At 32.5% G+C, this 52,938-nt stretch overlaps 1 protein-coding gene across 1 annotated transcript; it reads right to left on the bottom strand.

Moving 5' to 3' along the window:
* Positions 1-3,714: 3,714 nt before the first annotated feature.
* On the bottom strand, positions 3,715-52,768 carry LOC148279589 (activating transcription factor of chaperone-like). The gene is given in 4 exon segments (XM_088229702.1): positions 3,715-5,572; positions 5,575-5,768; positions 51,091-51,369; positions 52,605-52,768. Coding segments are annotated over 4 exon segments (1,257 nt in total). The 5' UTR covers positions 52,648-52,768; the 3' UTR covers positions 3,715-4,831.
* Between the last annotated feature and the right edge of the window lie 170 nt (positions 52,769-52,938).

Below are 52,938 nucleotides of genomic sequence, written 5' to 3'. Positions count from 1 at the left end.
TCTTGTATTAAAAAAAAGCTTATACAGTAAATGGTTTCTCACCTGATTCACAGATGACACTAAATAATATGAGCCTCGTTAAAACTTTTATTCAGAATTAAAATCTTACTGCAAATTGCACAATGCACATCCATCTACAATACAACTAAATACAAAATGACGCAAATGTCAATAATAACGCGTATCAACAGTTCTTCAAGCTTTCCAGATACTATAGTGCATCGGAAATGTTTTGATAGGGTAAGATTCCTTCTTTCAATTTTCTCCTGAAGTGCAGTATCCGTAGGGTTCAGGCAAGAGCCGGAAAAGCGAGGAACCTCCTGATTCTTCCAATCCAACCACGGCTAAATTCAATGTTTAATCTCAAGTGGTTGGGCTTGTTAAGACCCCCCTGAAGGATTTATGTAGCATAATGCTTACATTGTAAAAAAATGTATGAAAGAATGTGCCCACCCTTATGTATGGAATAGTCGAAATGTCGAGATCCGTGCATTAAGTAACGTTGATATAAGCAGTATCGACCAAATACGGAAGAACTTCTGCATCGGTTTGAACATGTAGAGCAAATGGACAGCAAAACAATGGCTAAAAAATTAAAGAATTTTGATGGATGAAGGAAACGAAGACGACTAAGGAATGCGGGAATAACGTGAGAGGAGGCATTAAAATTTAATTATGTAAACTCTTGTATTTACACAGTTACACTTTGTAAATAGGTTCTTCAGACAAATAAGATTCTTACGGTGAATGGGTACTGAAAAAGACTCCTGGACTGGCACCTGAAACGTAAGTCTCTTCACATTACCTTCCATGTAAGAAAAATTATCTAGATACGCTGCAATTGTTGTATCAATGCAGTGCTCTATGCACCACTGTGTGTGAGTAGGAAAATTATGATAATGGTTCAACTCTCACAAATGAGAACATCACCAATTACAATCACACCGATATAGTAAGGGCATGGAGGGATTTCAAAATCACTACTAAAAACGCTATTGAGTCATATCCCACTAATATACAAATCAAGTCAAATAAAAAATAAACCTTGGATAAGTAAAGAAAAACTAACTATGGTTCGAGAAAAAAAGAATACTTTGAAAATATATCAACTGAGTAAATCAGATAATGCATATGTGTCCTATAGAACAATTAATAATAAGATTACTTTAGCTGTAAGGCTGGCAAGAAAGAATCTAGAGTGTAATATAGTTGATAGTGGACCGAAGGCGTTCCATAGTTATATCCGCACGCAATTAGCATCAAAGGTGTGTGTACCACCAGCTTTAAGACAAAACAACTTGGGTGACATTGTCACAGCTCATCATGATGTAGCTAACACCTTTGCAAAGCAGTTTGAAAAATCTTATATCCGAGAACCAGACGGACCGATTCCGGGAATATTATCACCGAGAGTGCAAAACTCAATAGAAACTTACTCCAGGAATAGTCCTTCAGGTACTAAAATCCTTTAAGGATACTACTTCTATGGGGCCAGATGAGATTCCAGCTATCCTTCTAAAGAGATGTTCCACAGAAGTGTGCAAGCAGCTTGCGTACATAATGACTCTCATTTCAAAATGGAAAACTGCCGCCAGACTGGAAAGAGGCCATTGTTACTCCCATCTACAAAAAAAGGGACAAGCTTTCTGCTGTTAACTACAGACCCATAAGTCTTACAAGTATAGTCAATAACATTAGAGGATTCCTTTCGCAAGAAAATGTTATCGTAGAAGAGCAACACGACTTTGTGCCGAAACGATCAACAGTGACAAATCTCCTATCCTGTGTGGATACTTGGACTCAAGAGTGGAACGAACGTCATCTTACAGATGTCATATATCTTGATTACGAGAAAGCTTTTGATCGAGTACCAATAAAACGACTTGTGTCTAAATTGGAGCATTTTGGTATCCGTGGAAAACTCTTGGGTCGGATCGAATCACATATTATCGAAATTGTCAAATGCACCAATTCCCTCTTATACTTAATAAGGAAAACATTCGCTCACATCACCCAAGATTTGTCCCTCAAAATTTATAAAACATGTTCGTCCACTCCTGGGGTATGCCTACCAAATCTTGAGTCCTTATTTTAAAAAAGACATAGAGTTGTTGGAGAAAGTCCAGAGAAGAGTAACTAAAATGGTAGTTTCTCTAAGAAATAAATCATACGAGGACCGCTTAAGGGAGCTCGGGACTGGAAGCGCCGAGGCAACGTGGTGACTTGATTGAAACATTCAAAATCTAAACTGAGCAATATAATGTACCCAAGTTGAAATCAATGTTCACTATGAATGAAAATCGCCATCTCAGAGGTCATTCATTGAAACTCAACACTACCTCCTTCTCATCCAACCCCAGGAAGAACTTCCTGACAAACCGAGTTGAGGAGAAATGGAATGACCTTCCTGAGAAAGTGATTGGTGCTAGTTCAGTTAATGTGTTCAAAAACCGCCTAGTCATGCACATCAATTTATAATGTTAAATAACCATGTACACTTGATATACACGCATCAGCTTAATAGCTGCTAGTGTATTATTATTATTAATTATAATAATATATTTGTATTATTAGTTTAGTTTTTAATACATCTCCCATTCAAACTATCTTTTATTTATTGATTATTGATTTTTTAATTTGACAATTGTAGTCTGCATTACTTAACGGGCTGTTTAACCCATTTCGTAATGCTGACTGTGTTTATGTTGTGGATTGTGATAATTTTTTTCTAGGTTGCCGTGCCACATGCAGGTTGACATTTTGCACAGCATAAAAGCGTCCATCATCTCGGCTAAAGTAATTAGTAGAGCATAATATAGTATGGTTCTTTTCCAAAACAATTTTCAAATTGGAACTTTTTAAGGAATCAATATTTTTTATAATAGACTGAGTTAAAGAATCATACGATGTGGATACAGTAAGGAGGGTATGACGAGTATGTTTAGTTCCACCAGTTATTAAAAAAAAAAAATTGTTTTAAATTTTTCTTAAAACTGACTTAATTCTTGAAATGATTTTTAAAATTAAAAATGCGTCATAAATTTGTACATTTTGGTGAAAATTAAATATAAAAACACATTTAGCATCCATAAATTTATATAATGTAACAAAAAACTTGATTTTCCATATCATTGAAATAGTCCACTTCTGAAAAAATCCTACACCTGAGGTTTGTAAAACAGAAATAGAGGGGATCCAAAGGGGCGAGGACGAGATTTTGGCCTATGCTCATATTTCCTCCTCCCCCCTCTTTAATCTGCATTGAGTTTGTAATTTGTAATCCGTAGAATATTTTTTATCATTTCTCTGACATTCCAGCTGACAGAGTCCCTGAGGACTTTTTAACAGCTGCGGGTGGATGGAGGGCTTTTGGATCCCTCATTGTAGGTTTTAAAACCCTGGAATACTCGCATGGTGGAATATGCTTACCACTATGCTGTGAAATAGTGAAATACTGCTTCATAGTAAAGTGTAGATATTTAGTAAATTTATATTTCTTGAAAAGTATACATGTTTATAAATATTTTGTTTTATAATGAAATACCAACAGTATGTTCATATACCACTGATTTTCTTAAATTGAACGGTTTGGATAGGTAGGAAGAAATTGCCTTACGGCAATGTGACCGCCCTTATGCATATGCATGTTAACTATATATGTAGATGAAGTGTTTAAATAAATAAAATAGACAAATAAAAATAACATAATTCCGTTTTTCAAAGCATTTATTAAATGTTTCCTTACATTAGTGAACAATCATAAAAATATTTTTTTTCATTACACAAATTTAAAGATGAAAAATTAATTTCATATGACATTTGATTTTGGGAATACCTTACCTGTTAATGATTTTTTGTATAAAACGGAAAAAACAACTATGATTCTAAATGGAATTAATGAAAATTCACCGAACAATCAATAAGATTTTCTGCAACACCTTGATTATATAATATAAATATGACCCTGGGAAAATCAACATGCGGCAGGCATTTTAAGAACGAGACAATTTAAAAACGTGAACATTGCGACCAAGAATACAAATTGTCAATAATGCAGAATCATTTACGAAAATCGAATAAACAAAACGCACGTTAATTTTCCCATTGTCAAAACAAATTTCTTACGAAAGTTACATGAAGATCTTAATTAATCTAATGACAACTTGGCTCTCTTAATTAAAAAGGTAAATAAAGTACCGGATAAGGTTTCCTAATTACACTATGCTGGCTAAGTAGTACCAGATTTTAAATCTACATTTACACTTCGTCAAAATAAAGACGGTTCAATAAAAAATCTAATGTAAAAAAAAATAAAAACAATGTTGATCTTAAAATTAAGTCGAATTGTTAATGGCATTGAGTAAAACAGAAACGATACGAAAAATCATTGTTTATAAATTAAAATATACATCAGACATGCTAAATAATGTATACGGTACCTACCGTATACTAAGTAAACATCTCAATAATCTGCCCCTAAAAACGATTTTATATGATCTCTAACAACCACTGAAAATGGAATTTCGCTTATACCAACTGACTCAAAGTATTCGCTGTTATATCTCCACTTGTTGACGGTAAAAAGTTTAAAGTTGCAAATAAGATCCTCAAAATGAAGCACAAAAAATATTCTAAAGAAGTTGAAGGGAAATAGTTTGATAATTCAAATTGGCAAGAGAAAATGACAAACATAGCATGATACAAAATAAAATAATACTTCTAAAATGGAATCATAAGAGCAAAGAAAAACACATTATGACTGTCATTTGATATTTGTTGTTGTTATTTTTTTTAAGCGAAGACTTTGGCAAGAAGATATAAAATGACCATTTTATTTGATAAGTCCCTTAGCTCGACACAGCTCACGCATGAGACCCTTAAGATACTTGACTTCTCGTTGCAAGTCCGCACATTTCCCTTCAAGTTCGTCGTGAATATCCTTCAGCTCCTTTTCCTCGCCAGCGAGTACTTCAACTTCTTGTTTCTTTTTCTGTCGATACCTTGTGGCCGCATTTTTGTTCTGCTCCTTTTTACGGGACCTTTTATCATCGGGGTTCCTAGAATAAGGTTTGGAACGAGTGTAGCTCTTTTGCCTGCCAGAAATACTAGCGCTCGAGGAAGATGAAGACGGACCCCAGTCATCGTCACTACCGTACATGCTGCATGACGAAGAAGAATTTGGAGATAACGGTCCAGATTGAATGTTATTTTCAGCAACTGATTTAGCATAAGTGTGTTCAGGAGGAGGAGCCACAATTTCGGTGTTTATATCTCGGGTATCTTTGGAATATTCAAATGCACCTTGGTAGTAATCAGACACCGAGGTATCAGATTCATTGGAAACAGGGGAAGAAAGTAATTTGATATCGGTTTCATAAACATTTACATCTTGAGCTCGGTGAAGTACAAGTTCCTCTACGACAGCTAGTTCCCTGGCTAGTTCTGCCGGGTTTTGTTGTTCCAGATCCAAGATATCCGGTTGCCAGTTGTCGATGGGAGCTGCAGAGGGCACACGAGTTGGGTAGAGGAGTGGCGCGGGCTGGTAGCCGTACGGGGTTTGGTGGAAGGGCGGACTCTGGGGGGCGTCAGGTGCGTGAGGTGGTGCAGCTGGAAGTCTTGTTGGTTCTGGTGGATGCCCACAGCGCCGCACACATTTTCAAACTCTTGGATGAGAGTCTGAGTATCTTGAATGGGCTCGTGGGGAACCGAATATTCGTCGAATATCGGTAGGTCCACTTTTTCTTCCATCCATACTGAGGAGAAGGGTTCTGTAAACAAATAAGAAAAACATGTTGTTAAAACCTGCAAATAGGTAGGCTTATTCAAATAACAACAAGAACACATACAATTTTCACTCGGAGAGATTTCTCTTTTGCGGCCCCAAGACTATTCAATGTCCTTGATGAACATAATAAGTTCTCCAAAACAAAGGGCATTTTCATTAAAAGTTTGGATTTTGTCTAAGAAAAGAAACCATTGGAGGAGACTACTGAGAGACATTGCATAGATTTATATATAGTACTATTAAATGTGTTGTCCAGATATTTATTAAAATTTATGTACTTGTATATGTAATAATTTTCATTTGTAGTATTCTTTAATAAAATACATGCTTACACTTTCTATTACCTTGATCCCAACTTAACAAGGGGCTCTTGGCCTCATAGAGTTAAGCTAGGGTTTCCTAGGACAGTGGTGCCCGTATCTTAACGGCCGTAGTGAATGGTGATGCGGTGGACAGCCGCCGTAACGGTGACTAGAGAGTTGTTTCCTAGGAAAACGGTGTTGATAACACCGTTAAAAAATAAAACCACCTCTACGATGGCTGTCCACCGCATCACCGTTCACTACGGCCGTAAAGATACGGGCACCGCTGTCCTAGGAAACCCTAGCTTTAGGGATACTTTATTATTGTTTTATAACATGTATCTTTATATGAATAAATAAATACACAGTATAATGATTATTAGCTATCTTTCAAAACAATTTTGTGACAAAATAAAATGAGGTCGAAAAATTTGTTATCTTAAAAACTCAATTTTACAATATTTGAAATAAATTATTTTTATTGCATACACTATACAGTAGATTCTATAAAAAAAAACATTTATTTAGTAAATAAATAAGACAGTCAGTATAAATAGAATTACAAATCAAGAAATTACTGATTATAAAAACTCAGGGTGGTAACATGCTTTATATAATAGGTAAGTATGTATGTTATATATTTGATATTATCTTATTTAATACTCCAACAGATACCGATAGTAAGCATGTTATAGGCAGCCAGACACTTTTAATTACTTTGTACATGATAAGGAGATATTTATTATCTATGTATCAAGTCCCATATGATGCAAATTTGATATTACGTCAAACACAGTACCTATTCTACAGAGGTTATTCAAATATTAAGGGTAATGTCTGGAAAAGATAAAAATTATGATAAACCATTTTGTAGACAGTAAAAAAAAAATCGCAATGTGAATGCATAGGTACATAGATACACATTGACATATTAATACATAGACATGTACTTACAGAAAGATTTGTAAAATACATATCTATAGATAAATAATGAAGGTCAAGTATCAAAATGTATCAAAATGCAGTTTGTCTATAGAATGTCAAGCAAAAAGGTCACGTTTACATAATCTTTTAAAATCAATATTTTGATGAAGTTTAATGCGACAAAAAGAGTACTCGAATTTTCATTAAATAAATAAATTCATAGCATTATGAGTGGAAAATTTTCTCAAGAAACAAGATAATAAATTATTTATCACGCTAAATACTAAACAATGATTAATTTTTATATTTAGAATATTACACACTCTCAATACTATTGCTTAATGTTTTTGTACCAATGTTTTTTGGGGTTTTGTGCAATTATTCACTGTAGTTCATTACAGATGATGCATTTAAATACCTATTAACCTATAAATTAATGTTAATAGACGGAAAACTTTGTATAATATAAGAATGTAACATTATTGTGACGAATTTTGAAACAATTTCACAACATCTCCATTTAACATTTTTTAATATTCAACAACATAGCATTTTTTAATTTTTTACGTACGTTAATTTTTTTTTTAAAGTAATATATTAATGATAAACAATTAAATTATATTAATTATTAAATAATAGTCTCATTAATAGGACGAATTTAAACCTTACAAATGGCCCGAAACATTTTGTTGAAAAAATAAAAATTCTACCGCAAAAGCCGTACCGGCAATATGCGATATTTAAAAAGTGAACTCATCATTTCGATGTTTTAAAGTAATTTACGTAACTTTCATTTTCCGGTTATAAACTGGACTTGTAGCCATTCTTGTACGATGCCTAATTGATATTCTAATGTCATTTCTAAAGAAACTAGTGTAGATTATGTAAACTGGATATTAAGTTAATTATTTTTTTATTCAATTAAGTGAAAATTAAATTTTAACTTCCCTTCCGGTTTTATGGATGTTACTAAGAAAAAACTCGCAAAATAATACTTTAAAACGTGGTATATTTTTCGGGTTCGATTCCCGACAGGGTTGATATGAAATATTTATTTGTAAGGGTGTTTTTACACTAGAATATTTCATAGTCCCTGGACTGGTATCTGAAGCGTAAGACTGATAATCTTGCCTTCACGTTACAAAAATGATCAAGATACGCCCCGATTGGTGTACCAATGCAGTGCCCTATGCATCATTAGGTGCGGAAAGGGAATGATGATGAAATAGAAACAAAACCAATAATAATTTATTTCAACAATATTTGAGTTTGTTCAAATTTTTGTAATTAATAATTTATATTGTTTTAGGTCAGGTACACTACCCGCGTGGCCGCGTGGCCGCGTGGTTACGCGCGGGAGTATTTTGAAAGAGCGAGAATTCCAAAAGGAATACATAGAAAAGTTACATTTAGCCTAGGTAGTAAATATTTTTGTAAATTTGTTTGGCAAACGACCAGAACAAGATGTTTGTATCGGAGAAAAAAACTAAAAGCGATATTTGAGAAATGCGAGGAAAATCTGTATCTGCCTTAATGCACCATCCAGTGGTCGTATCATTTATTTATTTATTTTAATGAAACAAACAGTCGACAATGTTATAACAACATTAAAAAAATATGGTTTTAAGACAGCCCAGCAAAGTTTCTAAATAAAAAATAAAAATTAAATTGTGGTAAGACAAAGGGATGTGTTTATGTGTATTTGTATGAGAGTAAGTGTAGAGGTGTGTTTATGTGTTTTTGTGTGGGAGTAAGTGTGAGCATAATTAAATAGCAAGTGGGATCGTATCGCAGCCAGAAAGAATGAGTCTTAATTTATTTTTAAATAAATTAAGGGGCATGTAAAATATATCAATACATGAACAAAAGCATTATAGTTAGAACAAGAACGATAGACGAAAGAGTGTTGTGCATAGTTAGTGCTACAGACTGGCAGATGGAATAAATACTTATTTCTTGTCACGCGAAAGGGGACATTAAGATTAATTTTGGAGGATAGGTTAAAAGAGTCTACTTTATTATTTAATAATGTATGTCATTTATGTATTTCACCGCTGTAATAGAAAATATTTTTTCGGTGTCAAAATTATTTATTATTAAATTAAAAATTATGTTTTTATCACAAAGGTGGTTAGTAGACAGAACGTTTGTATACTGGTTTATTATTTATGTAAAACATTAATGTAAGAAACTCAGTATTTTTATCACTCATTTAACGCATTTGTATTATTATCTTTTTAACCTTTTCTCTTCTTTCTTTCTTATTTTATTAACATATTTAAGATCTTAATTTTAATGGGTACTTTTAATTTTGATTTTGTTCTATTTGTTTTGTCTATCTTCTTCGTCATCTAAAACAAAATAATGTTTATTAATTATTTTATATGTGTGCAAAATTATGACTACTCTTTTACTTTTATTTGAACATAAAAAAAATATGTCTGAGCACCCGATGACAAACTGTTATTTAATAGTTTATCGGGACAAACGGTTTGTCATAAAATGTTTTTTTTTTGTTATAAAATTAAATATGTTAAAATAATAATAGTAATATTATTATTATTATCACTATTATTATTTTTAATGTTTCAACACGACTAATTTGTGATTGTTTTTAATTGCATAGTGGTGTAATAAAATAAAAATTAATTTAGGAAATATTGAAAATAATATTTGATTTAATAAAGGGTAGATTTTTAAAATTTATTTAACTCCTGTGTGACTATGATGTCCCAATACTATGCATAGGACACCAGACTTAATATTTTATCTCTCTTATTAAAAAAATAATGAAGTTGTAATTTTTGTAAAAAAAATATGCGATTATTTTTATAAATTATGAGAAATAAATAATTAAACAATACTTTTTTTAAAAAATACCGTCTACTTGTGGACAATACTATAGATAGCTCGGCCGAGTGAACAGCCTCGACCGCGCAGGAAATAACGCTGGGACAATACGAAAATTCGGACGCAGTTCACACGCGAACGCTGCGAAAATGAATACACGACGGCGTTTGTAAGAATGTATTAATTTTATACTAAATTCGAACTAAATTATTAAGCGGATTTTTTTCTGTCGCCATTTTAGGTAAAAAAAAAAATGGAGCGACTTGTTCACGTCAAGCAAATCGCTATTGTCATAAGGTCCTGTCCGTATGCATTCACACGAGAACAATGCGGCCGCGCGCGGTGGTGAAGGTAATCATTGTTCAGCGGAGATAGCCTGCCCCGTCTATTTCGGTGACGATGTCTCGGGACAATTTTCTGTCCTACAAATTGCTGTTTACACGTGGAAAATGGTCGAGTCCTGGGACAAAATAATGTTATATTGTTCACGTGTAGACGGCTATTAACTGTATTAAATAATATTTCGTCTTTTGCTCAGTGACATTACGGCACCGTTTGTAGATTTTTTTAAATGTTATTTTAAGAGTTTATTAAAACACGACACGGATAAGGGGATACATTAAAATGAAATACCTGCAAACATGAAGAAATATGAAAAATAGTAAAAAAATAAGTAAATTCGTCAATTTCAAAAATAGACGAAGAATATTATACTCATTACTGAGTAGTACAAGAGTAACAATGTTCGTTAGTATGTATTAGAAACGAGAGCGAAATACGATTTTGATTACGTTAGGAGATATTTATTTATTTATTTACTTAATTCACATAAACGCCCGAAGGGCTTTTACGAGTTTAGTATAGATAAAATAAATATTATACAGTAAGAAACAACATTCCAAAACAAGACAAGGACAATCAAGACTAATAAATCAGGGACTGAAATTATACAATAAACTATCAGACAAAACTAAACAAAAGACTAGGACAATCTTTTCAAAAGGCGTAAAAAATATAATTATCAACAACAGAGTATAAATAAAAAATGATATATTATTTTTGTAAAATAAATTTAATAATCCGTAAGGGTTAATAAATAAATTTCAAATAAAAATGATAAAAAATTAGCATTTGGTACATTCAAATACATATTCCTACACACATTTTTTTTAAAAAACCCGCTAACCCTCAAAATAGAGGCTTGTCGGCAGGTGGAATAGAGGTAATATGGAAGGAGGTAATCAAAAATACACCACAACACCCAGACCAATTGAGAAAAATCTTTTTAGGCTTTTTTATCGCAACTGGCGGGAATCGAACCCGCGACGCCAGTTTCACAGTTGGCCGTCTTACCAACTGCACCACGGTGCTTATCTACTAACTAGTAAGAAAATAAAAATGACATGATATACATAAATAATGAAAAAAAAAAAACAAATCAATGTTTTTTCTTTATTTTTTTATTTGGAAAAACAAAAGAATTTTTTTTAACAATTCATATTAAAATGAAATGTTCGAATCTAATTAAAGTTTTACACGACTATATAATATTTTTTGTAGACATACTAATGAACAGATTAAAAATATGTACGAGTTTATAAAATTATTTTAAAAATATATTTTCTCGTATACGAGAGAGTTAAATTAAATAATAATGGTTTCGTTCCCAAAGCGTTAGGAGGGATGAAAAGGATAAGAAAAGATTGGGATAAAATATACAACAATATGCTGCTCGTCAAACTATTATTGACAATTCAATTCCATACATTAAAAAAATACTTGTTTATTTTTATTACCATTTACTTGTTTTTATTTTTTTACTATTATATAAAATTGCATTGTAGTATTGGCAAATACGCATTTCATAAATACATATTTTTATTTCTTATTTTTTCGTGATAATATATGCTTGCTTGTTTATTCATTTAACTTAAAAATGTCTTTCTTGCTTACTGTAATACTTTATTTATTGTTTGCTTTACAGAATTTATTTCATAAGCTTATATCTTTGCATTTTTTGTTTATATGCTTACTGTTTTTTCTTGCATACCTTTGTTATTGATGTTTTTTTTTTTTTTTACTTTGTAAAACTTTTTATTATATCCTTTTTAACTAATTTCACATATTTTTTCTGTATATTCTGTGTTATTATTTAGTATGTTAGCATGTATTTTATTTTTATTTTTTGTAAATGCCCTTTGGGCGTTAATGAACAAACAAAATAAATAAATATGTATGGTATTAGGCGTGACATGCTAAGGGTTCAGTGCTTTGCGCTTGATGCAGCAATAATATCTATTCTATAAATAATAAACAATACAAAATACAAGGTGGCAACGGAAAAAAAAAACATAAATTGATTAACGATGGATATCTTAATTGATTAATATAAATAGACGTATTGCACTTAAGATTATTGAGATACAAAATCACTAAAATTCGATGATAAATCCGTTCGAATCAATCGACCCGTGCCTTGTGTGTTTACAGTGATGATAATCACACATCGTACATATCGTACACATCGTCAATTAATAAATGCGTTTGTAGTGTCTAGAGTCGATTATTGTAATGGTATCTATGCAGGTCTACCAATGAACAAAATGACTCGCCTACAATCGGTATTGAATGCCGCAGCGAGACTTATTTTCGGAATCTCTAAGTTCAGTCATATCACTCCACTACTTCGGGAACTACACTGGCTACGTTTTCCACAGAGGGTCGAATACAAACTCTGTTGGCTTATGTATAAGTCACTGCACAACTCGGCTCCGGAATATCTAAGGGAACTGTGCATTCCAGATGAACTAGCTGACAGGCGTCTCACGCTTAGATCAGCTACGTCTACGGCGAGAGGAAAAGTTATTATACCTCTACGCAAACAGCGCACTAAATTTGGTGAACGCGCATTTGCGGTCGCAGGCCCTATGGCATGGAATGCTCTCCCAGCAGAAGTGCGAGGCTGTGAAAGTAAAGTGATGTTTCGGAAAAAACTTAAAACCCACTTGTTCTCTAAATTATTTGAATAAATCCGTAGCACGTGACAACAAAATAAATTATTTTAATTAAATTACAAATTTAAAAGCTTCAATTAAATTAACTTAACAATAGAATCACCATGTAAAGCGCCCTTGAGGTATTTTATTACGAAAATGGCGCTATATAAGTTATCCATAATTAATTAATTACAGTAGTTATTATCGAGGGCTGTCCTATTGCTAGTTGGTGTAATGATTGTTTTTTTTTAATGGATAACAGTTAATTTGGAACTTTTATAAGAATTGCATCGTAAATAAAGAATATTTTTTAAGGAATAACCCGTCTCTATTTTAAAAGATTGTCAGCAGGTGAAAAAAAAAGAGTATATGGAAGAATGTTATGAAAAATAGACAACACCCAGACAAATTGAGAAAAAAAAATATTGGATTTTTCAGTTTGCCGTCTAACCAACCGCTCTACGGCGAAGCGTCTGTCTCGAGAAGAGTATTCGTATTGAAACATTAAAACGATGACAATTTTTTTTTTATTTTATGCAAAAACAAAAACTTGTACGGGGTAAACAAAAACAGGACGTAGCGCTCGGAACTGAAACCGGTCCATGGTAATACAAAAATAATCTTACGCATCGCAGATTTCTGCTCAAGTGTACTAAAACGAAATCAATTATTGTTACCTGTACTCTTGTATCTAGGTATCGTGTACCTGTGTGTGACACGAAAGCCAAAATAAACTAGTTTAACGGCAAGCGCTGAGATAACTCGCCGCGCCGGACGGTGGCGGTGTAACTTAAATTACGCGACCACGAGGTAACCGAATGATAGACGCGATTTGCGTCCTTGGACACGAGAAATAATCAACAATCGCCTAAACATACCTTCAAACTTCTTACCGAGTGGGAGTTGATATCAATATTACTGTTTGACGGTACGCGACTTTAAGGCGAATATGTTTTGCGATTTTATTGAACGACAAATAAGACCACGAAATTTCTGGCCGTGATTATTAACAGAGTTCACAAGTATTCAACTTTAACTGTAAGGTCAAATAGTATGGAAAATCATGAATAATATAATAAATTTAATCAAAAGTCGTTCAGAGGAAAAAACAACCGTATTATGAAGATCGACACTTTCATTGGATTCAATTTGATTTATACAAATACCGATAACAGATTGGCATAAGAATAATACTGTCCGCGTTAAATGTTCCCAACAATTGACCGAGAGCACCTCTAGTTTGCAAAACTTGTTTTACGACGTGTCGTTATTGGACTAAATTGTTTGGCAATTATAATTGAAGACGTTGGCCGCCCGTTTTACGCGCTACAAGCTACAACGTGATTGCAAAACGTGCTTCTGCAAGAAGATAGAAGGTTCACAAATCGCAATTAGTCTCTCCGTCATACAGGTACAGGTTGGGTTCATCGCATCGGTTGCTGATACAACAAATGCATGCTGGCGTTTTCTAATCCTGAGGCAGTTAGTAAAACATCGATAATTTTGGGAAATAAGTTAAGCTGAACGTGATAATTGATTATCATTTAGATTCGCGAGATGTGATGAGCTAAAGAGAAAAAATGCGTGGAGTGCGAATATGATGGGAAGTCGACAGCGACAAGAGGGCGGAGTAAGACAACAAGAAGACGAAAGCCTTATTTTTACTACGGGAAATGTATCGAAAAACTATGGCAATGAGCGAAATACGTTGAAAATGGGCAAGGGTAAATGTAAATGAACGAAAGCACGAAAAAATATTGTTCAATGATTAAATGTTGAATTGGGTTTAACAAGGTTTAAGAAGAGATAGAATCAATCACGCAAAAAAATCACGAACAGTCAGAGTTGTTGCTAGTTATAGTAAGCATAAGTTATATTACGACACCATACACGCCCTTTAGGAATGGAATCGCGTATTTAGCAGAATGGTATTAATATGCGCGAATTAATGAAGGCGGCGAACGAGATTCGTTAGTACAGGAAAAGCCTTGAATCTGGAAACGAGCAAAAACGCGTTCTGCGGACCGATCATAAAGGGCTCGCGAATGAGGTTGTAGCCGCTATTATTATGCATTTGGAATTCCTAGCGCATTAACAACATTTGCTAAATTCGAAACAGAAAAACAAAAATTAATTTGGTGTATCGTGTATACGTTTGTATTTATTATCATGATTTTATTGCTAGAAAACCCAAAAGTTCATGCGCGTACATTAAATAATTTCATACATCCGAAAAAAAAAACTTAATACGTTTTTTAAATTAACATTTACAAAATATTGTTCCTAAATATGGCAAATTTGAATCACTGAGAAAAATAAAAAAAAAATCAGGAGAGAATCGCAAACATTATATTTCATTTTATAATTGCATAATGTAACATTTGATACGATTTGACGTCAATAATGTATCATAAAGAGGGGAAAATCTTTGCGTTGTTATCACGGAAGAAAACTTCCTTATTTGATATGAGTGTAATGTCTGATTTGATCGCCTCGAGATGGCAAAAAATGTGTAAACACTCCGCGGTCTGGCTATTGAGGGGGCATGTAATATTATTCACAATAATACAATAAACATGTCCATTTCAAGGATACTGTAAAACAAGAACTATGAACAACTTTTAATTAGTGGGGATAGATTAATTATCGCAGTAAAAACTTGCAGGCGACATTGCTAATCATTTGTAAAAAAGACAAGTGACACCGCTTGATGATCAATGCTAACGACTGAACTATTATACTACACCAAATAAAATCGTTAGTCGAGTACATTATACAAATTTTGCCGATTTTTTTGTTGTTTGATGTTAATACGGAAAATATAAATTTGGAGCCAATACAGTCATCTTCCGACAGAGCATCCCGAAGGCAATTTGCGGATGACATATGCACCATTCGGGAACAAACATGGGATTGATCGATTGATCATATTAAATAAAAATAATTAAAAAATAACTACCCATCAGCTACCGCCATAAATTAACGCGTCAATTCAATGTAGCATTTTTGTAAAAGGAGAAATACAAATCTGAATACGACTTAAATTTCGTGTTAAGACTGATACAAACGCCTTACTAGGAAAGAAAACTTGATTGAAAAGTGAATTGTTGTCTATTTTTATATTCATAGTTCAAACTATTAATATTTCTACAATAGTAAAAATAGTATAACTTCATATATTATGTTACGATTCAACTAAACATAATTCAAAGCTGAGAACTTTCAACCGCGTCATACCGTGGCTGGTTCTCAGCTTTGACAGTTTGCAGAAATCAAACAAACGGTTTAGCGATGCAGGGATGAATTATTGGGCATTATATTGTTATGTACATTGTACATACGTCTCGGTTATCGCATTCTACTCAAGAAAAAATGAGAATAATACAACAAATAGCAAATCGATTGACTGCTGAAACCTGCAAGAGATGGAGTGATTAATAGCAGAAGGTAACATCGCTAACTAACAATCCGATGTTCGAACTTCCGGTTATTAGACAACCCCTTTTGACGATGTCAATGCTAATATGAGTCCATTGCGGGTGAAGTGAACTACCTGATATTTAAAAGGTGAAGTAAACTCACTGTTAATATCACATTTTTGTAATCAGTATAATCTAAAAACCTAAATATATCTAAAAATCCAAAGTAAAAAGCTTACAGAGTAAAAACTTTGAATATACAAGTTTGACCATTTTACCATTCGGTTCTCTTCGCCTGCAATAGGCTCGTTATATGTAATTCAATATTTTCAAATAGTTAAATTACGTCACAAAGTCTTTGTTGATTTAACACTAACACAATAGCGAATAAAGTGCAAAATACTAGCGGAATTATATTATTGGCTAATAAATTAAAATTCACAAACCACTTCCTGGACAATTAATAAGATGATCAAGGCTTTTATCGCGAGTTCTGCTTCGGTAGATGAAATTGGCTAATTGAAACCAGTATGGATATGAATGCGAGTTAGTTGGACAGATAATGTATTAGGTATGTTCATATTATTATAATATTCTGTAGACTCGCACAGATAACGAAGCTAACAGCTTTGTTATGGAGATAATAAAGTCTAGTTCTTCCCCGCTAACTTGTTGCTAAGCTCAAAATACGAACTGGCCAGTGTGATTTTTTAGCAATGTTCGATCAGCTTAAGCAGACTATAGTGTTAATGAGAATGGTCACCTCATCACAAAGTGTTCTTAGGTAATATCGATAGGAATATATTAAAAGCTGGGATTTTATATTTTTATACCCTTCGGTTCAAACTGCGAACGATTTCAGCTGAAAGTTGTTGTTGAAATATATTTTAAAACATCATATTGTTTTAAATGTACTATGTATCATGTCCTGTATCACATTTCTAAAAATTTAATTATTAAATGCGGAGCTTGTGCCTTTATATAATATTTTTTTAATTTTTTTATGTAAATTTCATTGATAAACCCTTCCGGGTTAAATACATTTAACCAAATATTTTCACTTTTAAAATTCATATTCTACTGTTAATAATAATATTTTTAACATCTTTTGTAAATGTTGTCTGAGTCGTTTGTTTAGTTTTGTCTGGTAGTTTGTTGTATAATTTCAGTCCATGGTTTATAAGTCTCGATTGTCCTTTTCTCGTTTTAAAAGATTGTATATGATATTTTTCTGATATTCTCGTATTGTGTTCATGTTTAATACAGTTTTTATCAAGTTTTAATTCTTCGTCTACAATTACATCAGTGGCTAATTTATGTATAAATTTTAAAGATTCTAGTTTAAAGAGTTCAGTTACATTTAATTGTTTGGTTTGTTCAAAAAGTTCTTTAGTTGCTGTTAGATAGGGAAGGTAACTAACTTTAATATTTTATTTTGCTGTCTTTGTAGTCTGTTTATGTCATTTTGATTTCCTGTTCCCCATAGAAGTTGCATATAACATATTTTAGTTTTTACATAGGCTTCATACATTTAAAAAATTTCCTGTATTGGAACAAAGTTTTTGATTTAAAAAAATAGACTCGATAAAGTCGCCACTTTGCTAATTAAATTGTTGATATGAATTGTCCATGTCAATTGTCTGTCTATTGTTAGTCCTTAGTATTTAACATGTTCAATTTCAGTTAGCCGTTATATAGTGTTCCTACAGCAAGGGCAGGCATTTAAGAAGCAAGCGGTGTTGTCTCTCCTGACTCGCAGTGTCACACTTGCCATTTCCGCCTAGATTATGATATATACATACCTTTTGTTAATTATACACTTTGTTAATTTAAGTAGATTTTAAGAATGATTAGATTAAGTATTACTCATTATTGCCAAACTATTAGGGCTTACTTAAGCCTGTTGATTGGCTTAAAAAAATAAAATAATATAGTACGCATATTGTGGAAGGAAAAATGTAATTTTAAGTTTGTTTGATAAATCAAATAAAATTTATTCGTCACAGATATAGATACGTTACTGCATTGATTTATCGAAGTAGACGAAAAATATTTTTAAAATTGTATTTAAAGAAAAACGGAGCAATAAGAAATATGAACATTTATTAGATAATTAAAAATGAAATCCTGACGTCTAGAATACTACAAAATATAAACAAAGAACAGTGGCCACGTAAGCATCCTAAGAATTTAACAGACGTGGAAAATTTAAGGATGTTTTTTTTAATAAATATTTTTCCACTCTCTAAAACAGGCTGAGCCATGTTAGATGGGGACTATCCTAACCAGAGGACACCTGTATTAGTTTTAATATATTCCCTGGTATTAAATATGTATACTTATTCATGCAATGAATTTATAATTAAAAAAATAAAAACGGAAATGTTTGGGTCATATACAAACACATACATAAGAACAAGATCATATCAAAAGACTTTTATGAATTAGGAAGTGAAAATAAAAGCACAAATAATTACATATTTTTTGTACAATTTTTTAAGTGTAGTTGTCTAATATCTATCTAACGAAGAAAAACATAAAAACTTTCTGAGGGCATAGAAGAAAATCAACGAGCCGAGTTATATGTGGTAACGAGTTTTATAATTTAGTTTAATGCATATAAAAGGGATTTTACTTGACGAGTAAAACAAAGTGGCAATACGAAATTGGCGTCACAAAACGAATCGCAAATCGATTTTTTAAAACAAAATAGATATTATCGTGATTCAATTTAACGCATGTTCACTTACAATAAAAAAATAACCTCGATAGTAAGTTGGTTATCATTTACTACTTCTATAAATTAAATGTAACATAATTGTAATAACATATTTGACAATGAAAATGCCATTAAATGTAAAATAAATCAAGTAACTAGCGAACAACAATAACATTCATGAATCAATTCAAAACACACTTGTAAATATGTTGTTCATAAATATTTTTATAAGAATTTTTTTTAAGAATTGGTAGTGTAACTTAAAAAAACAAATACATTAAAATATAAGTGAATTAAAGGTTTTATCTTAACGTCTCTATTTAGGACAAAGGCTTCAAATCATAATTAAGATCGATGTCGTATTATTTTTTGTGTTTTTAACCAATTGCATAGGTCTTACCATATACATTCTAGCAAAAAGATTTAAGCCAACGTGGGTTTTCAATTTAGATATTTTTGCTAAAATGTGTATTACGTACGTAATTGTTTTTAAAATGTTTAAAATAATGAAACAGCGTTTCTAGTGTTGTGGTTTACAGCCTTTGTCCTAAACACTATTTAATGAAAATGTCCTAAATACTATTTGATGAAAATGTCCTAAACACTATTTTATAAAAATTTCATAAACACAGTGGAAAAGGGTATGTTGTTTTTAGTTTGGGAATTTCGCTAACTATTTCGATATGATACCTATGCCTTATACAAGTATCAGTGTTATACAGGGTGTTCTTTAAACCCTGTCACATCCGAAACCACGATGATCAGTATGGGCAAGAAGACATATTAGCATATTTAAAAAAATATTTAAAAAAAACAAATGGTTGATTCCTTCTGCAGGGGAGAAGTGTGGGGAGCGCGGCGCAGAACCAGACCCCCCCCCCCTTCCCCCTCCTCGTTTAACCCCTGCAGAAGTAAGCAACCATTTGCTTTTTTTGATATTTTATTTTTTTAAATTTTATTTGTTCTAAATACAAACTATACACGCATGCCGCATGCCTCACAGTGAACAAAATATTTCATTGCAATTTTTATATTTCTGTATTAGGTTAATAATACATACGTAAATCTCTAATCAAACAGTCTTAATAATATCATACATATGCGTACAGTGAATTACTGTTCAAGCTCCTAACGCCCTAACCAATAAAGTTAACGGTCAGTTAATGTTTAATTTTTGTATTTGTTTATTTAACAACTTAATATTGTGTCGCTTTTACTTGCATTCGTTAGATGATAATTTTATTTAGCTTATATTCGATATGCACCTATCTGACGTGTTATTCAATATTTTGTTATTATAAAAATAATAATATGAATACGAATTTTGTCATTCGGCCAAACCAATTTTGAAATACCAATATGTAGATTGTTTTTATTTTTAGTACGTTTTATAATATATATATATATACGTGCGAACCCGACAGACGTTGTCCTGCCCGAACCATGGCTTGCCTGCTATTACCTTGGAATAAGACTTTTCATTGAGAAGTAGGTATCTAGGTAATTGTTTATGGTTGAATTCCAAAACATAAAATAATTAATTTTCAAATATAAAATTCTTTTTGATAATGTCGAACTCGGCTCTTCTTATCAACAGGGGTGCACTTTATTCATGAATACGATTTTCAAAAATGTATCAAATTACAGTTAATATTATTTTAGTATTACCGAAAATCCAGTAAAAATAAATAAATGGGAAGAAATTATAAGGAATGTAAGGAAATAATCTGATTGGGATCCATAAAAAGCGAATGTTGTTTATAAACATTCAAAAACAAACTTATTTTAAACACAAAAAAAAAACATCCTTCCATATTTTGTATATGCATTTTCGTCGAATGCAACCCTGTAGGTTGATGAAGAAAAGATTTATGCTGCTAAGTTATTCTTTACATTCGATTGAAAATTTTAATATCTACGAACACGCGCAGCGCAAAGATCTACATTTCGCTGAAAACTACACGTAAATCGGTTAAAACGTTTAGGAGAAGTTCAGTGACATCACACGTGCAGAGGAATTATATATATATAAAGGAATATATATTAAACAGACAGAAATTAAATATACGTGTAGTGTTTTAAACCTACTGTTTTTAAATTTGGTAAATTTCTCAGTTTATTTTATGTTTTCTATGTGTATTCCACATGCAAAAAAAGTATACTGTTAAAATATATACATAAAAAAGTATAAGGCTAAAAATAAAACTGCAGAGCATTAATTTATATGTGGAATAGTTTCCATCTAATTAGTTCCTTAATCTACCGAGAAAAAATTTTTTTTTTTGAAAACATGCTCAAAGTTTTTATTTTGAGCCTATATTATACCCAAATACTTCATTTCATCCACTTTTCGATAGTTTCGCCATCTATATAATATACATTCATCAATGGCTTGTTTTTTTCTTCCTATTCCCATGTATTTAGTTTTTCCAACAATCAAATAAAAATAAAAATGAATAATGCCTTTAAACCGCATATTTGCGTTCGGTCTTACTGTCTTTATATAGTTTGAATAAAATGACACATTTTTGTAATGCGGGTATTTCAAGAACAACCTGTTCAAACAAAATATAACACACGACTATGAAATTATTCGAAGCCCAATAAACTAGCCATTCAATAACTGTCTATAAAAACGATACTCATTCTTTGGAGGTTAAAAAGCCAGAGGGGCGTTTTAAGAGAATTCCTTTAGGATGCGGGGACTCGTTTGTCTTCTGATAAAGCAAGAACCAGTTATTTATTAGCCTTACATTAGTAATAATATAGATACCGTAATTATTGATGAGGGAAAAGGGAAAAAAAATATTGATTAATATAATTTATCTAAGAAAAAAAAGGAATTATTCCTAAAATTATCGCATTCCAACCTACGTTTGTGCATTTTCTATATCAACGTACTGAATATCAAGGTACCTTGGACTAATAGCATTCGTTAGATACGCCGGAATCTGGATAAAACTCTTCATTTTGAGTCCAGTCCTATTACAAATGATCGGATTTCGCGCACGCGTATTAAGGTTCATAACGTTGTCATATTGTTCTACAAGACTCGTAGAGATAAGAGCATCCAACTTGTGTAATGCAAAGAAAAAACGACTCTTATAACATAAATTATAAAGATTTAAATAGCGTGTTATTGAAATTTGACCAAAATTCAAGAACATCTCGAGTTTTAGGTACTTATAGAAAATTTATGTCGCATCGTTTTCATATAAGTGATTCTATGCTATAGTGATTTTAATTACTGCCTACTAAAAATAAGGACATGATTATTTTTTGTCAGCATCCCTACTGATAATATTCACCGCACGCGCCTGGTGAAATGGTATTCATTATCCACTTCAAATAAGTTCATTCAGACAGACCATTTGCACACCTCAAAGTCCGATTATATCAGAATATGTTCTTCGGAGATATCTCCCTGTTGCTCTGGGCAAGCGATATAGATATGCTCAGTATAAACAAACATATTACATAAACGTGTGCGTAATAAGCTGCGTTGATTTTCTTTAATTTATACATTTATATAACTTATGTGAAATGTTCAGTAGATAAGTGATTTACTCTTTCTCGGTTTCTACAACAGTATTACGGCTTGGCCCTTTTCACTACGTAACAACTCCACACGGCCCAGTGAAATTAGGATGGATTGACGTGTATCATATCTTTTTTGTGTTAAAAACAAAACTATTTAGCGGCTACTTTTGGGTAAATATCCTGCAAAGGGAAATCGAGTGGAGATTAGTCGGCTTTATGATGTACTGGATAGTGCGTTTGCCTGCCATTAAATAAATAAAAATAGTTACAATAAAATCTGTATCAATCCATCCTATGCTTTGTTAATATGCCGTATGGATTTTTACTATGGTGTGAAATGGGCCTAGGACCCGTTTCATTTTTTTTTTTTAATGTTAGGAAAACGCAGTAGCTAGTTCGCCGTGAGGCCGACTATTTCCACGCGATATCCTTCTGCAGGATTCTTACCTGAGAGTAGCGGTTAAATATTTTTTTAAATAAATATAAACACGGAAATCCACCCTAATTTTACCGTGCCGTATTGATTCGGACGATACGTGTGAAATGGGTCATACACGTGTCTAAACTGCTACTAGAACCTACCAGACACCTGTGCGCTTGTTACAACATTGATAAGGAAATAGGTTGAAAGTGAATATTGTGAAAGTGGTTCTTGCGTAGTTATTTGGAGAATCGGAACATCGCAAGGTTTTAATCGTTATCGAAAGTGTTCGGTCTCAGCTTCCGGCGTGGACCTGAAAAGAATCGTGATCATCGGGCATTGCGTAAACCTACCATAGTAACCAGATGCCATGGCCCGAAGGGGTGCGGGAGAGGTCGGGAGGGGTCGCTGGTTGTGAGGTTGTGGGGTTGCGAGGGACTCCGGGGTTCTGCAGGTCCCGCGGTATCTCAGAGTGCTGTGGTATGGCACGGTAGAGTTTATTAACCTTAGTAGACTATCACTTGTTTATAATTTTGGTAACTTTACAGTCGTTTTACTTAGACTATCTTAAGTACGAAGAATATAATAAGGCGACAGTCTATAGTGCGTTATTCCACCAATGTCAAAAATATCACCAAAAATTAAGTTGTATTTTATTTATCGTCGAGCTCCGCACTTAACTGAATATATATTTTCATCGGCGATGATCCGGCATCGACCGATTCGAGATCTTGTCAAATATGGTAGTTTCGATATCAACCCGGGAGTGTTTCGGAGGTCCGTGAGAAGGGATCTTGCCAGGGAGGTTTCGGTCTGAAGAGTCAGCGTCTTTTCACCAGCTTCTGCGAGTTGAAGACTATCTCCCTGTTCCACTTGCAGCGATATTCGAACTTCATTCTAGTCGTGACGCCGGGCCAGCGCATGTGCGCGGCACGCGGGGGGCATAAGGCTAGTTGGTCGAGAATTTTCGTAGATCTGTTTCCGCCGGAGGCTGGGCTGGTCCCTCGGCCGCGAGGACCGGAGAAAGTGGAAACGGGTCGGGCACCGATTACGCCACAACACTCGGCTCTCGAGTACTCCGGGCTTCCTTAGAAACGCGTATCTCGTTTCGTCGGACGAATTCGCTCGCCGATGCGAGATAAACTTTCAACTTTGATTTCCACCGTCTGAGGTCTGCGAAAGAGCGAACGGCGCTCGATAACGGAGCGACAATGTATTCCAGGTGGTTTCGCCGGAAAAATCTGCTCAAATATAACACGTCACACCGACACTGCACAAGGAGACGGAGAAGACAAAGATATCGGGTTGTCGTTACGCGGAGCGCGGTGCGTTATCGCGATACTGCAGCGGGCGGCGGCTGGCTGCGGACTGCGGCGGGTGGCGAACGCGCGGCGCGCGGAGAGCTGGACACAGGACTGAGGACTGAAGATTAGGCCGCGGCCGGACGGCGGACGGTGGACACGCGGCAGCGGCGGCGGGCGGCGTGATCTGCGAATGTAGCCGCGAGCTTTTTGGGTCATCGTGCTGCCGGAGATAAGGAAACTTCCAGGAGATTTCCCATTACGACATGGCCGAAGCGCCAAAGGGGGGAACCGACCACTGCGCGACGAACATTTAACGTCGGGGAGTCTGTACGAAAAATCTCCGCTAGACGATCTGAGAACGAGCAGTTCGCGAGAAGTGAAAATGTACACTGAATTCAAAGCGGATAATGCACGTGTTGTAATTTCTATATCTAGTATCGGTGTTAATGACTATCAGTTATCAGCTAGTGCACCAAGGCTGCTGGTAGCTGCACAGATACCTAGATCGCTTTGAGAAAACGGTTCTCAACATTTCTCGAACGAATTGGTTGAATATTGCGATTTGCACCATCAATACAGAACTGCTAGTCTTAACGAATTTCCCTTTAGCAAAGACAAATAAAACTGAATAATCAATAAAAATCGGTTAAAATTATTATTAGCAACAAACATGTTGTTATTCGACAATATTTAACATGATAATTCAGTCGGATACGCTCGGGTATGCAGACTGAGCCAACTAAGTAAAAGTAAAAAATACAATTTATAATATGGGCTTTTACTTAATTAGGTAGGTACTTGTATTCAATATTTAAAAACATAATTGATTTATATTTTACTGAAGTAAATAAATGCCACCGAACCCTACTGAAAGATATAGCATACCTAACGCGTCGGCCTTGTGTTCAAATTGAAACAATAAATATAAACCGATAAAAAAACACTGTATTATTGTCGATAAACAAATAATCGAGGAATTCGTGAGGTAAAAAATACATTGAGTATAAACATGTGCTTTGACTAATAGAAGTGAAAACCAATCATAATCAATTGTAATTATTATTAACCATCAACAAAAACACCAGAAAATCCAATGAGGTGTGTATATATTATATCAGTGAGAAAAGCTAAATTTCAAACAATAAAAATAAGCTATTGTAATAATTATTCCGAATGGATTTATTTTTTTAAAGGAAAAAAATATTTGAGTTCCATTCATTTACCGAAAAATTTCAATTTTTTAGACAGGGAATTCGTAAATATTGCGCTGGAAAAATGGGAATCCATTTGCGATAGAGCGGTATTTGAGCCTCGGACCATTGACCGCGAGTGCACAACACTACCACGGAACCACAACCCGGTTCAAAATATTACTTATCATTTTTTAAATTATCGATAAAAAAAAATCAATAAAATATTCTCCTGTAAAATACTGTTTTTGTCGGTTACGATGTTTTGGCGAACGCGGCTCGATATTTTCAACGAACAACAAAAAATAATATATGTAATCTCGAGATGAGCGGGAGCATAAAAACGGCACATGACATAAGACAAAATTTGCTTGAAAACTAATGATCGGTAAATAATTGTTTACCAATCAATAAAACAGTTTACGTATTTATTTTCTACGATTATGGAGGTTAATGTGTTTGTGTTATTTATTTATTGACTTGGTGTTTATTTTGAAGCACTCAATATATAAAATAAACGGTTTCAGTAAACTCAAATCGGTGTTTATTTTATATATTAAAATGCTTGCGTTATGTTATTATTGTGTTGTTTGTTGGCGACAGTGTAAATATTGATAGATAGACGCAATTGATTGATAGTGACCGCCGCGGTTTCGGACGGAAATCGGCCGAATCTTCGGCTCAGCCGAAATTCGCAGTCGGGATTTGTCGGATCCCGTTCGGCTGTACTCGGGTGCATTTTATGGCTCGCGACTCGGCCACGCGACCTGTGACTTTCAATTTGTTTTGGCTTACATGCATATATATGCATTACTGATAGAGATTTTGGATTATTGTTTATTTAAATAATTAGTTATTGTATTGCCATTGTCTAACATAAAAAATAAAAACTAGACTGATTCTGTGATTTGCTGACTATAGTTAGTAGATCTAAGATCTCTCATATTTATATTTATTATAATTCCACTATAGTTAATATTTATTTAATTATTTTTATTTGGGAAAAATCAACAGTTTTTACTCATATTGTATACAGAAAATAAGAATATATCGACTGCTCCAAGGAAGACGGCACTAAGTCATAAAAGATAGTTTTACAGAAAAGCAAATTGAAAGTTTGTTTTTTTTTCCATATTCTTGGGTCAGGATTCATAAGTTTTTAAAAATTGTAAAAATATTTTATTGGTCTACACTTTCTAAGTAATCTAGTACTTTATTAGAATTCCTACTATTTTATAGTGTTTTGGGACATAGTGCTGTTTTCTTCGGAATTCGTATTTCAGCTATGTGTAGTATGTTGATTTACTTCTCTATTCCAGAGAAAATCAAATAAATTATTAAACTTTCAATGAGCTATTTTATTTTAAAAAATAAAAAAGATATTAATGATTAACATAAAAACCACCCAAATTTATGGTATTTTCGAAAATCCTAATAAATAAAACTATTCAAGGCGGGGTGGGGTTTTTTGTGCGTTTGCGCACATTTTTATCTGTTGGTGTCATTTTTCTTTTCCGAACAGAAGATATACCTATTACGGAACCCAAAATACCAAATGAATCTTCTGAACTCTGTATAATAAAATGAATCATTAATAAAACCGACATATACATTTTTCATGTTACTAAGTAGGTATGTATCTACAATTGACACAGTGATAGGAATTCCATCGTACAACTGTTGTATCAGTAGCATCGCAGAACATTCCCGTTTCCTCATTAAGATACATCATTATTATTTTGGCTGTTCTACTTGATATACCCATTTTTAACACACCACAATGTACGTATTTCTCTCTATTCTCAATCGAAACACAATACACTAATTACTCGAGACAAGTTAGTAAAACTGAAGCAAACTTAGCAAACCAATCAGCAATTCAACCAGCAATTCAACCTGGCAAATTTCAAATAATAAAGTTTTATCGACATTATTATTTATCGATCGAAGAAGAAAGTAAGTCTGACTTACAACCATAGACAAAAAATATTTCCCGGAGAGTAAGGAAGTAAATCAACTTACTTCTTTATTCCATGAAAAAAAATGCTTTTTGACATACAACTATTTTTTATATTAATTTATTAACCAAGTTAAAAGAGATAAGAGTAATGAAAGTCTTCTTGGAAGGAAGACAATGATTTATAACCTTCAGAAATGGAAGTAAGTCAAAAACCTCAATTTCGGAGTTACTGCCTTCTTCCTTGGAGCAGTCGATATTATAAACGAAAATTGTGAAAACAGTCAATATAAATTTTCCACGGTGGTTTAAGCGTAAGCTATTGATTAAGTACACTATTGGTATCAAAATAAAAACAATTTAACAATAAGGAAATGTTAGGCACTTAGAAGTTGCAAATAAAATCAAAATATTTATATATTTATATACATTAATAAATATGTTGAAGCCTAAAGCGTACATTTAATAATTGGTACATAATATAAGTTATATGTATAACATAACAACGAACCAAAAACTGCTAAAAACAAACAAATTTACTCTTTACATGCATTCCTTTTATTCCATTGAATATTTTATTTAACAACAAAATAAATAAAACAACGTTCTTTTTAACCACTGATTTCTTTTTTTTTTTACCGACCGGTTTTAAAGCTATACAAGAATCTTTATCAATGTACACTTAACTGATAAATTCTATCCTATTTTATTCTTTCAGTATTGTCCTTCGTATGGAATTAATAAATCAAGTCTCTTTGTCTTTTAAGGATGGGAAATTTGAGATAGATACGCTCAAAACTAGTAAGAGTGGACTAAAGGAAATATATTTTTCTTTTTTATTATTTTCATGAATCGCTTTTTGAAATTGTATTTACTTTATTAAAATTACACCACAAAGTTAGTGCTTAACATTTACCATTTATTTTATTTAACACTTATTTTAATGAAATCGTAAGGTTTAACACTTTTTTCAATGAAATCGTAAGGTATAAAAACGCCTAATTTTGGGCGTTTTGAGGTGACTTTTAACTTATTTGAATAAGTTTCGGATTCGGTTTCGGCTGAAACTAAAGCAGAAGCCGAAATTCGGCTTTGCCTAAAAATAAGGTTTGGTCAGAATGGGTGCAATGAGTCGAACCATAGTATTATTTATATGAAGGAATATTTGAATAACAATTTCAGTCCAATTGCGATACGGGCAAGTTCGTAACTAGGGTAAATAAATAAGTAATCTAGATTCTAGGGCAGAGAGGAGAGATGATAAGAGAAATTTTACGTAAGAATTGTTTATGCAATAGCGGAATAAAGCAATGTGGTCGTTATGTGAGAGTTGGGAAGGTTAATAAGAAGTAAATTGGAAATATTTTAGTTTATTGAAATAAACGGCACTTTGTGCCTTTTACATATACGTTGCATATAATAAAATACATACATGTAAGTGAAATAAGTAAATTATAGTATTTAAAACAAATTATTACTAAACAGGTATTTACAAATTAAGGAGTCAAATTTTTTTTTTAAATACACGGTTTGAAAATAATATTACTAGTTATAAAAATACTTGAAAAATTTAATATTTGGTGTTAGAAATATTTTGAACCTGTAAAAAAAAGAAAAAAAAAGTAAGAAAGCAACACATATAAATAAAAAAAAATAAAACAATTTGAATAACACTAAACGAAGATTTTTCTTTTTTAAACTACATGTATTATTATTCAAATCTACTACTTAGGTAACTAATATAAATACATACTGATAAAAAATTGATAAGAGAAATATTTTGTACTTTTAAATAAAATCAGGAAAAGAAAAGGAAAAAAAAAATAATAAAGAAATTTAAACAATTTTGAAGAATACTAATAACATATGATACAATATCGTCATTCACTTTCCGCAACTCATGGTGCATAGGGCACTGCATTGGTAACCTAATATAATAATATCGACGCCGGGAAGGAAAAAGTTACCAAGCTACATGTATTGTGGCAACTTTACAGAAATGCCAATTAAGCTTTTTTTTTTAATTAGTAAAGAATCTTGAATTTGAAAGTATTATTTAACTTATGCAGGAATCACGCCAAAATAATAGCTATGTATAAGATTTTTTTATTACTGAAAAAAAATTTAATTGGCTCTTCTGTAAAGTTGCTACATGTCGCTTGGTAACTTTTTCCTTTCCAGTAGCTCAGTCACAAATAACTATCAACGTGCTAATAAGCGACGTGACAACAATTTCTCACCATGGTTGTTTATCGTATTCGGGATCGCAATGCAACATCCGTGAACACCTAATATTAAATGTCAAAATATTTACGTTTAGCGACGAATAATCCTGCTGCGCAATCACATATTTGAATTTCAGCGGTGTAAATATGGTAAATATTCCAAAACTGCCATTTTTATTTATTTATCATGTTATTCATTGCATTTAGCCAGCGGTTGGCAATTCAAATGTAAAGAAAAGCAGTCACCCTAATAATTGTAATTTAATTTTCACTTTTTTGTATTAGATACTCCTTGCAAATGCAATATATTGTATTATTTTTTATGGTGAACGCCGATTTTTCGCCAATGAACTGTATTTATTTACGAGGAAAACAAAAAACAAACAGACACGAACGTTGACTTGGAGATTACACACACGTTGACTTATGACCGCGATAACTTAAGCATGTTCATTATTGTTCATTGTGATTGCTCAAATGCTTGGGATGTTTTAAAGCACGTCGATAGTTATTTGTGATTGAGCTACTGCGTCGATATATACTAATTATAGTAATACACTTTGTTCGGAGGTGAATCCAGACCCTGGTGCCGATGCCGACATTTTTACTAATAATTTTTTTTTTCGTTTTTTGTTTACATTTCATTAGAGATTATTATAATCTCACTAATTCATAATTTGTTTGGCCATGCTAAATAAATACCCATTCTAATAATCAGACTCGCCTTTCCGAAGAGATAATCGAATAAAGAAAATAAAATTTACATTAAAAAATAACATTCACGAAAGCTTTTTAAAAAGATACTAAATAACGGTAACCACTTGTTAATTTTATTATACTCGTTCGTATTTTAACGCTTTCTAAGCGTGTGAATAGATTATTTTTTTGTAAAAAATAAAAATTTGCGTTCTTATGAATCATACAAATATTTCAATTTTGGGACTAATTTCTTTTAGTCATAATTGACCGAGTTAGAAAATGGATAAACAAGGGATTCGAACCTCGAACCTCCCGCTCCGGAGCTAGGTTTATATTAAGATAAGCTAGTTTAGCAACAATATAAATTGATTTACAACACCAGTTCTAAACTTCAAACCTCAATATCTCAAAATGATGTTTTTAGCACATTCGCGATTTTGGCATCGACCCGACGACATGTACTATTTTTGGCAATAAACGCCGTATTTCGGCACTGAAACAGAACACAATAAAATAAATATACAGGGTGTTCTTTAAACCCTGTCACATCCGAAACCACGATGATCAGCATGAGCAAGAAGACATATTAGCATATTTAAAAAAAAAAATTAAAATAAAATATTTTAAAAACAAATGGTTGCTTACTTCTGCAGGGAAGAAGTCAGGGGAGCGCGGCGCAGTATCAGACTCCCCCCTTCCCGCTCCTCATTTCACCCCAGCAAAAGTAAGCAACCTTTACTTTTTTTGATATTTTATTCGTTCTAAAAAATATTTTAATGTGCCAATATGTCTTCTTGCTCATACTGATCATAGTGGTTTCGGATGTGACAGGGTTTAAAGAACAACCTGTATATATTTTTGATGATATTATTATCTGACTTTAGAACGTTCGCTTTATCGTTTTATTTCCAAATGAACGTGTTTAAAACTTGATAGTAAATTAATAATGTTGAGAGTCGATTATGGATAGTGGGTAATAAAGGGTTAGCTCTCTCATATAATATAAAACGTATAATTATTTTTTTGACCTACAACACTTTGGGATTATTGAACTGGATATTAGTGCAACAAACACCAAACGAAACAAGATTTTGAAGTATACAGAAACGCTACAAGTTCATAATATTTGCAATGTTTATAAATTTAACAAGATGCCAAAAAGTGTGTCAAGGCTTAAAAACAGCTTTGCGTGGAAAGAAGAAATATTATTATTAAATTCCAACACGTCAGGGTTCCGATACAAATTATTCTAAATCGAAGTAATTATTTTTAATCAAACAATAATTATTACATATTTAATTAAACGTATTTTTGTTTTTTAGTATAAATTTTTGACCAACTCTTCTTTTGACCAGTCCGTTTTTTGGTTGGCTGGAAGATATTGCTTTTAGACCGCCAAAGTATTTATTATTTGTACTGAAAGATTTAAAATAAAAATATTTTTTAAAAATGCGAAAGCTTTCAACGAAAATACGTTGGATTACACCTTCACACGAATAAAATAAAATGTTCCAGTTGGTTGCATTTTTTTTGTTTTAAATGCTTTGTATGCCCCGCGGTGAAGTAAAAAAATAAGAAAAATTTAATACTAAGTCATATTACTAGAAATATAAAACTACAGGCAATTCTCTGAACATTTGTATAATTCCTTGTAGTTTTTTTGTCTTTGTAGCAAATTTGTTAAAATATGAATAGGTACTGAAGGGTTATTTTTTTTGCAAAAACGTATTTAACAGCGCTGATATTTTGAGGGTAACATGAATACTCTGAAACTACCTGAATCGAAACAGGTTTTTAAAATGTAAGCTTTTTGGTAAAATATCGAGATATATTATGTAAACGATAAAAACGCAATACGTAAGTGTAATAAACTAATATAAATAAGTTAATCAATAAATTAACATATAATTGTGTCATTTTGACAAATAATACCAGCCTAAAATTAAGCATTGTAAAAATGGGCGGATACCTAATTGAGAGTGACAACAGTGTTTTCTTTTTCTAAAATTTAAAAATAATGGATTTTCATTTCGTACGTAACTACGCCTATGGCTAGCCCGTACTTGCTTTCTCCCATTTCATAAAATGTATCAATAAATGTATAAATTTGAGGTCTGTGGGAAATGATTCTAACATTTTTAACAAAGCGCAAAAGCTAGCTCGGGAATTAAAAAAAAAAGTAACAGTCAGCAGCAATGTTGTACCTGTAGAGCCTTTGAGGATGGTAAATAGAAAAATAATTTCTGTGACATATTTTTTTTAATCCCCTTTCACATCTCAATAAAACTCTAAAATCCGTACGAAAGTAATAGAAACATCTAATTAAGTTATTTTTAATCGCTTATTGACTTTAATGTGACGAATTTTGCTACTTACTTAGTTTTTATAAATTAGGTGTTTTAAAAAGTATAGGAATTATTTAGAATTCAAACTGATCCGAACTTTTAAAGCATCGTAACAAGCCATTTTATCATCCCTTATCCGCACCTAGTGGTGCATAGGGCGCGGCATAGGTGAACCAAGCACAGTGAAGTTCGATCATCTGTTTCGTGAAGGTACGACGATCAATCTCACGCTACAGGTGCCAGTCCAGAAACAATGAAATATTGGAGTTTAAATCAATATTTCAAGTCCACCCTGCCAGGAATCGGACACAGGACCTCAGCCTTGGTAGGTGAATTCGTTAACCACTACACAACGAGACGGATTTAATTTTACTCGATTTCCTTATTCGGGATTTTTACCTGAGAATAGTCATAGAGTTGAAAATACTTGTTCGGGGTTCTGGTACTATTTCACGCACAGAACTGTATTTGTCGTCCTACTGGGCAGAAATAATCAAGATATGTATTTAGATATAGAAAGGAAGCCTGTACGACAGCTACTTTCAATTGATTAAATATATATTTAAGAACCAAAATTTATTTACAAGTCATTCAAATAGATCAAGTCAAAGAAGAAATCGTGTGTTAGAAATACCACATTGTAAAACGAGGCTAGCACAGAGACATGCATATTTTATAGGCCCAAAATGTTTTAATTCCTTTTATACTGATAATATTTCATTAATCCCAAATTTCAAAATTTTCTTTCTTTTAAAAAACACGCACTATTATGGATTCAAACTAAAGATATGAATTCTTTTTTTCTATGATATATTTTGTTGCCCTTTAATAATAAAGAATATTTTAATGTTTTTTTTTATATTTTTTATTTCCCTTTTTAATTACTATAAAAATTTAAAAAATACCTTAGAATCTTTTACAGAATATTTTATTTTATCTTTTTGTTACACAAAAATATTAAAACTGTCTATTTATTATAGGAGCAAAAATTCATAAACATTTCTTGTATACCCACGAACAGGCCATGCCTTTGTGGGATTTTTTGTTTACTATTTTTACTGTTATTTTGTATTAAATTTCTATGAAATTATCCTTTTTTTTAATACTCTGTTTTACCTCTTATGTATACTATAAAAAAACAAATAAAATAAATTAGCTTAAAATAAGATGTTTACAATATTGGTAACCCTTGACGCGAGGACAATGACAAATAATGTTCTAATAAACAGCTACAATAACCATGTCCTAGAATGGATGGCGGAGAACAAAAGGGCGAAATATCAAAAGGAAATGATTTTATGTCAAGCCAACCGAGAAATCTACACCAGTGGTTAGATGGAAAATATCATAATGAGAAAATTATTCAAAAACGCAACACAAACTGGTATTTATTACAAATGGGGTTGGCTATAGTGTTGTATGGTGTATAGGTGAGAGCAGATACTAACAACAATAATTCAGAGATAGAAAACAGTTTTTCATACAAAATAAATATTTAATCATTTAACTACGTTTATGTAAAAGTACTCAAATAGATAGATTTTACACAAACTAAATAAACTATTTAACATGGAAAATCACAAAAAAAGTGATTAAAATCTTCGAAGGCACATTTTACTTCAACAACAAACTGAAGATCGTAAACGGATTCCAAACATTATTTTTTTTATGAAAAAAAAATATTCTCTGTAGGAAAGGTTCTTATCAAGTTCATAAACCAAAACTTTCCAACATTTCTCGATGAAAATGCATTATAATTTTATTCAAATTTTATTAAAAGTGGATCAAACTAAAATACTATTTTACTTATTACAAATGCATGAAAAAATTTCAGTGTGTTCAAATAAGTTCACCGCATTTTATTATTCTGAAAAATGGGGGTCAGTGCTAAATAAGCTCCTGACATCACTTAGACCCGTGAAGATCTATTATGACGAGCCCCTGTCAGCTACTGGAGTACTACTAGTCTAGTGGAGGGCGGGTGTTCTCGTGTTTTATGTTAGGTCTTTAAAGCATCGGGCTATTAGGTAGGGCACGAGCGCTCTGACATCTTCAGGTTTAACCAGTGGTGCCCCGAGGATGCGGCTTCTTTTGTGATCCAAAGCATCACATTTGCATAGAATGTGTATGGGTGTGACATCATCTGCACTGCAGAACCTACATCTGCTGTACTCACGGAGACTGGACCGCTGTCCACGTGCAAACCACGAGCCCGCTGCGCGATATCGCATGATTGGCCCATTTCACACCACGGCAAAAATCTACACGGCATGATAAAATACAATAGGGTGGATCGATATTTATTGTTTTACAATTATTTATTTATTTAATGCCTGGAAAACCCAATAACCAGTACAACATGAGACCGACTAATCTCCAGTCGTTTTGCAAGATTTTTACCTGAGAGTACTCGCTAAATTTAAATAATGATTTTGATAAAATTATTGTTAAAATCTCTTTTTTTAACTTTTACTCTATTATTTTAATCGGGTTGTGGTCTGTGGCTAGTGTTGCGGACTCGCGGATCATAGGTCCGAGGTTCGAACCCTAATTTACCCCAACTTGATTTCCATTTTTTCATAGTTAGTTATTATAAAATGTATTAACCAAGGCGTTTTTATTGATATTTTTATTAAAATCATTAACTATGGAGTTTTATAAAAAAAAACATAAATATTATCAAATTTAAATAGCTACAAACGAATCTAATAAATGTCAATCCACTATAAATTTAGCGTGCCGTTTAGATTAAGTGAATTTTTTTATTTTTTTTAAATAAAATAGGCTATTCCCCGTCGGATATCACACGGCTGGTTTGTTTATTTGGAAATTCTTGTAAAAATGAACAGACTTTAGAGGATTCAGAAAGGTTCATTCTGGTGATTCAGTCTGCAATGCCCTGTAAGGGCTCTAGTGATAACCCTCGCCTGGTTTCTGCTAAGTTTTATTAGGTCTAAAGCAAATCTTTGCGAGTAAGTAAGTACCCACCCCTGTAGTGTTCCTTCGCATGGTTCGCACCACATAATAATTCTGAGGACGTGCTGACGTCTGTTATACTACGGATTTCTATAGATCAGAAAATACGGATCATCCAAAAAAAAAGATAATTTTATGTTTTAGTGCATTTTTTACACATGAACTAAATAATTATGTTTTATACGTACAGGCGTTCAATGGGAAAATAGACGTGCATAAACAAAGTTGCGGACCCCTGGGTAATAATAAAATCCCCGTGTAATGAATAATTTGAATTGAGTGCGAAGTAATAGGTACTACTCTCGGGCTTGCCTTTGTATAAATATGTGCCTACGAACGCTACAACATTCCTCTGCGCTAGAATGTTATTGGCATAAGTTGTAACCTAATTCCATTTGAAAATATTATTAGATCAAAAGTTCTTCATGTTTAAAATAAAATATTAAAATTAGACAACTTGGAAACCTTAGAAATTAAAAAAGCGACTCATAATAAGAAAAAAAATTATTTCCTTTAGTCCTTTCTTGTCTAGTTTTAAATATCATTTCTACCTCACATTAGGCTTCCCATCCTTACAAGACAAAAAGACTTGACTTATTAGCTCCATATGTAATATAACGTAAACATTGATAAAATAAAATAGGATAGAATTCATTATAAAGAAGCTTGTATGGCTTTGAAACCGTTCGGTAGGAAAAAAAAAGTGGTTAAAAACAAAGATGTATTTATTTTATGAAAATTTATTGTTTATGTTCAGAAAAATACCGAAATGGACAAAAGGAAATGCGGTTAAAAATAACTATAATTACATTAATTACTATAATTACACATAATTTTTCAGCTATTCATTTTCCGTCTAAGCCGCTAGACTTTGGTATGAGCTGCCATCATATAAAAAATGCATTTTCTCTAGCAACCTTCAGGAAACGCCTGAAACTTTATTATACATCCCCAGAATCCTGAACTCCTTGAGTTTTTGCTGCTTTTTTTTTCAAATGTATTTTTTTATCCTTTTTTCTTTCCTTGGTTCCTCTTTCTCTCTCCTTCCAAACGCATTATCTGATCCCACATTTTCCTCATTATTTAATACGAATAAATATTTATTTTTTAATTTTATTAATGTTTATACGTGCAAACTTTATCTCCCAATTAAAAAAAACAGTTGTTATTTTTAATTAATTAGGTTTTTTTTAATATTTCATTTTAACATATGTATGAATTTTTTCATATACAGGATGACTGGAACTGAACCCGCCATAGCAAATTCGCACATAAAGGAGGTCGTTGGCTAATTATTGGATCCTTCTTTCTCTAGCTAAAGTTTCATAGTTTGGGAGATATGTACATTTTTATGTATAGAGATTTTTCTAAATTTTTACATTATTTTAGATTTTTTTTTTTTTTTGGTAGTCATACACATTTGTGATTAAAATACGTCGGAACTTCCCTCAAACTAAGGTTGAAAAATAAGATATTATGATTTTTTTTTTAAACTTTACGATAAAATTCAACCTGAAATAAAAAAAAACTACTACTGTGTTTCAATAATTTATTCTACTATAAGTTAATTCTCTAGTTCGTCGCCTTTTTTTTAAGCGTAATATCTTATTTTTTAACCCTAGTTTGAGAGAAGTTCCGACGAATTTTAATCACAAATATTTTTGACTACCAACAAATAATAAAAAAATACTAAAATAATGAAAAAAAAATAAAGTTCTGAATGCTCGAAGGTCAAATTTTGGAAAAATCTCAATAAAAATGTACGTATCTCCCAAACTATGAAACTTTAGCTAAGGAAAGTAAGGTCCAATAATTAGCAAATGACCTCTTCTATATGCGAATTTGCTATGGCGGGTTCAGTTCCAGTCCCCTGTGTATTTATGTTTTTGTTAGTACAAAATTTTGACCAATCTCTTATTTTGACCAGTCTGTTTTTCGGTTGGCTGGAAAATATTGATTTAAGCAATAAGTTTGCCAAAGTACTTATTTTTTGTACTTGAAGTTTTAAATAAATAAATAATTTATTTTAGAAGCTCTAAATCCCTGCTAATATAAAATATGCATTGGAAATAGTTTAGAACGAAAAGTTTAATTGACGTTTCTAAATAATATATTTTAGATAAATATTTTATTTATTTTAATCACCTGTCGAAAATTAATTGAAAAATATTTTTTACATAACCTATTAAAAACAAAACAAGTACACCAGAAATACATTTTCAAAGGCGTTTTTTTTTTATCAAAACGAGAAATTATAACATTTTCTATATCACTTTAGCAAAAATACAAAAATGATAAAAACGAAAGTGGGGGGTTATTTTATCAGCTTGGAAACAGTAAAATAATTCTGTCAGAAAGTTTTAATCGTATTCATTAATTTTAGAATTGAATAAACAAGATAAAAAATGAAGGCCGCTAATCACAACCCAGTAGATACATAAACCAAAGTTATCATACTTATCTACAACAAAGTGCAAGGTTTTGGACAGGGTGAAATGGATATCATTTTTATCTTACAAGTGCTGATCGTATTATACAACCAATTGAAATAAACAGAAAACTACACGTGTTTTCGGTCGACATACGCAATGTCGAGAGAACAAGCCAGCTATATTATTAACCCTACAATGCCCGATGTAGACGAGCCGCTACATACCGATTATCGGCGTATAAAAGTGATTTCAAACATGTTTATCACTCGGCGACTAGTTTATTATATTGTAAACGAGTACGTACTATTATGATTTATTTTCAAAAGTCGCCACCAGGGTAAAATTTTTCGATAAAATTTGAGACAAAAAGTCAGTTGCACGTATTCTGTCAAAAGTGTAATTTAGATAAAGTTCAAAGGGTAAATACTTTGTTTTTTTTTTTCAAGATTTGAAAATATAATTGTTTCCACAATATTCATTATTATTAAAAAGATGTTCATAAGAATCGTTCTATCTTGTTTTCTTTACATTCTTGTATTTTTTAACCTTTTTGCCTGATGTAGCATATTGTTCACATTGGCGGCCGCCGTGGTGTAGTGGTCAAGACGCTTGACTCACACACGGAAGGTTCCGGGTTCGATTCCCGGTGAGAACACAAAAAAATAAACGTGATTTTTTTCAAGCCTGGGTGTTCTGTGATGTAATTCACAACTGTAATTGGGCCTCCTGGCCTGTTGTTTAACCAAAAATATAATACATAAATAAACAAAACTATTAAATTAAAACTTACAATTTTTTTTTTCACTATTTTTCCTAATATTTGCACAAAAAAACATACATAAAAATATGTTTTAGTTGGAATTAGAAAAGTTGGTCATTGAAGGGTTAGCTTTAATAAATTCGGAAAAAGTGTTTGCTTTTTAAAATAGATGGCGTATCGCCGTTTGTGCGTTATGCCAACGTCTATAAAATATGGACACCACAGACGAAGAATAAATATGTATTTTGAAGTTCTGTTAAAAGTTTTTGGATAGGCAGTTTAGATTAATTCGGTAGAATTTGCATGTCAGTAGAGACGTTAGGAGACAGAGGCGCTTGGATGGTTCAGGAAGAAAAGAAAGGAAACTTGTAATTTTTATAGAAGAGAGTATGGTTGAGATTCTCTTCACCTATATAGATACATTCACTTTACAAGTAAGGAAGTCTTAAATCTCATCACTAAGACACACATATCGTCGTCCATCTTTCAAAAAGGCGCATCTCGATTTTTTTAATTTTTGAGACGACTTTTTAAGAATTTTTTAGGAAAATTTTCGCCTTTAAAAATAATGAAAAAAGAATCTTACAGCATTTTGCTTGGTTTTTAAAATTATTTTAAGATAGCATGATGCCCATTTATTCCATAAAAATAACTTAATTTTTATTAAAATATTCATAACTCAATTTCGATAAAAAACGAGATACGCCTTTTTCACAGATGGACGACGATATGGCGATGAGTAAATTCGGTGCCTCCTCAAAAATGTTTTCCCTCTCTGTTGCAACAACTTTAAACATGAATAACTCCCTAAGGAGGAAATCCAGCCAGTCTGCAAGCATTTGGACATACTCAAAACATTGTTGAATACGTTTTGATCCGTTACTGTCAATATATTTTTATAAATATTATTATTTGTATCAAATTTTGCAATTGGTACCAATCACGATTACGGACCCGAAATACCTGACGTCAAAGACACTATCGAAGAAATTGACGAACTGATTGTGTTGAAAAGTACAACAATTCAATGACAAATGTAATTGAGGGTAATGTGATATAATAAATGATAAAAATATTATTTATAGGAATATGCCAACACTTACCTAAAATAATTAATGTCTAAAAATAATTCATTACTCGCACCTGCATCTGAAAGTACCTATTTATGGTGATGGTTAAACAGTGGCGGATTTCCCCTAAGGCCCAGTGGATCCGGGCCGAGGGCGGCCATATATTAGGGGATGCAAAACTTCATTAGGAAAATTATTGCGACCTTCAGAATGGCTCAAAACACTTAACTAGGTTGAATTGACCAAACCGCATTAGTTTTTTTTTTCATTTTTTAAACAGCTGACGTTTAATAATCAGTGTGGTCATTCTATGAAGCAAAGTGTGGTCGTATTAAAAAAAAAAACCCCAAATTAACCACTCTCAAGTGGATAGAGAAGATTCATAATTCCACCACATGGATACTCAAAATAGTCGCTGGAAATTTGGAACGGAATGGAAGCATTTTGGAACTTTAAATTTTCAACATGAACACTTGCAGAATATTCTACAAATATAAAACAAAAATTTCCGGGTAAAATAAAGCAAATGAGATTTTTTCAGTATTAATTAAACTTTTTGAGTAGTGATAAATTGTTGGTTTACTGATATAATAACGTTTATTTAAATATAAGTTACCAATTAAAAATACTTGCTACACTATAATAACTTAAATCGAATTGTTGGTAAATTTTTTTTCAAATGTCTTTTTTTTATAAATAACTGAACTCTTTTGACCTGTATGTACCTATATTTTATAGAATATATTGTTATCTATGCATAAAGGCAGAAAGTCCCGTTTTTACGAATAAACCGGAAATTGGAAGTTATCCTAGTATTACGTTAGGGTAAAAAACTAGATATAAAACGGATATCCGATAACTGTCACGTATCCGACCGGATACCGGATATCTAGCGGATACCCAATATTTATTTAAATGCGAAAATTTCATGAAATCAACGCCACTGAGTTGATCAATTGATATCGACAGAGTTTGGAAAAAGGGAAGTAACCCTAATTATTTGAAAAATTTACCTTTTTTATGAAAGGGTTCGTCAGTGTTCAGTATACAACCTGGAAAAAGAATTTGACCGCAAATAAAATATGTTTATCAAAAATTATTTTTTGATAAACATATATTTGCGTGAAAAAAATAAAGCGCAATGGGTGAAACTACCAAAAACTATTCTTATATAATTAATCATCTTATAAACCATATTGATATGCAACTCATCAATCGATAAGTGATCATTAAGAATACCATGAAAATATTTTTACCCTTTTTTATTTTATGGGCATTAAAACTTTTGTTTTTAACTAAGAGAAATTAGAGTACCTGGAGTTTTTATTGTTTTTTATATTTTATACAATGGGCCGGGTATTCGGCTTAGGGGTTTGTCGGATATCCGGCTTAGGGGTTTACCGGATATCCGGTATCCGGTCAAACCACTATTTAAGAAACCTTAATAGGCACTACCATTATACTCGCAAACACGCTGTAAAAATATGTGTTCAATTTTCGGATGTCAAATGATACGAGTAATATATTAACTATTATGTGTTCAGTTCGATGGGACCACCCTTCTTCACTTTTTCCACGCATCTTTTAACTGTAGTTTGGCTATAGAAGTGTTTCGGGACGATAACGTTCCTTCTTACGAATATCTCCTTAAATAAGGGATCCGTGGGTTGAACTGAAGACCCACATTTTAACATAAATATACTACAAGATTGGGTACATTCAAAAATAAAAAGTAAATAAACTATACAAATATATGTATGGAAAACATAGTACTCGTAGTATGCCTTCTAGAATAAGCTTATTATTACCATTTTAACATTAACCTCGATATGTACTAAATGTACATAAATTATATAAATAGCAAACATGAAACATTGTGCGGTGTACAAATGTTGAGATCCGTGCAGTACGTAAACTGTAAAGCTGAACAAGCACTACCGATAAAAATCAAGAAAGACACGTAGAGCGAATGGACAGCGAAAGAACGATGAGAATGTTGATGGATGCAGAAAACGATGAAGACCGAAAAAGACATTGCATGACCAAATCCAACAAATGCTTGAAAATTGACATGTCAGAATAATCGACGAGCGTGCATGAGAAGATGCACGAATGTAAAGAAAGCGAGGTATGTATGCAAAGACAAAGTAGTGACGTTCTATCCTCTCTGTCTACCCCTACCTACGGGGAAATGGCGTAATGGTTCGTATTGTTTAGAAACATTGTGTTACAGGCATTTTGTAAACAAAAAAATACTTTTATATTTATAGTTATATAATAGTTATATATTTAAGTATTGTTTCGCTCCCAGTACGAGTACACTGTGCACCTGTAACCTTGTTTCAATTATTTATGCCACTGTTTTTCAAACTTTTTTTAATACGCGACGCCTTTGCGAGTAAAAAAAATTGGCGATCCCCCAGGACCTTAAGAGGATGCGCAGTCTGACTTTGTAAATACACACGTTTTTCCGTATTTCATCCCCGGATTGCAGTCTGACTTTTAAATAGAAACGTTTTCCCGTATTTTTTCCCCGGATTGCAGTCTGACTTTTTAAATACAAACGTGTTTCCGTATTTCTTCCCCGGATTATGGCACTATAGTCCTTAAAATATAGCTTGATTAGAATGACAGCTGTCAAACTAATTTCATTAGTGATGGGAAATTGCTGATCACTGATCAAACGATTTTATCAGTTATTTCATGCAATCATGAAACTCTGTTTCCGAAAATTGATTTAAAAAACGCAAAAACAAAACTATTTTAGTGTGTTTAACACAATTATTCACCAAAAAATGAGACATTTTTACTTTTTTCATGAACAACATCAAATTAATTATTTTTTTATTCGATCAATTTATATTGATCAATTTGTCCCATCTCTAACGTTTTTGCAAAATGATGTAACCTTGTAAAAACGTCGTCAACAATTAGGTTTATTTTAGTTTTCTTTTAGTTTTAAAGCTGATGTTATATATTAATGTTGATTTGTGTTTCAAGCATTGTATTAAAAAAGTAAATTAACACGCCAGATACAAATGATTTTTCGTGTGTCGATATAAATAACTCCTTTGACGTTACTACAAAGTTATGTCGTCACTTTTTCTGACAACTGTCATTCTAATCATGTTACATTTTAAGGACTATGGAGCAGTGATTGTTTACGCACTATAGATATTCACCATTTATTTATTTATGCTTTATTAAGTTAGTTCATAACATTTTAAGAACTAATATAAACTTTTAATAATATTACAATTTTTTTATCAAAATTTCTCAATTATATATTTTTTCAAATTAATTTTAAATATTTCAATTTTATCTATTTCTTTTATTTGTTCAGGTAACTCATTGTACAGCTTCAATCCCTTGTACAATGAGTTTTGAGATTCTGTTTTTTTCCTCATTGGTAATCTTACCATTGGCGTGTGTCTATCGTTTTACGTTTTTGATAGTGAGCTGGGACCATCTAAAATCCCATAAAAGCGTCTAGTTTTATCTGCCGTCTTTGGTAGTACGGTATACAAATATGATAAATAATTTTGAAAAACGGAAAAGGAGAACACAGAAAATTTAATTCTAACACTTTCTAAAAAAAAAATCGATTTAGTATTGGGATACGGTAAACGACACAACAAATCCTCGATTTTGTCGATTTTAGTTAGGCATTATCAGTCGGACACGCAGTGCGAGATGTGGCAGCAAAACTTTGTTCAAATTGCATTCCCTTTCCGCACCTAATGGTGCATAGGACACTGCATAGGTACATCAATCGCAGAGTATCGTGTTAATTTATATTACATGAGGGTAAGATGATAAATCTTGCGCTTCAGGTACCAGTCCAGGGAAAATAAAATAGTGTAGTGTAAAACCACCCTTTTAAACTAATATTTCATATCAACCATGTCGGGACTCGAACCCGAGACCTCTTGCATGGCAGACAAACGCGCTGACCACTACACCGCGAGGCCGACACATATCGTTATTTGCGCCTCAAGAAAAACGACGAATTGTCGAAAAATAAACATGCACAGCTTTCTCACTGAAATCATTGTATTTTCATTGTTGTATTGGACGTTAAACTCTGGCGTTTTAGTTTTGCCTTGCTCGTGACCGCGACCCCCCAGCAAGGCTTTGCGACTCGCCTTAGGGGGGCGCGACCCACAGGCTGGAAAGCACTGGTTTATGCAAACAAAACGAAGCAAGTGTCTTGTACGAACATTGTTCAAAATTTTCTGATCCAAGGCCGGATGCATTTTTGTTTATACAGTAGTAAAAAAAATCCTTGTTTTTATTTAAAGCCTACACAAGCGAACCATTTTGTCTTATAAAATTAGAAAAATAAAAGTCCATACAATACATATATTTTTTAAATTTAACTTTGTGTACAATTTACCCACTATAATACCGACTTTTCTACGTCTATTGAGGCGTACTCGTCTCTTCGCCAGGACACTAATTACACTAACAAATAAATTCCACTATACATCTTCACCACAGTAGTTGCAAAAAAACACAAATCCAACGTGCTAATAGGACACATGCTATCAGAAGCTAACACCAACGTGTACTGATTATATTATATTTTATTTTTTAATTTAACTTTTATTATAATCAGTGCACGTTGGTGTTAGCTTATAATAGCATGTGTCCTATCAGCGGGTTGTTTTTATATTTTTGTGCCACAATTATGGTAAAGGTGTGTAATTAGTGTCTTGACGAAGAGAGGGATACGTCTCGAAACCAGTGGACATGGAAAAGTCGGTAAATGGTTGTGTACAAATATTTACTATGAAATGTTTGACCACAAAGCTTTAAACATTAATTATAGAAATAGGGTCATTAAATTATTCAATATATTTTTTTTTGAGAACGCATATCGATGGCTCAGTTCCATAAAGCTATAACTACAAGTTACTAGTTTTAAAAAATGGCCGACCAAAGTATATTACTTAAATAATTTTTTTGAAATACATACATAATAGTTTTATGAATAAAGTTATTTATGCAAAATACAACGTTTGATTGGTTATGGAACTGAGAGTTTGCTAAATTTGTTTATTTCCTAAAGATCTGAACTCAGCTGTCGATATGTTTAAACACCATAACAAAAATGCTTTTTTTAATTAATCTAAAATCAGATAGCGCCACAAGTCATGAGGCTATAAAAAGTATACATTGATTGATGTTCAATGTTTTATTTACAAAAAGTGAAAGGAACTACAAAACCCAAACAAATATAAAGAAAAAGGTGGAATATTGTTTTCATACAGGCAAATAAGAGTACTATTTATTTTGTACAAATATATTTTACAACCTTTTTTTTCACTCTGCACCAAATAGTAAATTAGATTTTCGATTGATTCTCAGTGTAAACTTTATCATGAAATACGTGAAAGAAAAATTATTGGTTTTAAAATTAATATTTGATATACTTTCAATAGTCTAGATATATTTAATACTCCATATAATAGGTACAGAAGAGAAATAACAGGCTTCATTAAGAATAACAGAGAAATGAGGTTTTGTCTTTTTTTGATCATTATTTCTTGTATCTCATTATCAAATCAAATTTTCTACTCTTACTTTTCTATATTCATCCTCCACCTTCCACATTCACTACTTTTTTCTACCCATTTTCTCCTCGTTTTGTCCCTATTTATTTATATTTATATACATTGTTTTAATTGCTTCTGATTTTATTTTTTATATTGTTCAAACCGTCGCGTCGCTTCATTTTATTACAATTAAGTGAATACATGTTAGTGGATGGCAGGCCGTTCTATTTTTAAATAAACCTTTTTTTAATAGTCTATGACATGTATAAACATTTAAGCTGTGCATCTGCTTGTATTAAAAAAATAATAAAAATTAAAATTAAATAAAAATATTTGAAGTAATAAATTTGTGATGTTCTATGTCGAATAATAAAACAATATTTACTTTACATAAATCTGGTTAGTTATTTCTGTTTTTATAGTTTCTTAAAATTATAAAAACATAAATAAATTACATAAATTATTTATTATGGGAGCTCGCACCATCCGAAAACCCAAAAAAAACGCCCAGTTTCATCGGACGTACGTTATATAAATAAAATATGATTAATAGTTTTAATAAACGGAAAAGGTTCAGACACAAAAAAATTCATTTTGATCTCTTTCTTTTAAAATACAACTAAAAATCCGTCCAGTTTTAAGGGTGCGTAAAACAGCGGACGTGCAGTTGTCTTTTTATTTATTTAATAAACGCCCAGAGGGCTCTTACAAAATACAGTTAAAAGTACATAAAGCATTATAGAAAATAACATAATAAATAAAATCATCACTATAACGCTAAACATGTAATTAATTCTAAAAAAAGAAAAAGGAAATATAGTGAAGATGGGTAGAGAAGAGAAACACATTAAAAAGAGGACAATTGAGGTGATGGCCATTCGATGGATAGGATAGCTGATTTGATTGCAGCAAGAGTGGTGCGGGGCGAGTTTTACGGCTCAGCTTAATTTTTAGCAGTTCTGTGGATGCGTGCCAGGGAAGAATGGTGGGTGAAGTTTGTCCTATTGTACTCACACTGGAACATGTGTTGGAGTCTGGTGGTCCTTGTGGGTACACGAAAGATAATCAGGGACAGTAATTAATGAATAAGACAGTATCGAAAAAGTGATAGTGTCAGAAAAACAATGCTCAAATACCTATTCTCAAAATTCCCCGACACCAAAATCCTCTTATTGATATTTAAAAGTTGTTTTTTTCTGACCAGAATTGAATATATAACCTTATGCTATGAAAACAAAATGTGACCACTGCACTGTGCTGAGAGAGCTTGAATTAGAAAATATTCAAATGGGATATATATAATTGAATTTTTCGCATGCCTAAATTTAAGTTTATTGCATGGAGTTAAGGCATAAACTACAAGCCGAGGTCGACACTTTCAAAGTCTGTAGCAGCAGAATTAGTAAATAAGTTCCAAACAGAATCATACTGTCAACTCATTAGTAAGCAAAACTTATCGTAATCACCTTGTTATCCTTCATAACCAGAGACCTGTTTTCTCAACACACGGTTAATCGTAAACTACGGGTCAAACATACAAATTCAGGAGAGATAAATATCCATTTCAGTCTGAGTTTTTCTGTTAAGTATGAATATTTAACAAAGCTACCAGTTAACCGGTAACCAGTTGAAAGATTAGTGAATATTATGTCAAGTTTATTAGAGAATTGCTCTGGCTAGATTTTGACTAGGCTTGATAGTTTAGTTTGACAAATGACACAAATTAAAGTCAGGAAAGAAAAATATTTTTTACTGATTTATGATATAATATTTACATATTCGCAACTGTTAGTTAAGTCAATAGAAATATACACTAAATAAAGATTATTCCATAAAAAAATTACATACTTCAATTATGAAATAAGTAATTTTGGTATATTTAAAAAAAAAAAAAATTCAATCGTAAAATTCAATATCATGTGATGAAAGTCAAATGAAAAATTGTTTGTAGAATTGCAATTTTCATTTCCAGAGACCCCTCAGGATATAAAACTTTTGATAAAATAATAATGCTCATTCTTTTTTATAAAATCTTTTTTTTAAAAAGTAGATGCTTTCATACCAACATAGAAATCAGTAAATAGTTTATTTTGTAGACCCCATTAAAAATACTTCCGTTGACTTGTGGGATTTCTAAATATAAAAAGTCAACGAGGAAGTTCAGCCCTACGGGAAATTTGATGTAAAAAATAATTTCTTAAGCGCGGTAAAAATTAGACCATTACATTGTACAGCGAAGTTTCTTGAAAAGGTTTAAAAAAATAATTGAACTAAAATGGACTACTTTAAACGACGTCACTAGTTCATATGAATCAACCAACGATAGGAAAGTTGTGAAAGATTTCCGGTTTATGGTAAGTTGAGGGACCAATGGCAGAACTGACTGAGAAGAAGCGGAAAAGAACTTGAGACATCACACGCTGAGTGATTTTAGAAATTCAAAACTTTTTTTGGCTTAGTTTAATAGTCTATCAACAAATATAATTTATTTTTTATTAAAACCACTGAATTTCCTCATTGTAAGTATGATTTAAAATGCAATATTACATAGTGCGAAATCTCAAGTAGACTTCAAGAACTATAGAATTATATTCCAAAGCCATTTTGAGAAGATTGAGAGAGTTTGTTTATTATTAATAATACAGGACACGATTAAGGTTTGTATTTTTGCAAATTTGAAATAAATTTAAATGACAACTGATTTGAATCAATTGCAAACGGCTATAATCCATTTGAATTGACTAACAAAACACATCAATCCGTAAAAACATTTATTACGGACTCTATGACCGAGTGCATACAAAAACTGGCTGAAGTCGTAGTTGTCCACCGCTACTTTTTCACCTGGTAACAGATTCGATAAAAAATATGGTGATTATATTGTGAACAAAAAATAAGAAAATAAATTAGCATTCATTAAAGAGCCATAAAACTGATACTTAAAACAAGATGGCAAATCCATATGTTGAACCTGTTATTATCTCAAACTCGGGGAATATAGACTACCTCGGGTCAAAGATAAACCGTTTCACAGATAATGAATTATGCGGCGTTATTTAGTTGATGTCAAAATTTTTATATATGTATTAATTACATACAGTGATAAAAAAAAATATTTCAAAGTATACTTATTTTACTAAAACATGATAAACAAGCCAATAACATCATTAGGTAGTTTTAAAAAAAGAAAAAAGTAGTGTTAGCAAAAATTCAAACCAATTTATTACAGTTTTGAAATATAGTTGATAAACAAATGTATAGATGTCTCTGATGGTGACATAGAATATTACAGAGAACTTTTTAACTAAGTCGGGGTCAACATTCCTCATGCAAATTCCTTTAAAAAAATAAAGTCAGCGTCAATCAATAAAACAAACATGTTGGGAAATAAACAAACCATCACGCCGTTAGAACACCGTATCACTCTGTCTTTCTTCCTCTACATTCATACATCTTTCCATGCATGCAAGCCGACTATTACGACTTTTGACAGGTCCATCTTCAAGTATTTGTTGGATTTGATCGTGCTATGTCTTTCTCGGTCTTCCCTCTTTTATTGCATCCACATACACAAAAAAAAAAACTTTTTAGCCATTCTATCGCCGTCCATTTGCTCTACACGTTCAAACCAACACAGGACTCCTATTTTGATTCTGTCAATAATGTTTGCAATATATCAGTAGTCAAATGGCAGAAGGGACCATCTGTAATTCTCAAAAATGTTCAGGAGAGCTGAAATACGTCTCAATTTCAAGACTTTAATCCACAAATTAAAATATTTTAGTGTTTTCAATAATAAATTACCATTCTAAATGACGCTGATTTAAAAAAAAAAATCGGCGTGTATTTACTGAAATATTAACTAAAACTTTGGAAAACTAAAACATAGACAAAAATACAGATCGTCCCTTCTGCCATCTGACTACCGATATATTTACAAACATAATGCACAGATCTGCTGCTCTAGAGTGTGTAAAGAACATATATCTCAGTGCGGATGAAGAAATATTAATAGGTAGGTAATAATAGAATGAGTGTTTTCAACTCGATGGATAGTTACTTCCAGGTAAAAATTCTGTAAAAAGGATGCTGAGCAGAGATAAATCCGCCTTGTTTAGTGGTAAATACTGCAGTTTAGAGTCTATAAAATCAATATTTCACATCCACCCTGTCAGAGATCGAGCCCGGGACCTCAAGAATGGTAGGCAAACGCGCCAATCATTTCACGAGGACGATTTATCTCCACTCGATATCCTTATGCAGGATTTTCACCTGAGAGCAGATATCGAGTTGAAAACACTCATTCAGAATTTTGGCTCTATTTCACACACACAAAACTATATTCTTCATTCACATGGACACAGAAAAATACCTTTTAAGCCATGAATATTCATTTGTCATACATTTTTTGTATTTACATTTATTTATAGCTTGCTTGAATTGAATTCTATAATTTGGCTTTCTTATTATAATATTCATATTATGCGGATTGAATCGGTTCAACATATTTTTTTAAATTGTAAATATTTAGAAATGGATTGCATGCTCTTGTAATGAACTATTATGATCATCTAGAACACTTTCGCGTTTTCAGTTCAGAGTTCAGAAAGGTTTTGGCTGATCTAATGATTTTAATTATATCCTTGGTCAGATTTACCGTTTTAATTTACCTCACCGTAACTTACGTACCAATGCTGTCTTCGCTGTGGGAAAATTAGGAACCAAAGTCGGATTCTTTTCCCCTCTGCCGAGGATCCTCAGTACAGTTAACAAAATCTCACCAAACAGTACTGACAATGTGTTTTTACAGCAAAGGTTGAAAAGCAAAAATTCAAGAAGCAAGCGGTGTTATCACTCCTGACTTGAGATGACACACTCTCCATGACTGCCTAGGTCATGCCATGACTATACCCAATATACCCAATGTACCTAAAAGAGTGTGGATATTATCCTTGGCTCTTCCCAACCGACTTTTTACTGGGGATGCTAGGCTATCAGTCATTATGGAGGAAGAGGGACATTCATTTGGGTGATCACTTTTTCCAGGTGATCGGTGGTCGCATACATAACTCAGAAATTCTGATGGATGTAGGTCTGTTCGTACCTGATAACTATCTTCGACAAAGACAGCATCGATTGTTTTACCAACCGCGATGCAGAACCAACCTGCCAATGGTTATGCCGGTTGGTAGAGCAATCTTGCTACTTAATCGCATAGCCTCGGATGTCGACATATTTCACGACAGTGGGCCTTCCCTTAGGAAAGCACTTTCTAACTTTTAATTTTTCTTTTTACATTTTGTTATATTATTTTAATAACATAACTATCTACTGTAATTTGTGATATATTATTGTATTTAGAATGAATTGCGTCTTTTTTCTGCAATGTTCTAAATATCTGAATAAAATAAATTAAATAAATGAAATGAAATGAAATATACACTTAAATGGATTCTAAGAATGTTTAGGTTAAGTTAATCCGTCGTATTATGTATTATTAATGCCAATCTATTAAGGCTCTCATAAGCCTACAAACATCTAATCGGTGAGTCCGAACACTACTATAGAACCACAACCCGATTATTGATCAAATGTTACTGAAGTACGTATCTCCCTACCTTCTTTGCACTGTTCGAGTTCGTTCAGCAGTTTGGAGGCGAGCTGCGCCCTCGAGGATCGGCTCGAGGACACGGCCCACTCCTGGCGAGGGGAGTCGGGGGGACTGATGTCCGACTCCTCCTCCTGCTTCACGCTGGGAACGCTCCGGGACTCGTAGTGGAAGGAGAAGTCCAGCGCCGTGCTCTGGGACTGAGCGAAGGAGTAAAGCTCATCCTGCAGCTGACTGGGGTACTCTTTGTCTTGTTGAATCAGGGACAGGGGTAGAGATGTGTATATATCTGTAAAAAAATAATAATTGTAAGTTAATTTTATTAATACACTGGAAAAGAAAGTTTTATATACGAGGGATACATTCCACATAATACCATGTAAAAAAAACACACTATAGAAGAACAATGTTTCTTTTAATAAAAATCATTTCGGGATTTAAAAAACTTAAATTGTTTATTTACGGTTCCTTTATTTTTTTCTTAAATATACGTAATCAAAATACAAAAAAATCATAAAAAATATTATTCACTATCATAATATATTATTTGCCTCGGCGTAAGTATTTACTTGCAGCGTACTTACGTGCGTAAAAAGTAGGGGATTTCAATAATGAATAGTCAACTGTATAACTATTACGCATTGTTAAGTCAATGGTCAAAAAAAATATTGTGGATGTGAAAATCACCTCAAGGGTGCTGTACAATAAATGTCCCAATATGTCTTGCAGCTACATAGCGCACGGACGGTTGGGATTCTAGTGTCCCTGTTTCCAATTATAATATAATTTAATAACAGATAGGAGTTAAGTTAGTTAATACAGAGCACATGGACGGTATCAAACCTAGCCCCCATTTCCATTATTTAAAAATTGAATTTGGTGTTACTAATTATTTTTTTCAAAATCTTTTACAAATGTTAGCTGGATTACACATCCTGCAACTACAGAGCGCATAGGCGGTTAGAAATCCAGACCTTATTTACAAATTTTCTGAATGAACATACCAATATATATATATTTTTAAATATACATTGAGCAGAGTAGTAAGTTAGTCAAATGTTCACAATAAACAACTAAATAAATAAAGCACTGTTTTCACTTATTACATTATTGTTCACAAGATGAAAGTGACTACAGATGTCCGAGGGGTAGGCACCCGCTGCCTGGTAACCGAAAAAATATTAGCCACATCTTCTCGATTAATAAATAATCTAGCACATATTTGTTAGTAATTCCATCATAATTGGGAATGATGAAGTAAAATCCCAACCATCTGAGCGCTGTGTAGCTGCTAACTTATTGTGATTTTCACAAAAATGGTGCTTAGAAATTATCCATAGTAATAATAATATGAAGGATAATGTGTAAATGGCCACCTGTCAATTACATTAGAAACCATTGAAAAGACATATATCCCATGCAATAATTTAGTCAGGTGAAGATGAAAGGGGACTTTAAAAACAACCTGAATTGAGAAAAATAATATTTGATGAAACATTAATTTAAATCATAAAAACCATTTACTTTGTAATAAATTATACATTATTTCTTGACACTGGTAGCACATCTTGTAAGTATTAAAGTTTCCAAATTAAAAATACATATAATTTAAATAAATCAGCCTTATAAATTATCACACATTTAAATATATATTAAACTATCAGTCTTGTGAATAATGGTGCCATAAAAGTTGATTGGATAAAGTTTGCTTATTGATAGTAACTCTTGTTGTGTGATTTCGGGGAGGGAACAACACAACCGTTAGGCGAGTTGAAAATATTATCACTGAATCGGCTGTTACGTATTCCGAAGGAAACAAACCTCCCGCATGCATGACGCGAGTAGCAACTATTGACCA

This window comes from Micrasema longulum, unplaced genomic scaffold (assembly GCF_059751315.1).
Source record: "Micrasema longulum isolate JH-2025_06_02 unplaced genomic scaffold, ASM5975131v1 h1tg000697l, whole genome shotgun sequence".
Taxonomy (NCBI): domain Eukaryota; kingdom Metazoa; phylum Arthropoda; class Insecta; order Trichoptera; family Brachycentridae; genus Micrasema; species Micrasema longulum.
Note: the sequence above shows the minus strand (reverse complement) of the source record. Positions and strands in the feature narration are given on the sequence as shown.